This window comes from Oryza glaberrima, chromosome 3 (genome assembly GCF_000147395.1).
Source record: "Oryza glaberrima chromosome 3, OglaRS2, whole genome shotgun sequence".
In the NCBI taxonomy this organism is placed as follows: Eukaryota; Viridiplantae; Streptophyta; class Magnoliopsida; order Poales; family Poaceae; genus Oryza; species Oryza glaberrima.
In genome coordinates, this window is record NC_068328.1 from 3,867,195 (window position 1) to 3,934,839 (window position 67,645).

Sequence of the window (67,645 nt, forward strand, 5' to 3'; positions counted from 1 at the left end):
TTTTGGGATATGTACGGGAAAATTAATTTTCCGATCTTGAATTCTTGATTGGGATTTGCTACGGGTGGCGCCACCCTTTTCTCCCTGGACCTATATCTACTGTGTGTGGATTTTAGTTTAAAAAACTCGGCCCATTCCTTGTGGATAAGGCCCATCCAACAGCATGTCTACTACCACGCGGCCCAAAAAGCGCTTGGTTGCTATTGGGCCCATGGGTCAGGGTGTGAGGCGGTTTTACCAGTCGCTAGCTCAAGCCTCTAAACCCTTCTTCTCCCCAGCTCACCCCGTTCGCCGCCGCCGACGCCGCTCGCCGGGGGCTATCGCCATGTCGCCGGCCGCCGCCTCACCGGATGATCGCATCCGGAGCTACGAGGATTTCGCGAGGGTGCACGCGTACCTGCTGGCCGCCTCCGGGATCCCGCCGTCGCTGCACCAGCGGCTTTACCGCAAGCTCGCCGACGAGGTGTTCGACGGCGGGGAGGCCTTCTCGGTAGAGCCCTGCGAGGGAGGGAGGCAGCGGAGGCTCGTTCTCGCCGCTGAGGGGACTCTAGGGAGGGAGTCCGATGTCTTCCTCGTCGACCACGCCTGGTCCTTCCGCCTCTCCGATGCGCTTAAGCAGGTACTAATACTATCCCTGGGACCGTGATTTACTTCTGTGGAATCAGTTGCGCTAGTTTGTTGGGAAGTGATTAGTGCGATTTTGGCGGCTTTTGTGCTGCCTAGCTGTATTATGGCCCATAACGTAGTGTATTACTGATGAATGGGAGCGCAATGACGACATTATAACGGACTTGTTGATTTAATTTGTTTACTCTTGTGACTTCAAGTAGGGTTTATGCTGTACTATTATGCCATTTACTTTTATGTTGGATACATGGAACGATTTTAGCATGGTCCTTGCTGATTGTTAATGTGTTATTACTGTGAATTGGAGTATTGACTAGTTAAGTGAGCGCAGCTACAGTTCGAACTAACTTAAGAGTGTCATAGTTTTTTTTTTCTTGGGTGCTGTTAATGTCTTGTACTTATTAGCTTTCTTATGCTGGTTAATAAGTGGTCGACACTGCAAAATCAGGGTCCGTTTTATTCTTTTCATGCTATCATCTGATAGCTATGTCGACTGACCAACAAATACACATTTTGTGAGTGTTCATTTACAGAGCTTTTTACTTCCATGAGTGCTCTTATGCTCTTATTTTGGTGATATGCAGTTGAGGGAAGTACCAGGACTGGCCGAAAGAATGGCAGCATTGATGTGTGTGGATCTGGACGAGAGAACTGAACTTGAAGAAGCAGATGAACAGGACAATGGGAATGGAGGGAGTTTGGAGAGTGCCTTGGAGGTAGTTGAGAAAGAAAGGACTAGAATCCAGGAGAAGGGAAGTGACTTTGCAGCATGGCTGGAACTTGAGGAGCTTGGAATTGATGATGACATGCTAATAGCTTTGGATCTATCTTCAAAATTTCCGGTCTGTTCCCTTTATATATTATTTATTCATGTTTTTACTTTTTAGTTGCCGTTGTCTGCAACATACACCAAAAAGTTGTTTATCTGCCTTATCTGATAAAAAAAAACCCTGCTGTGCATATCTTTGTAGATGATCCAATCCAATAATTATGGTTTGAATTATTCTTCAGGAAAAGAAACTTTCCAGTGTTAAAGATCGTTTCAGTAAAAAAAAAAAGTACTAATGTTTAGTACTGGTCTTGCTCCCCAAAAACATTATGACTTTGAGATGTGTATTTTTACCATAATTTCATGTTTCTTTGAATTTTGTGTATGTTCTGAAGTTTTCCTTTTATTTTCTTTGTATGCCATTAGAATATGGTAGCCCTCAACCTATGGGGAAACAAGCTTCAGGATCCAGAGAAAATAATGAAAGGAATAGGGGAATGTAGAAGGCTAAAGGCACTTTGGTTGAATGAGAACCCTGCACTGAAGGAAGGGTCAGAATCAAGCCTTATTTGTTTTTGTTGAAGTTTTAATTTTGTTAATTCTGTTGTGAATATTTTTCATTTCAAGTTTTTCACTGTTATAGCTTGATAAGTCCAAGTAGGAAAATAACTCTGGGGGTCCTGATGGAAGTTGACCAGCAACTAGTTATTGTGGAATCATGTAGTTATCTCAACATGATTGATAGGAGAAAATTGTAACTTCTGTGCTTGAACAGAAAGCAAGTGAACAACATCTTAAGATAATTGAGATATTATTTTGCTCAGTTATAGTATATGTCCTCTTTAATTTGAAGAATAAAACCATCTTAGGATGAGTTGGTTCATCATGAGGTCTTCCCATGGTTTTAGTGGGATGACTTCCTTCTTCATCATAGTAATAAACATGTACTAACAAACATAAACTTATAAAAAAAATGCTGAGGTGATAAATGGATCCTCAAACCAAACAAGTGACCAGTTTTGGTTGGGCCATTCGCCATCTCTTCTTTTGTCATGTGGCATTCTGATGTTTTTTTCCTTAATGTTGATAGTGTTGACAAAGTTATTCTTGACGGTCTACCTGAATTGGAAATATACAATTCACATTTTACGAGGAAAGCTGGAGAATGGGCTTTAGGTTTCTGTGGGGATATTATTGGAGCAGACAATCCCTGTTCCTCAGCGGAAAGCATACCATTGGAGAATATTGTGTCTCTCGATCTCTCAGATAGGTGTATCCACAAACTACCAGTGGTAATAGCTATAACTGGTCTTCTTTATTGACATTATTCACTAATTCATTTTCTTGATCAAAATTATTCACTAATCCATTTGGCACATTTTGTCTTTAAGATGTTATTTTCCAAACTGTACAATCTTGAAATGTGGAACTCTTTTGCTGATAATTCCCTTCTCTGCATATACAATTCAACAGGTGTTCTCTCCTAGAAAACTTTCCTCCCTGTTGAGCTTGAACATCCGTGGTAATCCTTTGGATCAAATGTCCAGTGACGATCTCTTGAAGTTAATTAGTGGATTTACCCAGTTACAAGAGTTGGAGGTATTACCAGCCTAACTGCATGTCTGTCTCATAAATAAGATCACCTTCTTTATAAATTAATAAGATGATTGCAATCAAGGTTTTCATGGCAAATTTCTTTCCACAGGTTGATATTCCTGGCTCTCTTGGAAACAGTGCTATTTCCATTCTTGAGTGTCTTCCTAATCTATCTTTGCTAAATGGTATCAATGTGGCAAGTATAATAGAGAGTGGTAAGCATATAATTGATTCTGCACTTAAACCACGTCTGCCTGAATGGTCACCACAAGAATCCCTTCCTGAAAGAGTTATTGGTGCAATGTGGTTATATCTTATGACATACCGGCTTGCTGATGAAGAAAAGATCGATGAAACACCTGTTTGGTATGACTACTTGCAAGTTGCAACCTTTTCTCATCCCTTTATGGAGCATTGTGCGTAATTTTAATAACTTCGAGGTGAAGTTCTGCTAAAAGTTTGAACATAAATAATTATGATTGTGTCAACTAGCCCCTAGCCATAGGTAGGTTTGCCTAGTGTAGATATTCACCTTTAGACGATCTAGAACATTGCTTGTTTTCACTTTTCTGCAGTCATAAATATTGAATCGAATGGCATGAAAAGAAAATTTTGTATCTGATTAACACTGTGGCTACTATTTTGTGGGTTTGTGTCTGGTTATTCATGTAGGTATGTCATGGATGAGCTGGGTTCAGCTATGCGCCACAGTGACGATGCAAACTTCAGAATAGCACCTTTCCTGTTCATGCCCGATGGTAAACTAGCTTCTGCCATAAGGTATTGTCCTTCGAACTTCAGCAACATGTTAGTAATATGTAGCTTGCTAATACCCAACATTTTCAGTTACACAATTTTGTGGCCTGTTCATGATGTTCATACTGGAGAAGAGTGCACTCGTGATTTCTTGTTTGGTGTTGGCGAGGACAAACAACGCTCGGCTAGGCTTACAGCCTGGTTCCGCACACCAGAGAATTATTTTATCCAGGCAAGAAACTTAGTCTGTAAACTTGTGGTGCTGGGATAAACGGTCTTATCTTTTGTCCATACTCTCCCTTTTCAACCTTTTAGGAATTCAGAAAGTACAAGGAACAACTTCAATCAAGCAGTATCTGTCCTTCAAGAAAAGTAACATCGGTGACCAAAAGTATCCGTCCAAGTGATGGCCATGCACTTCGAGTATTTACCGACATACCCCAAGTAGAGGAGTTTCTAACACGTCCAGAATTTGTTCTCAGTAAGGAAAATTCCACCCTACCTTATCGTTTATCTGTTTTTTTTTTTGGTAAGGGTCAACTGTCTTTAGATATAAATAAACTCTTAACTTCTGTTTATGTAAAACATTAACTTTAAGCTTGTAATCAACTTGTCCTCCTTTCCCTTGGAACTTCGTTTATGTAGGAAGCATTGATGTAGCTTGCTGGCGATGCACATTATAGAACATTCATTTATCTGGGTAGTTTGAACCCAATCGTAGATGTTCATTTGAGATTAAAAGCTTTTGTGTTTGCTAGCACTAGTTTACCTAAGGAATCAGCTAGGTATTATGTTTTCTCTGACCAGTCCCAAAAAAAATATTGATAGTGCTCTTCCATCGTATGGTTTACTTATATATGGTCACCAAATGTTCCTCATTTGTATCTATTTTGTATGCCTGCAGCATCTGATCCAAAGGAAGCTGACATCATTTGGGTAAGCATGCAAGTGGATTCGGAATTAAAGAATGCACTAGGACTTACAGACCAACAATATACAAATCAATTTCCTTTCGAAGCTTGCCTGGTCATGAAACATCACTTGGCAGAGACTATCCACAAGGTGAGCTACTGAGCTGTTTAGCTTAGATCTGTTTTTCAGGGAAAACATTGCGTGTAACTTATGTCAAAAAACCATACAATAAACACCATATTCTTTCAATGGCATCTGAAAATTAGCATCAACTTCTACAGGCATGGGGTTCACCTGAATGGCTTCAACCTACGTATAACCTGGAGACACATTTATCTCCACTCATTGGAGATTACTGTGTGAGAAAGAGAGATGGTATGGATAACTTATGGATTATGAAGCCTTGGAATATGGCAAGAACAATTGACACTACTGTTGCTGGTGATTTATCTGCTATCATTAGACTCATGGAGACAGGTCCCAAAATATGCCAAAAATATATCGAATGCCCTGCACTTTTCCAAGGAAGGAAGTTTGATCTGCGGTATATTGTTTTCGTCCGCAGTATATGCCCTTTAGAGATATTTCTTTCTGATGTGTTTTGGGTATGACCTTTAATTCAAATGATACTTTTGATCGATCTCATTGTTCACTGTGATACTTACTAATTATTTTGTGACTCTGGTGCATATAACTTATTATTCGCAGGTTAGGTTAGCAAACAATCAGTACACTCTGGAGAAAACAAGCTTTTTTGAATATGAAACCCATTTCACCGTGATGGTATGTTCAAATTTGATTGTAACTATACATATTATTTGTGGGACCATGAATGTTAGTTGCTGTCAGGAGTGTATAAGTAGTGTGTGTTCAGATGTTCTTTCCTGTTCTTTAAGTGATTTTATGTTCTGGCTTTATGCTTATGTTATGTTTATAGTTTTTTTTTCTAAGAATGAAAATGTGCTTTAGATGCCTAACTATATTTCCCTTCCAGAATTATATTGGAAGGGATGTTGGCATCAAATATCATGTGAAAGTCTAGATTCTAGAAATATGATATATTTTTTTTCTCAGAATTAAAATGTGATTAGGATGCTTAACTATATTTCCCTTCCAGAATTATATTGGAAGGATGAACCATATGAACACACCAGAGTTTGTCAAGGAGTTTGAGAAGGAGCACCAAGGTCAGCTTGCATTTTTCTCTTTATATTATGCGTGTCTAGTTACTGACTTCTGACTAAAATTTTAGTTAAATGGCTGGAGATCCATGGACGCATACGGGATATGATACGATGTGTCTTTGAGTCAGCCACAGCTGTTCATCCTGAGATGCAGAACCCGTTCTCTAGGGCTATCTATGGGGTTGATGTCATGCTTGATAATAAATTCAATCCGAAGATTTTGGAGGTATGCCTTACCTACTTTCCTATCCTGCAACCGCTGAAATTTCGTTGCCTCCCCCTATTGTTGACATGACATGCTGAAACCTGCATATCTACACAACAATTGTAGTGCCGCGGCACATGGTTAAAGTTATATAGTACTGAACGTGTGAAAGCCATTGCCCATATGCTTCACTGAACTAATGAAAGCCCTTGCGCATTCTCATTTTATGCCCAGCTCAGAATTAATTTCAGAAGATATGCCAGTATGTTGATTTAGATATTCTTGTTGTAGCCTCACATACATAGTATGTCAGGCAAGATGTGGTACAAAAGTCAGGAAGTAACACTCAGTTAATCTCTGTTTGCCACCCAAGCATAAGCTTCCAATTGAAATTTGACTATTACATTTGGAATTTTATAGATGTTCAGCTATTGTATTATATAAGCATTAAAACCTTCTTCCTAGTAATTCCTCTCACTGTTCCGAAAATTTATAAAATGAAATGCAGGTGACATATTGTCCGGACTGCACGAGGGCATGCAAATATGACACTCAAGCTCTCGTGGGAAGCCAGGGTGTCATCAGGGGCACTGAATTTTTCAATACAGTGTTTGGCTGCCTCTTTCTGGACGAGCTTAAAGATGTATCGCCGCTGTAATCACCACAACAAGGTTGCTGTAACACCGAAGTTCAACACAATACACGCACATGTGAGTTGTGATCCTGTCGTTTTATATGCCATACATATCAAATTTGCTCAGTACAATTACAAAGGGGGTGTGATGCTGCCTCCTGCCTGTACCATGCTTCGGATCAGATTGAAATGAGCTTGACGAATCCTCCTCCTGCTGTTCAAGGTTTTGGTTGGTCAAAAGCCAGAAAGCACGTACCTCATGCTCCAAGGCAAGCTAGCCCTTACCTTTCCGCTACTCATACCCACAGTAACTTGAAAGCATCATCACATGGCAACAACATTCTAGACATATATACACAGGTAGTAGCAGCTACTGATATCTCGACCTAATCATCTAGAGAGTAGAGGCATATACTCCTTTCCCGCCTAAACTGGAGCCAACCTGATCGAGACGCAGCCATGCGAGCAGCCGTCGCCCATCGAATCCTCCTCTCGCTCGCCCTCTTCGCCGTCCTCTGCAGATGCGATCCCGACCTCCTCTTCGACTACTGCGTCGCCGACACGGCGGCGGCGACCGCGGCCGGGGCGTTCCACCTGAACGGCCTCGCTTGCATCGACCCGGCGCTGGCACGCGCCGACCACTTCGCCACGTCCGCGCTCTCCCGCGCCACCAACCCGGCCGCCACGCTCTACGGCTTCAACGCGACGCTGACGAGCCCGGCCGCGTCGCTGCCCGGCGCCAACGCGCAGGGCCTCGCCATGGCGCGCATCGACCTCGCGCCGGGCGGCATGGCGCCGCCGCACTCCCACCCGCGCGCGTCGGAGGCGGCGCTCGTCCTCAGCGGGAGCGTCCTGGTCGGGTTCGCCGACACGTCGTACCGGCTGTACACCCAGCTGCTGCGCGCCGGCGAGGCGTTCGTGTTCCCGAGGGCCATGGTGCACTTCCTGTACAACATGGACACGGCGGCGCCGGCCGTCGTGCTGTCCGGGCTCAACAGCCAGAGCCCCGGCGCGCAGCTCGTGCCCTTCTCGGCGTTCCGGACGGAGCCGCGGCTGCCGGACGAGGTCCTCAAGAAGGCGTTCAAGATCACCGGCCAGGACGTGCAGAGGATCCAAAAACACCTCGGTGGACTATGATCGATTCGAGATTCTACCCATCAGATTTTAGGCACAAACATATGATATGAGTTGGATCCAATATTGAAACCACTGGAGGATATTCTTTGATGCTGAATTTGTTAACATATGCTGAAAGTTTTGTCAACGTGATTCATGATTGTATAATATGTGAAGTGCAATATCTAAATTTGTACTCTGCGTTCGTTTATGCAGGTTGGGAGCCTATCCCTTTAGCACAGAAAACAAAACAACTTATTATCGCATAATTAATTAAGTATTAGGGATTTAAAAACGTTCAACTAAATATTCGAAGCTTTCAACTCAAATTTGGAAATTTTCATCTCAAAATTAAAATCATTCAACTTGAATTATAAAAACTTTCAAACTTAGAGTTTAAAACTTTTAATTAAAATTTTTAAAACTTTTGACTCAAAATATAGGAATCCTCTCTAGCCTGAACCTACCATTAGTTGTGACCTTACCGATCCATGGGGATTTCCTCCGCTTCCTATCATCCCCCAACCTTGCAGCTTCCGTCCTCCGCCGTCGGCGCCTCCCGACGCTGCGGCTCTCCCGACTGGGTCATGCTGGATGAAACAGCGTACATCTCCGACCGCCGGAACAAATCCACCGCTGAGTCCCAGACGAGCGAGGGCCAGATCTTCCAGGTGTCCTTCTGGCTCGTCGATCCGCCGGGTCTTTCCTACTTCACTGTCCATTGCCCGGGACTGGAGGAGGACGGCCTCGACTGTGAGCCCTCCGTTCTCGCCGCGGAAGGATCCCTCGTTCTCTTCCGCGTCAAATTGTCCCCCCGTCCCATGAGTGAGCCCATGCGATTACTTCGTCTACAGGGCTGCCCCCTGGAGTCCATGGCTCGACCTGCTTCCTGACCCCAATGTCATGTCCTTCAACTCCGAGAAATTTGGCCTCTTCCCTTGTCGCAGCGGTGTCAGTGAGCACTATAATGTGGCCTTCCTCAATATTGAATGGGTGCCCTCTGATGTAGCTTGCCAGTTTGAGCTATACATCTTCTCATCCAAGAACAGAAAGTGGGACGTTAAACCAGTCTTGCAGGACTTGTCCCGTTCTGAGAATCACAAGGTAGCCCTCGAGCATGAGATCGACAAGCTGATCAATATAGGACACGATTCGTTGGGCTTGGTTGATCTCTGGCATGGTATTATTCTGCTCGAAAAGATGTTCGACGACTACCCAGTTGTGAGATATATGACATTCCCTAAGCCAGTGGTGTACACCACGGATGCCTATGGTGAAACTGTATGCGGCGAAACAGCCCCAGAGTGTGTACGGGATGTTGCCTGCTGCAATGGTTTGATCAAGTTTGTGGACGTAGAATACTGCTACACTGACGAGACCAATGGTAATGGTTGGAAAGCCACAACATGGAATAGGTTGCCTTCTTGGAAATATTGGCGCAAGCCTTTCACAGTTGACAAAACTGACATCTTGGTTGATCCCAGTTATGCCGCTGTTTTGCCTGAGCTGTGGGACAATAATACCAAAAAGATGGAACTGAAGAGACTGATTTGTTCTATCCCCACGCTGAGTATGCTTGATGATGACTTTCTTTACATGATAACCAAGATGAACGAAGAAGACAAAAATGCCTGGATCATCTCTGTTGACATGAAACATAACACACTGCAAGATGTGGCCCCAATTTCTGCTGCAAGGTTCTCCATTCTCAGTTCAATTTGCCATCCCTGTGCAATCTCTAAGTACCTCAAGATTAGCTGGATAAGTGCTATTGCTGTTGGTGATGCAAATGGGTATATCTATGAAGGGCAGTATGTGTGTATTACTTTATTTGCTTAGCTGATAATCAAGTGATGTCTAACTGTTTACTGTTGCCGAAACCATTATTATGCACTCTTTAGTAACTTCTGCCTTTAAATGCACAAGATTCATTAATCAAGTCTTTCTTGCCCTGAACTCAATACATTTATCATCTGTATGTGTATTGCTGTGGCATTCCAACCTGATCTTGGTTGTTACTGCATAAACATTATTAAGTGAAAATAACAGATAATTAATAAGATCCAGTTAAAAATGGGCGTAGATGTATGCACTAGTACTATATAAAGGAGAACTAAGGGCAAGTACTATGAGCATCCAAGCATAAGCCCCAAGATGCCACATAGGACTAAATAGTGAGGTGGAGGAGAGAAGAAAGATGAGAGAGAAATAGTCACCTCTCATGCAAGAGGCAGTCCCTACACAAATTTCAATAAACATGTGAGAGTGTTAGATATATTGGGGATTGTGTGATAGAGGTAACCTATTATGCATATCACCTCTTAATTTAATTATGTATGTCATACATAAAATTGGATGTGGTAGTCATCTCTACTATAAAACTTGCCTTAAGGTTCAGCCTCTATGAGTTTCACCACCTGCCTAAATAACTATGTCATTAATTGTGGCATTAGTTAGGATTGCATGGAATGATCTTTGAGGTGATAACATTTGTCAAAACTTATTTGCTGGAGCATCAGGGGTAAATATCTGTCAATTGGAAACTAGGCAAGACAAAGTTGTGTTGCTTTTGTAAACTGAAAAGAAAGGAGTTGCAAATATGATACTCAAGCGCTCGTGGGAAGCCAGGTGTCATCAAGGGCAGTGAATTTTTCAACGTTGTGTTCGGCTGCCTCTTTCTGGACGAGCTTAAAGATGTATCGCAGCTGTAATCACATCAGTGACACACATCAAATTTGCTCAGTACAAAGGGGGCGTGATGCTGCCTCCTACCTGTACCATTGCTTTGGATCAAATTGAAATGAGCTTGACGAATCCTCCTCCTGCTGATCAAGCCACGCAGGGCTTGGGTTTTGGTTTGGTCAAAAGCCAGAAAGCACGTACCTCATGCTCCAATTATGATGTGAACTTAATAGGCCTATCAATTGAACAAACCGGGGCTCGCGTCGATCACGTTGCGGCCCATTAAATTTTCGGCCTTTCTTCATTTCTTGCACGTTCAGGGCCAGTAAGTCCGTTGAACAGAATACAGAACTTTTTTTTTTTTTTTTTGCAAAATTTGCTACAGGACACCAAAAGATTGTAGTTCTTTTACTGTGAGACATCCGAAGATCGTGTATTTGCTTGTGAACACTTAAAAAAGTGGTAATTAGCTGCTAGACACTCCTCCCATTATTTTATTATTTCGGTCAAAATGAAGAGAGAAATAGTTGTGTAAGTACCAAAATGCCCTTGTACAGTGTTCTTCCTCTCACTTCTTTTCTTTTCCCCTTCTTCTTGTTCTTTGCAGTGGAGCAGAGGGCGACGGCGGACGGCTGGGCCATGGCGGGGTGGCGGCGGCGGCGGCGGCGCATCGCCGGGACGGCTTGGCCACAGCGGGGCGGCGGCGGCGGCGCATCGCTGGGACGGCTCGGCCACGGCGGGGCGGCGGCGGCGCTCGACGACCACAGTCGGAAGGCTCTCCACGACGGCCTTCCCCGCCACGCGCACGCCGGCTCGTGCTCCGCGGCGAGCTGCCCGAACAGCACGTCGTCGGCGTCATCGAGGAAGAACGTGTCGATTCCACCGTCGTAGTCGGCGTCGCACCGCCGCACGCTGCTCCACCTCGAGCAGCAGGTCGTCACCCACGGCGACGCCCTCCGCGTCGGCGCGGTGCGCGGCGGCGGCGGCGGGCTCGACTTCTTCGCGTCGTGCTCCCACGCCGCCCGCCTCGTCGACCTCGTCACCTCGCCGTGGCCCGCCCGCGTCGTCGCGTCCAAGCACGCCGCCGCCTCGTCGTCCTCGCTAGCACACCTTCGCCGTGGAGCTCTGCCCGGTGTGCCGCGACAGAGAAAGAGAGGAAGAGATGAACAGAGAGAAAGAAAGCAAGAAGAACAAGAGAGAAAGAGAGATTGACGAGTGGACCCATGGGCAAATTTGTTTTTAACTAAAGTTTTTCTCTCCATTTTGACCAGAAATAATAAAATAATGAGAGGAGTGTCCAGGAGCTAATTACCAATTTTTACAGTGTCCACGAGCAAATATACGATTTTCGGGTGTCTCGTAGCAAAGACCGTAATCTTTCGTTGTCATGTAACAAATTTTGCCTTTTTTTCAGCTATATACGTTGCAAATACGTCATACAAACACAACAGCTAAGCCATGTCACGCTGGTGTACGCAGTAAGCGAAGTTGATTCTTCCATCATCATCTTCTTCTTCTTGATCAGTTTCTCTGGAAACGTCGGCACACAGGCGCAATCTTCCGCCCCCTTTTCGTACGCACGGCGGTGTTGGAAAAACCGGGGGTAGTACGTATTTTGAAACTGGAAAGTGGGAAAAAACAAGTACTCCCTACTAGGCATTTGTTCAAGCAAGAGTGATTTCTTGTTTCAAAAAGGAAGGGAGTGATTTTTCCTGCCTCCTTTGCTACTCTTCTTTTAGGAGACTTCACCTCTAGTCTCTAGAAAGTAAAAAAAAAAAAAGGGTGAATAATCCATGGTAAACCGACGCGAGTACACGACCGAGCACACTTTCTCACCTGTGTTGTTGACACTTCCATTGACAAGGCCACGCAAATTTCTTCCCTTTTTTCGGCTGTCATTTAACCACGACGACAATTTCAGATGTACATGTATAGTGTACACATCGTATAAGTCTACTCGTGACGTGAATCGGTGGCAGTTGGTACTTTGATAGGGTAGAATTCCTTCGCCCATCTCGATCAATTACATCAGAAAATTAGCAAAGCGTCTCTTCTTTTTCTACACACCGGATGCTGCTACCTTTTCGATTTCGACTTTTGGGGAGCATCGACGAGTCTGAGTCCGTCACCTCTCTTTTGATCTCTGTTCACATGCGTATGAATTCATATGATCGTTCCGTTCTTGAGGCTACCAATCTACCATCAGTCTGTAATTCTGTATGAACCGTCAAGGAAGGCAATCGAGACTGGACATCTGCTAATCCATTTGCAGCCATCAATGAAGTCTGAAGAGCGTGGTTACTCTAAAATGGACGTTTCTTTCAGCAGCTTTCCAAACATGTGTGAGCTCAAGAAATCGATGTTCCCTAACATGCGTGATATTCTGTTCCTCAGCCCAATCCGTGTTAAATCAGATGACCCATCAAAGATGATACTGAAACCGGGCAAGATTTGGGCCACATGAGAGCCAGTTAGTAGCTTAATCAGTTTGGCAGGCAAAGTCGAAGAGATATGGTGCTTAAATGTACAACCTGCATGATATTTTACAGCAGCAAGAAAGGTGAGAAAGTTGAAACTGTTGAATGATCTGATTTATGAAAACGTACTATATATGTCAGAGATCACCTGGCACAAGTTTTATACAACTGGAATCAAAAGGAGATAAGGATAGAAACCTTTTATTCATCAACAATTGCAGACTCAAGTTAAATAATTCTGACAAGACATATTTCAATTTTCCAAGTCAGATGAAGATAACTAGTAGATAAGTACTCAGCTAGTAGCCCCTTGAGGCATATACCACACAATTCAATCTCTAATGCAAGTCAGTTCAAGGAGATGTCGTTTTCTGTTGTTATAGGTAAGGACCAATTCCCCCAAGGCCTACCTCCCTGTAACTCCCAAATCTGTCTTCATCTCAAGTCATATAGATTTGAAATGATTTTTCGTGGGTGATGTCCAGAGATATGATTTCTCCCAGAACTATTCAGTAAACGTAATGTAATTGGATAATATGAAAGTGTTCAATTCTGCACCTAATCCCTGAAATGGACGTTGCTTATAAACTGATAGGTGTTCTGATAGAGATAGAAATCAGACAAATCAGAGTGATCGAATAAGTTGCTATCACTGAAGCGAAAATTTTCCCACAGAAATTTGGAAAGGTCATAGGCAATACTACAATTCTACGATCGATTCTAATCGCAGTGTGCTTTACCCTGCTTCTTCCGTTGATACGCCTCGTTTCCTTTAGAGCCGCTTCAACTAAAATCATTATATCTGGGGGCGGCTTCGGAAACATACCTATTTTTCCTTTATTTGGTTGTTGACAAATACACGAAATCGTTACGTTTCTATTAGGTTAGACTCTACAACATTCATACTGGAAGAAATTTCATCATAAAAGGCAGGAATTTTAAAAGGTGCAGACATCATTCAATTTGAATTATGCAATGAAAACAGAAGTGCGAACTTGGAGAAAATAATGGATCTGGAGCTAGTGATATTTTCCTGTTATATTTTAAATGTCGACGCATTAATTCACAGGTCGGCATACTTGAGTTGTGCTAATCAAGTTGGTCACAATTAAAGTCATGTCTGAAGATGGAGTAAACCTGAAGCATTTGCTGCCGTTGCATCCTACTTTGAGTTAACTGGCAAACTGCTCACAGCCACTCTGCATGGTGGCCTTGTCCATCTTGATCAAGATGTCCTTGTCTCTTCGTGAGTTTTGTAAATTTCGTCTTGCTCGTTGACATAATTAATGCGTGAAAAATGCTCCGATGCTTCCAAATGATCGGGGTATGATCCATGTTCTAGAAGCCTGGTGCTGATATTCTTGCGATTTCTGACACCGTTCGTTGATCATTTTGTCTGCATAATCTAAGCTGAGGATTGATGACACGTTGAAGCTGAATGCAGCCGCTTGGGTGAATTAGGATAGTTACCTGAATCCAACAAGTTACGGTGTTGCCATCATTAAAATGTTGAAGGGTTTGATCAGGACGTGTCCTTTTGTCTCTTGCATACATCACTGTTGAAATGCAATACTGATATAATAGGATTATCTGCCTGCACCTTTGCCCTAAGGTCAAACGCTCAAAGAGACACGAAAAGAAAATGTCTTGGGCTATTCCATGCATGGATAATATGGTAGCATCACAAAAATGTTGTTTTGATGCCCGGACACTATAGGAGTTTCCATGACATGATCATATATGGATATTAGCGTAACTTGATTATTAAAACGGCTGAGATGGTAGAATATAATCCCATATGTTTTTTTTCGTGAACACGCAAAAAGATTGCACGTCAATATATTAGAAGAATAGAGTTTTTGTTACACGACGCACTTAGCTAGACCGGCCTATGCCAAGGAAGGAAGAAAAACAAAGATAAAAAAACAAGGAAGGAAAGGAAAAAACTTAATACGACGGTAACTCTACTCCAAACAGCGGGCGGGGGCAGAGCCACTCTACGCTCCCAACAATTCTCCAAAGAAAGCGACGGCCGCTAACGACCACAGCTGGTCCTCTGAAAGAATGGACTATAGAAGGGACCACCTATACATTTGTCGACAAATTTTCTACTAAAAATTTGATAGGTGTAATTATAGTACAATCGTAATGTAATTACACTGTAACTTATATATAATTACACTGTAACTTGCATGCAACTACAGTGTAACTTGTATGTAAGTTTCATGTAATTTTGAATCGTTAGACCTATTACAAGATTTGTTCTGGTGAGGAAGAAAAAAAATCACAGCACACACATATGTGAAAGAATTTGTTCTCATGACCTCTATTTTACTGAAAAAACATGTTACCGAGAGATTCTTGAAAGTTACATACAAGTTACATTATAATTACAGTGTAATTACATGCAAGTTATAGTGTAATTACACTATGATTATACTATAATTACATCTGATAAATTTTTGGAGGAAAATTTGTCGATAAATATATAGCAAATTCGTTTACGTAATCCCATATGTAACTCGTGCAGTTACATATGTAGGCGATGATTTATACGGTGATCGGCGGCCTCTAATTTTGTGAGAAGGCTGTTCAATGCAGAGTATCTAGCTCAACCTTTTTTTTTTTTTTTGGGAAAATACCCCCAATTGATTGGTAGCTGTTGTTAGGTGAAACAAGAGATAAAACGATCGGGGGGAAACGACGTGCGCCGTCCAAATGCATGGAATTGACGATTGGGTGAGTTGGCATTTGGCAGCCCAACCAACATTTTTCACATCACCTCCTACATCTTACCCCTCCCTTCCAAAGTCCCCGTAGCGCAAGTGCGCGACGGTTGCTTTCACAGTTCAAACCAATCCAACGTACTCGGCAGCTCCAGTACTAGAAGTCAACTACTCAAGTAATCAATGGATATATGACATCTGCTATACATCCAACCTGGAATAACACACACCGATTGATCGGGCTGCAAATGGTGATGTGTACTGTGGTTAGCTAGGGGTTAGCTCGCATCGCAGCCGTCGTACAGTATGTGCCTGACCTGACCTGACCCAACGAATATTGCGGCAACGCACGCTGTTTTCCTCGCCATCTCGCCGCACCGCGCCCCCGCGCGCGCGCGTTGCACCGCATGTCACGCTGGCTTCCGGATCGACCCGGTTGCGGGCGCGGACAAGTCGAGGGAAATGCCGCGTGGGTTAATTGATCCGGGCGTGCGTGCGTGCGCGTGCGATCGAAGAGCCCAATCTGTGGCTACCGGTCCAACCGCGCGCGCGGAGCCGGCAGATCAGATCCATCCAGCAGTTGACGCGCGCGGCTAGCTCGTCCGGCCTCCCGTTGTTCTTTCGCGTTGATCGAGCCGACCGACCGATTCGCCTGATCCAACAGTGCGTGCTAGGCCGCGGGGCGCGCGCGCGATTGCACATATGCCTTGGCCTACGCACGTACTAGCAACCTCGCGTACGAATCGCGTGATCGAGGCGAGCCCAAATGTAGGCACGGTTTACGTTGTACTTCACCGCGGCAGTGAGGCAAAGGCATGAACCTGATGCACCTGCACCTGCCTGCTTTTACATACCAACATAACCAGTGCACAACTATGACTGTAAATAGTATGCAATTAATATTGGCATTCTTAACTTATATAAGTCGATCGAACTTATGTGTTTATGAAATGATACGTTAAATAGTATTAATTATTATTATTTTGATAACTTTACAATCAACATTAGAAACGTAGAAGTTCCTTGAGGGTCAATGAGACTTTCCCTATGCAAACACTTCCACTAAAGAAAACAAAGTCACAAAGAGATCAATGTGCTATTCGCGTCCATGCGGCGCTCATGGTTTCGATCGTCTCTCTCTCCTACCTGCACCATATTGACCGTACGTCGTACAACTATAGCTGCAGGTCAGCTTTGGTCAGGTATATACGTACGTTCCTGTTACCTTCTAGAAGCAAGCTAGCCACATCCATATCAAGTTGCACCCAACACCATAGGATTAAATCCATTACTACTACTAATTTTTTTAATTTGTTTCTAGTGCTCGATCATCATTAAGTACCATATCTCCTACTCGTTTTTATTTGGCGGCACCTAACACCCGGCAATTAAAATTAACCTGTAGCTGTCTATCTGAAGAGTTCCTTTCCCTGCTACTAGCAGCCAGGTTCGATCGATCGTCTCCATCAGCTTGTGTCCAGTGACATATATGATACGTGGACGCCCGGCCTGAAGAAGGTTCTGAAATTTGGTGCTCTGTCCAATCCTTGAGCTCGACAACGATCACTTGGCAATTATTCTAGTACCTCTAGCTAGATCATAAACGTTTCTAATTAACTTCTTCTATAGCTAGATAATGCCATGTTGCGGAATAGTTAAACAAGTACGACATGTCACATGTGTGTGCATATCTTGTTGAACAAGATTGAAAAGGGGCATAAAGCTCCAAACCGGTGGATTTAATTAGGACAAGATCATTTTCAGAAACTGAAGATCATCTATGTATGTGTGTGTAGAGACGCTAATGCTTCCAAGTGATAGAAGAAGTTGAGGTAAAACAAAAGGGAGCTAGCACCTTTATGATCTTGTTGGGCCTACTGCTCCATTTTCTTAATACAGGAGGTTGCATGGGACTGTTCAATCATGTTTAAACTACAATTTGTAGTTTTGTACTCTGCACTTCGAAGCAATTGCAAATTTGTAGTTTGGACGATTCATGTCGGCACGAAAACAGAGTTCAGAGCCACGGCTCCGGTGGCTTGCATTGCAGATGGTACGGACACAACCTTTACCTGCTCTCAAGACTCAAACTATATCATCTTTGTTTTTTTTTTGTTTTTTTCAAAAAAAAATTGCAAGGAGTATCAGCTTTTCCTTGCAGGGAGCATTGCTAGCGAAACAGAAGCAACGTTCCTTGCAAGTTTGATCAATGCAGTACAGCTTCTGGAAAGGGAGCTTTGATAATAGTACAGTTGTACATTAAGTACAAAAGGATGCGCCAATAGTCGACTGGAGAACGGAGCAGAGGACACGTCATTCCAGATAGAGCCATCTCTAGCTGCTCGTGTGTGTTTGTCAGCACATGATGCTAACTAGTACGATCTCCAAGCAATTAACAGCTTTATTTTTTTTATACTTATACTTATCAGCTAAAATAGTTCTCAACCTTAAATTTTGAAGTTGATTTTAGAGTTTTTCATCGAAACTTATTTTTCAGCCTTAGCTTTTAGATTGTTAAGAACACGTATATAAAAATTTTATTCATAAATTATTTTTCATTTGCAAATATATTTTTGGCTTATTCCATTTGCAAATATACTATTTAGCTTAATCCTTAAATAAGCCAAACGATAGGGCAGTAAGTTATCATATGACATTGATAAGAGGTTCATCGTTTGTTATTCAGTTTATCCAGCCAAAATTTAAATTTAAAAACTCAATTTTAAAGTTAATATTAATGTTTTTATCTTAATTTATTTTTCGGTGTTGGTTTTTAAGTCACTACTAATACATATATAAAAATTTTACCTTTTCTTTTTCTAATAAGCGTTACAACCTATGATCAGCAATAGGTGAAATGAAGGGATAATTAATTGAGAGAAAATTAAGCAAGTTAATTAATTACCTTGGTAAAAACACATTGAGGAAAAAGTTTTTTTTTTGCGGGGAGGAAAAAGTTTTTTTTTTGCGGGGATTTAACCATGTGTGAAAATACACTTGGAGATAACGCGATCCACTTGTGCCTCTTGTCGGTCCAGTTTGAAACGGACGCAAACTATGGAGTACTACCTTCTTTTTTTTTTGACACGAACTATGGAGGACCAGGAGGAGTACTAGTACTAGTAAAGGGAAGCTTTCAGCATACCAAAGCCATGCCTTTGCCTGCTTTTCCATCTGATCCGTCCAGTCCTCATCCGACGCACGGGAGGCACCCTCGCCGCGTACCTCCCGTTGCAACTGACGGCGCGGATCGGAGCGTCCGTCGAAACCCCCGTTTCCGCCGCGGAATTTCACGCATTTCCCCGTGTCAAAATGGTCCGCCAAGTCAAAAGCCCAAGCTAGCCCCCTCTCCATCCACACACCACCAAACCAAAATTAACCAAACCCCCGCGCCGTTAACCCTCTGAGCTTGTGATGAATTAACGATCGTGACCGATCAAGTGAGCGATTAATAATAACCCAGCGGCACACAATTAAGCAATGCAAGAAGCCGTCGTCGTTAACACCGGCGGCCGGTGGGCACCAACCCGTATATATATACACTTCTATCCGGCCAAAGCAGCGGGTGCGGCCGGGTAACCCAACCACACACGCACGACACGAAGAACGCCATGGCGAAGCAGGCGTGGAGCTCGCTGTTCGGGTGCTTCACCTCGCACCACGACGGCGGCGGCAAGAGGAAGAAAGGCGGCGGCGGCGGGAAGAAGGCGAAGAAGAAGGTGGCGGCGGCGAGCCAGAAGCAGCGGAAGCTGCAGAGCCGGCTGTCGTTCTCCGACCTGTCGTTCGGAGGGATGGTGTCGCCGGAGGACCTGTCGCTGTCGCTGGCCGGGTCGAACCTCCACGTCTTCACCATCGCCGAGCTCCGCGCCGTCACCAGGGACTTCTCCATGACCAACTTCATCGGCGAGGGCGGCTTCGGCCCCGTCTACAAGGGCTACGTCGACGACAAGCTCAAGCCCGGCCTCCGCGCGCAGCCCGTCGCCGTCAAGCTCCTCGACCTCGAGGGCACACAGGGACACAACGAGTGGCTGGTAAGTACGACACTTAATCACTAGTAGCTGCTTAATTACGCCTCGCTAAAATTTAATTATAAACTACTCCACTGCTTGCTAGCTCCATCGGCTCAGTTCATTACTTGCACGGTTGCACCTGTACGTGACCTCACATTATTACTAGCTGACATGCCTTGACACTCCAATTAGGCGGTTATTGTTGGTAACTAAATTAATACAGAACACCACTTTGCAAAAAGTACGAAACTGATCATAATGATCAGTTTGATGAATAGTGTGGTTCTTTACCTGCTATACGCATGACGGCATGAGATTATTGCTGCTATCTAGTACCTCTAGTTGATGAGACTTGCTTACTTGTTCAAAGTTAGTTGAGCTGTTCTAGTAATAAGGTTTGAGTTAATTAGCTGGGAATTTAAACCATGATAGGACTTCAGATAAAATTAATTAATTAACCTATATGTACATGTTACATAAGTTCAGGAAAGTATATACCCAGCGTAATTAGCATTATTAACTTGGCCTTGCTACGGTGGGTACAAATTAAAGTATATATTCTGAAATGTCAGGGGAAAGAATTCAGAAAATGATTACATATTTTCTATAAGAAAAGAAAACTTGGTTTTCTGTTGAAATATAAAATAAATTGCTTGTATTTCCTCACTAGCTTAAGTTTCAACATGGAAATAGAGCCAAAGGTCTCGAATTCAAATCTTGCCAGCTGGTGCGTAATTAAATTAAAATTGCATCCACTTTTATTCTATCCTATAGGCTTGATGAGGCCCGCATGAGAGGATATTAGAATATGTAATTACTTGTTTTTCTTTATTAGCTTAATTAAACTTTTGGGTTAAATTGATTGGTGTATGCAACCGAGCTGAACTTTATTTTGCAGTATCTATTGCTTTTTTTTTGTTTATGAGTATTCCTTAAAAAAGGTTAATTAGTATTGTGATACTGTATTTGTTTATGAGTACGTACCTGCTCTATTCTTTCTACTATATTTTTTTCTCAATATTCCAAACCACTAGTCTTTTCTTATATTAAAATGGTTAATTGGTATTGTAATACTGTATTAGTTTATGAATACGTACCTGCTCGATTATTTTTACTATTCTTTTTCTCAATATTCCAAATCACTAGTCTTTTCTTAGAAGTAGAAGTTTTCTTGGTTGACGTGTTACACATACTGAACTCCATTCGAGAAAGTTTCAGAAGTTTGCTGCTAGATAGTAGATACCATGGAACAATAATTCAATAGAACAGTGCTGCTTGCTTAGCTGAAATGCTTCCTTATTTTATTTTTCTCCCAGTTAAAAGCAATCAAATGAGAAAAAAAAATGTCTGGACTTGACTGACAAGTCTGCAAATGCATACATGGCCCGATGATTATGCAGACTGAAGTCATCTTTCTGGGGCAACTGAGGCATCCTCACCTCGTCAAACTGATCGGCTACTGCTACGAGGATGAACACAGACTTCTCGTTTACGAGTTCATGACGAGGGGCAGCTTGGAGAAGCATCTCTTCAAAAGTAAGCTTGAAAAAAAAAACTAATATTTTGTTATTGTTTCCTATATTATGCTAGCTTTCTGCTACTCTGAATATACAAGAAATTTGGTGCAAGCCTCAGTTGTTTTCTGACAAATTAGCAGAAGTAATTAAGAATAAAAGCGTAACTGAGATTAGAGAGAATTGAAACGATTTACATATATATCAACGGTATAAGTATATATATAGCAGAGTGACAATCTTGCAGGCAACAAGAAAGAGATATTCGTAAAACATTGCTATCACTCTGCTTTTTCCTCGCTGCATCATTAAGCTAAAAAGGATTCGACAGAATCTCTAGGCTGAACATCGGTTGAAATGGACGGCGCGATTTTACCAACTCGCTGGCATAAACTTTTCTGCAAATTGGTGGCGCGGCTAAGCTCGATTGATCGAGTAGCTTTTCTTGCTCTACACCCTTCAATATGTTTCTCCAGTTTTTCCTGATGGTTCAAACTGCCTTTTTAGACCTTTGTTGTGACGTCCATTTTTGCGTTACATCATATCTCACTCTCTATATGGAGTCATTTTCTCTTAACCACTTTGATATAATTCACACCTGCAACTTGCTTTTGTTCTCCTCTTTGTCTGTCTCTTGTACAGTCCTACTGTCATGTCTTCATTGTCTATTTGCCTCTGCATAGTGAAGAGGAAACAGCGCAGATTTGATGTATAACCATGAGTATGGTAGGGGTAGGACACCTTCACCACTCGTTGTCTACTATGGTTTTTTCACATTAGTACTTGCGTCAAAGTAGTAGACAACCCCTAATATGTGATTTGGATCAACCTCATAAGTCAAAATTCGTGGCTTGTGTTATCGGTAACCACATGATCTAGTCACCTCGATCTATCAATTACTACTGGTTTAAGAGACATAGTAGCACAATATGCTTCATGTTTTATTAATGAAGCAAGGTAGCCCTGAAAACTGAAAAATCACGTGTGAGGGAGTACAGTGATTAAACTGTTGCAAATTAATTAAGAGATAGCAACGTTTCAGCAAAGTTTTTTTTAAGTAAATCCGATGTCATTAGTTTCATGTAGTCAGTCTACTGTCATGGACATGTAGATGCATGCTGACCAAAATGTACATTTCTCTTCTTAATTCAAGCTCCATATGTGCATATCTATTATTAGTTCAACTTAATCGTCTTATCTGATTACAAATCGTACTTACACACCAAATGTGCAGAGTACGCAGCGTCGTTGCCATGGTCAACACGGTTGAAGATCGCCATAGGTGCCGCAAAAGGGTTGGCCTTTCTCCATGAAGCCGAGAAGCCGGTCATCTACCGAGACTTCAAGACCTCCAACATCTTGCTAGACTCGGTACGTCCTTGACCTTAATTACGTTACCATCGTGGCATCGGATATGTGTTCTTCACCTACTTCCCCAAAAGATTGACCTGGTTGTCATTTGATCTCTAATAAGGTTATTAGTAGTCAGAAAAGTTATATTCTTTTAGATAATAGTCAGAATAGATGCATCATGCATGCATGGTTTGGTTGCTTGTACGTTCTTAATTAGTTTCCAGTATGAAACTGTCGTGATGCCAAATGCCAAGTACTAAACAACAAATCTTGACTACTACTCGATCGCCTATGTATACTGAACTAAGAATTGGTCAGGTTTCAGACTTTCAGTTTCAACTATAGCAGCGCTCCCGTTTTGTCATCAATGCGTTAACGTGACAAAGGCCGAGTTTACTTCCAAACTTTTTCTTCAAACTTCCAATTTTTTATTACATCAAAAGTTTCCTACACACACAAACTTTTAACTTTTTCGTCACATCGTTTCAATTTCAACCAAAGGCCGTGTTTAGTTCTTGAAAAAAGTTGGAAGTTTGAGGAAAGTTGGGAGTTTGGAAAAAAAAGTTGGAAGTTTATGTGTGTAGGAAAATTTTTGATGTGATGTGATATGATGGAAAGTTGAAAGTTTAAGGTAGTTGGAGGTAAACTAAACACTGCCAAACTTCTAATTTTAGCGTGAACTAAACACACCCAAAGAAAGAGCAGGGTGGTATGACTATTTCTCCGTGGAGAAAAAAAACTGAAAAAAAAGGGTAAAACATGGAGTGATTCATCAGTTTAAACTAAATTATTACGCGCGTGATAAACAGCGTTGTTGGGGGTGCAGTTGTTGGAGTTGGGTGCAGTGGTGATATTTCCCTCTGAACAGTAATCACTAGCAGGCTAGCACTACTGCTAGTGCATTTGCTTTGGTTACGCTATTATTTCTCCATCAACTGAATCCTGCAGTTGCAGCAGAAAGGTTTTCTTACACAAGTACAATTCTGTAGCAATCTTAATTTTGTTTTCGTTGCTGAATTGTCCGTAGGACTTCAAAGCCAAGCTCTCAGATTTCGGGCTAGCCAAGGACGGGCCAGAGGATGACGAGACGCATGTCTCGACACGTGTCATGGGCACACAGGGATACGCTGCACCAGAGTACATCATGACAGGTTTGACAGCAGAAAAAACTGCAACCTTTTACCCCATCCTAAATAAAAAATATAATATAAAATGTGATATATACTATTCAGATTTGTAATACTAAATCTGTCACATTTCTCTTTTTCTAAAAAAAATTTGGAATATATGGAGTAAGGGTGAGTTTGAGTAGAGGGGATAGAGAAGATTGGGAAGATACGCAAAACGAGGTGAGCCATTAGCGCATAATTAATTGATTATTAACTATTTTAAATTTTAAATTTTAAAAATAGATTATTATGATTTTTTAAATCAACTGTCCTATAGAAAATTTTTACAAAAAATACATCGTTTAATAGTTTGGGAAGCGTGCGCACGGAATACGATGTCCTTTTCTCGTCCAATCCCCGAGAACGAACGCACCCTAAGTTTTACTCCGACAATCTGATCGATGGTTTGTCAGTAGATTAAAAGCAATATAATTATGGTCTTGTTATCAAATTATTTTTAGGGCATCTGACGGCGAAGAGCGACGTGTACGGCTTCGGCGTGGTGCTGCTGGAGCTGCTGACGGGGAGGAAGTCGGTGGACAAGAGCCGGCCGGCGCGGGAGCAGAACCTGGTGGAGTGGGCCCGGCCGTACCTGACCGACGCGCGGCGGCTGGGCCGCGTCATGGACCGCAACCTCGCCGGCCAGTACCCGGCCAAGGCGGCGCAGAAGGCCGCCGCGCTGGCGCACCGCTGCGTCAGCCTCAACCCCAAGTCCCGCCCCCACATGTCCGCCGTCGTCGAGGCGCTCGAGCCGCTCCTCGCCCTCGACGACGACTGCCTCGTCGGCACCTTCGTCTACGTCGCGCCGCCCGACGACGTCGCCGCCAACGGCGACGGCAGCAGCGAGAGGCGAGCCGGCCGGAGGAGGTCTGACGGCGCCGCGGCGGCGGCGGCGGCCGATGGTGTGCAGCGGGAATGACTCGGTTTTGCTTGCGTTTGTCTGTACTCGTCGAGCTACGTGCTGATCAAGCGATGCCGGTAAATTAATCCGGATCAGTGAGTTGGCTCGTGGGTAAAAAATGATTGTGGATTTGAAGCATGTTATTATTTGTCTTAGGCTTGAATAGCAGAATAGGATTAGAGCGTGTAAATACGAGCATGTCAGACGTACATGAGCAAATTGAGCATGTAAACAGTTTGACAAAATATGGATGGTTCATCACTTCTCATGTTGGGGGGTTTCTCTAGTATCCTCCCAGCGCCGTGAAATATCTCTGTTGATAGACACTGTATGCTGTACGCGAGTATGTTTTTACTGTTTGCTGAAAGACTGTAGGTTTTCTCAGTGTGCACTGTATTTAAATTTTGAGAAGCTGCAAGGATTTAGTAATGGTAATGTTGGTGGTGTACGGTGTGGGAATGCAATACAACTGTAACAATTGGACAGGGAGAACGGAATGATTCCGGATTCAGGATTTCTGATGTCAGGCAGCTACCATATGGGCCAAATATATGTTGGGCCAAGAGAGGAGATCACAAGAGATAGGCCCAAAACCTCTTTGTAGCCCACAAGGACACACTCCTGGCTAGTCGCCGGCAAATTGGACCAACCGCACCACGTTCCGATGTCCCGGTGTAACATGTACCGCGTACGTAATAACAGATGCTAAGCAGCAAAGGCGTAATCGAGCCCAGAGATTTCCCCTAATCTACCTTAGGTTCATCGCCTGTCATTCCAGAAGCACCAGCCGAGCGCCGCCGCGGCGGCCACGTCCACCAGCCATACGCCCAACGCGGCGAACGCCACCTGGCCGCGCCCCATCAGCTGTAAATACGCCACCGCGGCGGCGTGCAGGAGCACGGGCGCGGCCACCAGGCAAGCGAGCGTGCCCCTGTGCATGTCCTCGACGAGGCACGGCCGCAGCATCAGGCGCATGTAGAGCGAGAACGGCGCGAGGAAGAAGAGCACCCCGACGCCGGCGCTGGACAGCGCCGTCGTCGTCGCCGGGACGAACATCGCCTGCGCCGCCGCCGCGCAGAGCCCGATTACCACGGAGACGCACAGCAGGACGGTCACCGTGGTCCTCAGCTTCCGTATCTGCTCGCTGCTGGTGAGCTCCTCCCAGCGGAGCCAGATCGCCTCGTCATCCCACCATGGCGACGGCTGATCCGGTGACGACCGTGTCGCCGCCGCCGCCGCCACCGTGAGGCCAGCTTCGACGTCGTCGTCGTTGTCGTCTTTATTGTTGCTTACCATCTTCTCGCCGTTTTTAGTTTCTCCCTGCAGACTCCCGCGATTCGACGCGACGCCGTACGTCGCCGCGCGCGCGCGTATATATCGCGCATCCGACTATCCGACTACGGCTTGCACTCCGTAACATATCCGACTGCGGCTTGCACTCCGTAACGTGTCGCACCAGGATACGGACACACTTTCAAGTTGTAGGCTTGTAGTTGTAGCGCACGTATACATATGTCATAGCCGAATAATCGACTGCGAGGTTGACCCAAACAACGGAAAAACGATGGAACAACGCTGGGACATATGTATACGTGCCCGCGGCGGACGTTGGCGGAGATCGTCTGCGGCCGCGCCGCGGGGCGCAGGTCGGCGATCCGCTTCGCCATGGCGGTCTCCGCGGCGTGCGCGGCCGTCGCCGGCGCGACGGTGGCGTGCCTGCCCGGCGCGCCCGCGGGCGCCGCGTTCGGGCTCGGCCTCGCGGGGCTCCTCTTCCTGCTGCCGTTCTCGTCGCTCTACGTCCCCATGCTGCGGCCGCCGGTGGACATGTCCAGGCCCTTCCTGAGCTTCACGATCGGCACCGCGCTCGCGCTCGCCGCGGCCTACCTCGCCCTGCTGCTTCTCGCCGCGACCGACAAGATGCTCGGCGCCGACGCCGTCACCGGCTTCTTGTGGGGGGCCGACCTCACCGGCGCGGCGAGCCTTGGATGGTTTGTCTTGACCACGAAAGACACTACTAGGTCTTATATCATTCGTGAGGAAAGACTGGAGGTGGTCAAAATTGGCTAACCGTGCAACTGATCTATTGCATTTTTCACTCCATTGGACATTGTTACTAGTTAAGCAAAAGCAAATTTGCCTTTCATGAAGATTTGTTTGATGAAGTATGTGTTATTACTACTTCTTTCTGATTACATCGAATTATCATTTTTTTTCCAATTACATTAAAATATACAGAAAACCTAGACAACGATATCCCGTTGGAACGAGATACCCTTCTATAAGACAGTACCTATACCTGTTCATAGCACCAGCTGCATGGTACCCGATACCTATAATACTTGTTATCCGGTACCTGTGATATCTAGGACCTGATTCTTGTGATACTCGTGTAAGAGAATAGTTAATATGCTTATCCCGTTGCAACTGGATCCCGTTTTGTAGCAGCCCTCTAAAATATAATATACGTGCACACACCATTACACGCGTACACATCCACGAGTGTACACGCAGCAGCAAAAATATGGGCCGAATGCTGGGCCTGAGCCTACAAAAACTGGGCCGGACCATACTGTAAACCTGCTTGGAACACAAATGAATTCTGCAAAGTAGGAATGGTCTGTTTCTAGCAGAGTATGGAAAACTTTGTGTTTCCACATGGAGAATTCATACAGATATTTGTTTTACAAATAGAAGTTTTCATCTATCAGTAAGGTCTGCAAACTAAGTTACATAGATGTTATTTGTATTTAATTAAGTAAACTTCTCACCAAACCAATTTACAATCTTTACAACATATTGTGTGCTGCTAGTGTATCAACAAAAAGTTAAAATAAGTTATCTAGCAGCATGATTAATAACGAACTAACGCAATTGAAACAAATTTGCTAGTTAATACATTCTTATCCAATGATTGCTATTAACACTTTGTCGATTCCCCATGGATGTTGTCAAGAATGGCAATTACACCAACCACAAACGCCTGGTCATAACCTGGCTGCACCACCACATGGTAGAAGTCCTTACCAGCCAGCATCCCTTTCACTCCAATCTAGTGAAATAAAATACAACAAATGCTTGTAAACATTTTTTACCATATGATATAATTCCATTCCTGATCAAGTTCATTTCAACTCCATTGCCATGACCGAAGAGTTTCATTACCTGTGCTACGACATGGCCTGCTCGGCTCCTGACAGTGCAAGCTCTCTGAGAAAATGACCCGATCACCTCATAATCCCAGTGCCTCTTTCTTCCCTTTGGCTCAACAGCGACCCTGACATCGCCGTTCATGCAGAGCACCGGCTTAGGATCTTGCAAGCTGAAAACCAGCTTGCTGGGTTCACCATAGTCCATGAGATATCCCTTCCACCAATTGTTAATGCTCAACACTTGAACAACTCCTCCCTGAAAAATCAAAAGTTGATCAATCATGCAGTGTTCTGAACATCATGGCATCTACTCAGATTGAAAACATTTCAGGTGAAGTCTAATCTTGAGTTGGTTTCACCTTCTTGTGGATGAAGAGGATGGCAGTGCCATCACCGTCCCTGACGATCAGCTGGCCGCTAGCACCGATGATCCCGCAGCCGTCGACGCTGAAGACGACCCTCTGATCACGGTCGGTGACGACGAACCCGCCGCCGTTCACCGTGGGAGGGCGGCGGCGCACCATCAGCACGGCTTGCGAGCTGCTGCAGAAGATCTTGCTAACAACCGGCGTCAGAGCTGCGTACGCACCCATCTGATACGGTAGCTCTTTCAGTTCTTGGAGCTACGAATACTAGTTGTGATCAACGATGAATTGTTTTTACAATGTAGCTTCTGCTAATGCAGGAAAGGAATAAATAGGGTCATTTGAGTGTACGTGTGTCGCATGACTCATCTGTGCACGGATGATGCATCTGCCTAACCATGGTCTATTGTGAGTTTGTGAGCCAAGCGATTTGGATGAAGTTGCAGAGCTGAAGCAACGTATGGCAAACGACCTGGTGATTTGGTCATGGAAAAGTATGGCAAGTGTACAGGAGGAGCTCATAAAGAATCTTTGAATTCGATTGCTTTGGGCCACCGAACTGCTTTATCATCATCGGATTAAGTGTTTACATTCAATTCATGAAGGTTTATGCCTGATTAAGAGCACAATTATGCTCCAGTCAGGTCGCTTTAATTTTGATGAACGACAGATGGCAACGCTAAGTAGGAAACTTGGCAGGTTTTGGAGATAATCAGATAAACCGACCTGAGCTTATCCTTGTCACAAGTGGTAGCTAATCATGTAATCGTGAGAATATCCAGCCAGCTTTTAATCCTGATTTCATTTTTCCGGCTCTAAACATGGTCATGAATCTTCAGCGCTAAGCAAAAACTCACATGTCACAGTCACCTAAGCAAACTCTCATAGTTTCATTCACATACTATGAATTTTTATTTATATATTTATTTTTATAAAAATACAAAAAATATATATTTGAAATTTGTTTTTAAAAATTATATAAATACACTCCTAGTTCTCTTTGCGAGGGTGTCTTTTAAAAATCGTTGTTCTAGAGGATGAGAAGGGGCCTAAATGTATTTTTTTTATTTGTATAGACACTTTCTGCTGGTTTTAATTACTATAAAAACTATTTTTATAACGCTTATTCGACACTTTAAATAATTTTAAATGAAAAGGTGATAAAGACATGAAGTTTATCTCTATTGGAGATCGTTTGAAATGTAGATATGGGATTTTATGAAAGTAGATTTTAGATTTTTTTTTAACGGATGTTTAGATTCTTAAACAATCTTAAATGAAAAGGTTGTGAACTACAATCCTCGAGCTCTATAATTTGATTTCATCCAACTTCATATGACATAGTAAATTCCATGTGTACCCTTTAAAACTCACTCAAGCTGTGTTCGGAATCATATGTACCTAGCATGCACAGTGCGCACGGACAACGGAGCAGTCCATTAGTGCGTAATTAATTAAGTATTAACTACTTTTTTTCAAAGATGGATCAATATGATTTTTTTAAGCAACTTTCGTATAGAAACTTTTTACAAAAAATACACCGTTTAGCAGTTTGAAAAACATGCGCGCGGAATACGATGGAGAGGGGTTGGAACTCATGGTTCCAAACAAGCCTCAATCTCTTTCATATCCCTGAAATTTACTCAATCATTTCTATACCCCTGAAATTTCAACTTGATCTCTTTCATGCTCTTGCCGTTACATTTTCCTTCATTTCACTATTATTTTTGGTTGCAAATGTCTTTTATGCCCTTGATGATTTAGGTTTGAATATAAGCTTAAAAAACGATTGAAAATTTTGTTTGAGTGCACAATATGTGCATTTTATAAAACTAATAAGACTAAATAATTAGTACAGAAATATTTGACATAAAACAAATGTAATAATTTAAAATCTTTATTTGAATTTTTAATAGGACAATGAATTTTTTTCTATAAAGAGCATTCATTAAAAAAATATCATGAGCATATTGGTAATTCTATCTTTTTATGAATGCTCCTTATTTTTTTAAATTTTTTTTAAAATAAAATAAATACATTTTTTTTATTTCATTATCTAAAAGTAAATTGTCATAAATAATGTATCGCACAACAAACTCATAACTATAATAGTCTCATGCAGTAAACTTTTTCATTTTCAATAATGTAATTCATAAATTTCTATGTTCATCCAAAGGTAAAATGGTCATTTTTATAGAAATTAGACGGTCAACTAACTGACAATTGACAGGAGGGGCATGAAAGAGATCAAAATCAAATTTTGGGGGTAAAAAATAGGGGCATAGAAGGGATCAGCTAAAATTTCAAGTGTATACGAGGGATTTTCTCTATGACATATTTGTAATTAAAAAAATACAAAGTTGACAAGTTATACGGGAAAATTTGCATTTAAGCCTCTTCTCATCCTCCTAGAGAGCGATTTTTTTAAAAAAAAATAAATATCATCTTCCCGGTATTTTAAAACAAATATATATTTCTGTAACTTATTTAATTAATAAATATATAAACAAAAAATTCCACCTACTCTCATGTCACAAGTAGTACAAAAAGCAATCAAATTCTCAAGCCCATGGGCTATAGCTTCAACTCCAAAGGCCTCAAGACTGACGAGCTACTGCCATATGGGCTGGGCTTTTCAGGTGGCCGGCTCGCATTCGCGGCTGGAGAACAGTCAGGTCAAACGAGCTTGGTGCAACCGTGCAACACACAACATGTATTATACCAGATTTTTTTTACCGTTTCAAAGTTTTGCAAAAATATACTCCTCCCGTCCTATAGGAGGAGTATATTTCTATAAAAAATTAAAATAATAATTTATTAAATCTTATAAATAAATAAATAAAATTCTACCACACCACAAGTCCACTACACCAGCTACAACTTTCCCCTATTACAAGTGCTGGTGGACATGGATTGGATTTTGATGCCTGTCCGAGATGGCACCGACAGACACCCGCTCCAATCAGTCCCCCCTCTGATCACTTTCTCCCTTTTTTTTTTCATCAACTCCATGATCGATCCGTCCATTTTGCCCACGTCGTGTTCGTGCATGCGACGGTACGAATAATATATCGCTCTCCTCCTTTGCTGGCTAATGAATGATTTGAGGTCACTGATAAATCGCACATCATGTGTACAGTGGCTTAGCCAAATGATCCATCGCGCTGGCTGAACTGAGCCACAAAAATTAACGGCAGGACGAGTTGAGTTTGGATTGTAATTGTTGTTGCAGGTGAATGGTTACAGTTGAAGAAGAAGCCAGCGTCATGGGGCTCTTGAATTGTGATAGGAGTAGCTTACCAAAACGAAGAATCATCGAGCCCTTAAACACCCTTTTTTTTGCGGGAAAGAGAGAAATTGAACACTTTGAAAGTCTCACCTCGTGAACAATATGTAACACGCAGCAACGTTTCTTGGAAGGTGGCAATGGTGTATGGGTGAATCGCATCGATTCTTCTCTCGTCATACCACTTACATCATAAAAGAACATTTCCTTTTTGACAAAAAAAAGGGTAATCTATCCATCCCAAAATAAATTTATTTTCACTCATTTCACGCATACCTATACAGGAAAAAAAAAAGAATACTCTCACTTTATTAAATGTTAATGCAATTATTTCTCACTTTATATACTTCGACTTAAATGATTACTAAAAATACGTTTAATTTAGGACAAACTGAAGAAGCAAAAAATAAATTTATTACGGGACAAATGAAGAAAAAACACTAAATTAGTGGAGTGATTATAGTATTATGCACAGAGCAGTGACGAACACTGCACTTCTGACAAATATACCCTTTTTAGAGCTCAACAGCAAACAATGAAAACAAAAAGGGAACTTGCCGGAATATAAGTTCACCAACCCTTTTGCTCCACGCTATAATTCGCCCTTTTTTTTCTGACATTTAACACTAATAAATGATATAACTACCCTAAGACCAGATCTAAGAAAATACAATATCCTAAGACTTCTCTGAAACTTCGGCTGAACAGAAACCATGGGCAGGTTCAAGTTCAACTATCATGGTCAGTCACAGGCACGTGGGTTATTGTACATTTCGCCGTACATAATGCCAACTCATAAACACTTAGAAATCGTCTCTCCTAAGATCTATGTGAAGAGTTTCTAAGAACTGTAGTTTTTCATGGAGAAAAATCCAAGGGTCTTTCAGCCATTTGCACAAGGTGGTGGGCTAGCTGACCTAGATTTAAAGTCTCTCACATTCTACTTATTTGATAGATCATTTCCTAATATTTACGTTATTTTAACTGTAGCTTCTCATATAATCTCTAGTTTCTCAAACTGTTTAGATTGTTACCTAAATTCTGAAAATTTATAGTTGTAGAATATAGAAAATAAACTAGAAATTTTCAGTTTTTCTAAATTCTTAAAAACTAACTACCAATTAGTAAATTATTGTAATCTTCTAATTCCCGGACAGGGTCCTAGTCTCGTGCCGCCCTGCACAAAGACAAACAAAAATTACCAATTAGTAAATTATTGTAATCTTCTAATTCCCGGACAGGGTCCTAGTCTCGTGCCGCCCTGCACAAAGACAAACAAAAATTCTTGAGAAACCCAAGTGTTTCAGTCATCCGGCCAGCCAGCGAAACCATCCAAAACTTCCTTGTAAAAACGCCCATGTCGCCCATGACTTCCACCCATAGCACGAGCTGACTGCAAAATATAAAAATCCGGCAACACTGACACAGCCACAAGACGCGACACCTCCCCTGAATGAATGAGTGAATCCTACTAGGCCAGCACTGCTGCTGCCTGCTGCTCCCAACTCGACGACGCCAACCACCTCGCCTCGCTTAGCTCCCACCTAAACAGTAAGAGCACACAGCCCAAACCGGCGGGAGATCCGAAGCGCAGCCAAGAACGCATCACTGTCCTCTTCGTCTTCGTGCATGGAGTTGACCGGCCTGACGCGGGCGGCGGCGGCGGCCACCGTGACGCCGCCGGCGCCGCGCCGGGGATGGGGCGAGCTCCGGTTCGCGCCGCTGCTGCCCGGCGAGCGGCATGGGAGGAGGAAGGTGGTGGTGGCGGCCATCAGCGAGGAGGTGCCGCGGCTGGCGGCGTCGCCGTCGTCGGGGATCAAGGGCGGCGGGGCCGGGGAGAGGCGGCCGGCGCCGGAGAAGGTGGCGCTGCGGGCGGCGCTGACGGTGCGGCGGAAGCAGAAGGAGGACATCAAGGAGGCGGTGGCCGGACACCTCGACGCGCTCTGGGACATGGTCGGCCGGAATGTCGTGCTCGAGCTCATCAGCACCAAGATCCACCCAAGTAAGAAGAATCAAGCAAAGCACTCCATTTTCTTGGGAGTAAGCTTTTAAGCTAGCACCTCGCCGAGTTGACTTCAAATCTCACCTTTATTCGAGCTGTTTATTTTAGTTCTTCTTTTTTTGGATAAAGTTTAAGCTTGTTTTGATCGTTTTTCTACTTTACTGGGAGCTGGAAATGCAAAGTTGCTAGTACCTTTTTTTGGCTTCAGCTCCGTTTGCTCCTCATGGTCCTGGGTAGGTAGCAGATGGCAGTCAGGGGATTCTGATTAGATGCAGATGATCACCAGATCTTTATAATTTATAATGGAGTTAGTATAATGAGAGCATGGAGATGGAGAGCATGTGTCCGTTGCATTAGGATATTCACACTGCATTTTTTCCAACTACCTTTTCATGCTTACAAAAGAGTATCCAAGCAATTGGAGCTACTCTATATACTTTTTAAACACTGACATCTTTCAGAAAACTAGAAAAATCCCAAAGATTTGCAAGTTGGAGAAAGGAAATAAATGGAATGGTTATTTTAACAGAGCTTTCTTTCTACCTTTAAATCCAAAGCGCCCACCGGAATCTTCAGAGTACTTCAATGCAGAGCCTCCCCTTTTCATGATCACATCAGAATTTTTTGCCCCTTTAGAAAAAAAAAAGCATCAGAACATTTCGTGACTAAATGGATCATAACTGTGCACGCAAGTAAATATCTTTCCCTTGTCTCCATGATCCGCGAAAGTTCTTGTCCCTTTCTTGTCAATTTTTACATGTCTCCAAATTTGACTTGCCTTGCCAACTTTCCCAGCTCTGACTGAGTTGTTGCTGCTGCTGATGATGATGATGAATCTTTCACAGGGACCAAGAAGCCGATGCAGAGTGGCCGTGTGTCCATCAAGGACTGGTGCCAGAAGAGGGGAGCCAAGGGCGACCACGTCGTGTACACGGCCGAGTTCACGGTGGACGCCGACTTCGGCGAGCCGGGCGCCATCGCCGTGGCCAACCGGCACAACAGGGAGTTCTTCCTGGAGAGCATCGTCGTCGAGGGCGGCGGCCTGCCGTGCGGGCCTGTGCACTTCGCCTGCAACTCCTGGGTGCAGTCCACCAGAGAGCTGCCAACAAAGAGGGTGTTCTTCAGCAACAAGGTACTCTGAACATTCCGTTCAATTATTTTTCTTTGGTCCAAGGAAAAAAAAAACGTGTTTTGAGGCTGTGATATTATCATGGCTAGGTGATCCTTACAGTAGTCATGTTCCAGTTAATAGTGATATTAGTCACTAAGCTGGTTGTGCATCATTGTCTGTGATGGTGATTGGGGAAAGAAGGCCATTAACTACAAAACGAGGTGGCAGGCCAGCCTAAAGGCATGATTTTTAGAGTTACTGCTAGTGTGTCATTGTCAAAAACCCGATTATTTGGCATGATTTTTATTGAGTTATGTCATGTCCAAATGTTGTTTAATTTCTCAGCTTTTAGATGGGTCATAGGCCTGTCAGTAGAACGTATCTATGGCCTGTCCGAGAACGATCTTTTGGCACTAGGTTAAATGAACTGAGTGGGGCACCAATGCTTTATGCATCTTCATGTGTATAATGCGGTGTGGTTTTTCCAGCACTTTCAAACAGGACTGTCAATTCTTTACATTTTGCTCCAAAGGAAGTCAAGACAACTATAAAAGGATTTAGGTTAGGTTGTGATCCCACTTGGCTGTTTTTTGGCCTTCAAATGGTGACTTGATTTCTTTGATGAGAAAGTGATAACAATTCTAAAAAAAATATTCACTTGAAGATTATGTAATTCAGATTTCTGATAATATATGAATGGTCTCATGCAGCCATATTTACCTTCTGAAACACCTCCCGGGCTTAGAGAACTAAGGGAGAAGGAACTTAAAGACCTAAGAGGAGATGGCACAGGTGTTCGGAAATTATCTGACAGAATATATGATTATGCCACATATAATGATTTGGGAAATCCAGATAAGGGGAAGGAATTCATCAGGCCGATCCTTGGAGGAGAGAAGATACCTTACCCACGGCGTTGCCGGACTGGTCGCCCGCCAACGGATACCAGTAAGTTCTGTTTGCACACGATCCTTAGCGGATTATAGAGAAGGGAATTGGGTAAAAGGCAGAAAGGTGCGTGTTATTTTCCAACTATAACTAGCACGAAGCTTGTGCATGTCCAATTCCATTTTGATCAAAGACCAGGTCACTTTCAGATGTGATAGCTTGCCCCTTCAATAAACAATCCTTCACCACGTGGTTTGATTCCTTGATGGTGCCAGGATTTGACAAAAGAATATGTAACTTTTAACTTCTGAATAACGCTTGACTTTATGCAAGACCTAGAAGTCATATCTATCCATAAGCAGGCAAAAATCTATGGCGTACACTCCAATGGGGAAAAAATACCGAGAATTGCCTAATTGAAACAGAAAAGAGCAGCTCAAGAGTATCAGATTAGGATCATGGCAATTTCTTCTGGGTGAAGAGTCTTGTCAGGTACTGAGTATTGCCAATAGTTAGGCTGAAAGTATATGACATATATGCCCATTAACAACCGGGACCAATAGAACTATAGACCTTATGGATGGCCTTTTCTATATTGTTTAGTCTTTGGAATGGTGTTCTTGGACTCTAGCCACAGTACCGAATACAAACTGGCCATGCAAGTCCTAGTGAATATTAAACTAATCAATATAATTTGACATTATCCCTAGCAATTATTAGACTCTCAGGACTCCCTGTAGGATTGTTGCTGTAATGTGTTTCTGGATTACTCGGAACAAGTTTTTTTTTTTTTACGAGGGTGCTAAGTGGTTAATTATTACTTCTATTTGTGTCATCAACCATGCACTTCACTATAAAGTTTAAAGTGGTCCAACGAATGCTTCCAGATAAATTTTGGAATTTCACCTAATCAAACAGTTAAAATGTAGAATTAACTTTATGCTTTACCTGTGTAGACATGCTAGCAGAGAGCAGAGTAGAGAAGCCGCATCCAATATATGTTCCCCGCGATGAGGCATTTGAGGAGCTGAAGCAGGGTGCCTTCTCATCAGGGAGGCTCCGGGCAGTACTTCACACATTGATCCCATCGCTGATTGCATCCATCTCAGCTGAGACCCACAATTTCCAAGGCTTCCACCACATCGACAACCTCTATAAGGAGGGCCTCAGGCTGAAGCTGGGCCTGCAAGAACACCTGTTCCAGAAGATACCACTTGTTCAGAAGATTCAAGAGTCGAGCGAAGGGATGCTTCGTTACGACACTCCTAGCATTCTTTCTAGTAAGCAATGATCATTAATTCGTTTTTTTACCTCAAGCTGATTTGCCAGCAGAAAAAGTTTCTTCGAATTCAAGAACCCTTAAGAATCACCACTAACAATGTCTCCCTCATTCTGCAGAGGACAAGTTTGCATGGCTCCGTGACGATGAGTTTGCTAGGCAGGCTGTTGCAGGAATAAACCCAGTTAACATTGAGCGGCTGCAGGTAATAAGATGAAATCATGATCCTCAGCTCAGTCACAGAAATTTGTTTTTAATGTTGATCAACATCTGTAATCCATAACCTGATTTTTGGTAAAAACTTAACTGAGATAATTGCCTGGAAATAGGTTTTCCCACCAGTGAGCAAGCTGGATCCTGCAATCTATGGACCACCAGAATCATCAATTACTGAAACACACATAGCTGGACATCTCAACGGACTCACAGTACAACAGGTACCATCATTTTGATGAGGTCTTAAATCATGTCCAGTAGTGTCCCCATGGTTATTCTTTCTGATCACATGTCACAATTGAAGGCAATGGACGAAGCAAAGCTGTTCATAGTGGACTACCATGACGCATACCTGCCATTCTTGGACCGGATCAATGCGATAGATGGACGGAAAGCATATGCGACCCGAACAATCTTCTTCCTGACAGAAGCTGGCACACTGAAACCGATCGCTATCGAGCTTAGTCTTCCTCCAGCCAAGCCAGGGGAGCCTCGGCCAAGCAAGGTCCTGACGCCTCCCTATGATGCTACCTCGAATTGGCTCTGGATGCTTGCCAAGGCCCATGTCAGCTCCAACGATGCTGGTGTCCATCAGCTGGTCAATCACTGGTAAAAAAAAAAAGAACAAACATGCCATAATGTTGTCACTGCTGCCTTGACAAGAACACCAAATTGTCAGGTAACTTCTGAACATTGTGACTAACCGGGTCCTCTCTTTCAGGCTGAGGACGCATGCAACAATGGAGCCGTTCATCCTGGCGGCGCACCGGCATATGAGCGCAATGCACCCCATCTTCAAGCTCCTGCACCCGCACATGCGGTACACACTCGAGATCAACGCGCTTGCACGGCAGAGCCTCATCAACGCCGACGGAGTGATCGAGTCCTGCTTCACCCCCGGCCCTGTCTCCGGCGAGATCAGCGCTGCTTACTACCGTAACCACTGGCGGTTCGACCTGGAGGGCCTCCCTTCCGACCTCATCCGCAGGCAATGCCCTCTCCTCCCCATCACCATCCATCATCTGATTCTGAACAAACGACGAAGCTTTTGTACTTTCTTGGTCACTGACATTGCCTGATTCGTCTGCAATTCTCAGGGGAGTTGCTGTGGAGGACGCGACGCAGCCCCATGGCGTCAGGCTTCTCATCGAGGACTACCCATACGCGAATGATGGGCTCCTGCTCTGGTCGGCAATTCGAAGCTGGGTGGAGTCCTACGTGCAGCTCTACTACCCGGACGCCGGGACGGTGCAGTGCGATCTTGAGCTGCAGGGGTGGTACCACGAGTCGATCCATGTCGGGCACGGCGACCTCCGGCACGCGCCGTGGTGGCCGCCGCTCTCCACGCCGGCGGACCTGGCGTCCATCCTGACGACGCTGGTCTGGCTCGCGTCGGCGCAGCACGCGGCGCTCAACTTCGGGCAGTACCCGCTGGGCGGGTACGTCCCGAACCGGCCGCCGCTGATACGGCGGCTGCTGCCGGACCTGGAGCGCGACGCGGCGGAGTACGCCGCGTTCCTCGCCGACCCGCACCGCTTCTTCCTGAACGCGATGCCCGGGGTGCTGGAGGCGACCAAGTTCATGGCGGTGGTGGACACGCTGTCGACGCACTCGCCCGACGAGGAGTACCTCGGCGAGGGGCGGGACGAGGGCGGCGTGCCGTGGACGGCGGACGAGGCGGCCGTGGCGGCGCACGGCATGTTCGCGGCCGATGTGCGACGCGCCGAGGAGACCATCGAGAGGCGGAACGCCGACCACGGCCGGAAGAACCGGTGCGGCGCCGGGGTGCTGCCGTACGAACTGCTGGCGCCCAGCTCGCCGCCGGGGGTCACCTGCCGCGGCGTGCCCAACAGCATCTCCATCTGATCTGGCGACATTGCCGATCCATTCATTCCTCTTTGTGTTCTGGATCAATAATTTTAGTAAAATGAATATGAAATAGGAGTATTAATCAGTATCCGTACCCAAACGAAACCAAACCCTCGCTTCTCCACCGCTCCAGTGCCGCAGCCCTCGCCGGAGTTCGGTGACTGGGGGCCTCCGAACTCCGGGACCTGCAGACGACGACATCCTACGCAGCCTTGTCCCCGCCTCTGCTCACCGGCGACGATCACCTCGCGCCCATTCAGGGACCATGTTAGAAAACAACAGTGTTGTGGTGACAGACTTCTCAGATGATGATAGCAATTGTGAATGTTCTGTAAAAAAGGAAGAAGATTGTGAGAGTGTAAGAACGAGAGCAAAATGGGCTTTTCAGCATCTATTCAGTTTGCAATGTTGAGGTGAAGGCAATGCCTTACTGATCTTGCAATTATGCTCTGCGCCACTGAACTTTGCTTGCTCATAGTCATACCTCGTAGTTGCTGAACATCTCAAGGCGTCACGGCGTCGAAATCGTTTGCAACACCTGCAGGTTGTTTGGAGATCTTACCGCATTTGACGGCTCCATTGTTTGGCTTATAATGGTATATTTGTAAACAATAAGTAATTTGTGAATAAAATTTTTTATATATGTATTCTTAGCGACCTAAAAGTAAAGGCTGAAAAATAAACTTCGATTAAAAAAGGTCAAAATCACCTTCAAATTATAGGTTGAAAGTTCAAATTTTGACTGATAAGCATAAGCGAAAAGATGAGGCCTGAAAATGTGAAACATGGCAAAGACCTGCTGATAAGAATAGAGTGAGCTTGCACGGGTACAAGTTCAGAAACGACCTGAAGATCAATATTTCCTTCAGAAAGGCCTTTCCCTTGTCAAGTAGGAACAGGTGCCAAGCCAGAAATGCCCTGCCTTTTAAGACTGAACTCTAGAAGCAGTTTCCACTAAATGATGTGTTGAGACACTGCCTGCCTTGAAGACTTGAACTCTTGATAACAGGTTGCTAATTTTCTTCACAAAGTCCATCAATGTACAAAGTAAAGGGACACAAAAGTAGGGCTTATAGCATGAGAAAACTAAAAATTTAGTACTACACAGAAGATAAGCTACCTGAACAAAGATTACACACTGGAAAAGTGTCATATCAGCACATTCACAACTTGTAACACCCAACAACAGATAAGAACACGTGTGATTCCATTTCATTTGTATAAAGACAGGCATGGATAGGCAATTTTATGCATATCAACATCTCTTCTTCTTGTTTTACAACAGGATTATGCAACTAACTCAAGCCAGGCAATGGCAATATCCCCATTGCATTGCTTACCCTAATAAAAAGAAAAACTGAGTAAAGGGCAATGAGACCAACTCCAAGTATCTTGTTAGGCTGCATGCCACCCCGTGGCAGCATAACAAGAGCCCAGATCAATCCACCAACGAGGAAGCTCATTGTGTAAATGAGAGAGCTGTCTTGAGGAAGAACATAAGAGTTTGGTGCTGTTGACCAAGCTCCAAGCAGCATCGATATTCCCAATCCAGCAAGTGTATTGAACATAGGTCCTGCATAGCATCCAGACATGGCGATCTGCACACCATCTCCTCCATTCATTGCCAAGGCAACATTTGACATTAAGTCACCCATCGAATTACCCCATGCTAACACAGTTAACCCAAGAATTGAAGGATTGATCCCCAATATCACTCCAAAAGCAACTAAAAGTGCAACCAGTTCATTGGCAATGATGTAGAACCAGATAATGCTCATCACAAACCCTCCCAACACCCATGGGAATAAAAATCTCCGTGGAGGTCGTTCATGGTCAGTGAACATGAAAGCGAGAGAAGCAAGTGCCATCCCAGAAATACCAGCTATCACATATGCTGCTATGTGAGCCTTAGTGGATACCCCATCTTGACCGCTCCAAAGAAATGCCAGCAGAACAGGCGCCAAGCCAGCACTAGCAACAGCATATTCTTTCGACCACCGGTCTTCCTCAACTATTGGAATTGTCAACCTTCTTGGTATCGTCAAGGGGAGCTCCAAAAACAAGAACAGCTTGGAGAAGCTAACTGTGGAATTATCCACTTCTTCATCACTCCAACCCCATAGCGGCCTGGAACTGTCAGGTGAACCACCTCTGATCCCATGATTTGAGTAAATGGCCACATGAGAAGCCCACATCCACTGAGGCAAGGATGTGTTTATTTGAGCCACGTCACCATCTGATTCCTCCTCAAGAAGTGAACTGTACACGGACTCATCATCTTCTGTTCCTTGTGCAAAGATACTCCCTCTCACAGGCAGCAGTGGTGTGACCACATCAAACTTAAGCCTCCGTGCATGCTTCCTCAATACCTCATTTGCAGCCACCACAAACGCATAAACCACATAAATCAACACAAACATAATCGCTCCCCAAACGGTCACCTTCCCAACAATCAAAATAATCGACAGTGCTACTAGAGTCATCAGAAAGAACCCAACATCCCTCACAAAGCATCTTCTATCAATCTGCACATTCTTCTCCGCCACGCACAATGACACAGCTCCGACAACAACACAAGTCACAAAGACCGCTCCGCCCAACACACTGTTCAGCCCAACATCACCAGCGCCGGTCCCCATAAACGCGGCAATACTCGCAAACACATCAGGCGCGCCATTTCCAAAGGGGAGCAATGTCACTCCGGCCACGGTCGGCGGGAGCCGTAGCAGCGCGGACATCTTCTCAAGGCTGCAGCAGAAGTAATCCGCGGCCGTGTTCCCAAGCATGTAGAACAGAGCCGCTAGGCACACACCGAGCACCGCATAGCCGAGCACCCTGAACCTCTCGCACCGGCAGTAGAAGAAGCCCATGTAGTCGACGAACCCGCCGGAGCTACACTGCGGGTGCGCCCGGAGGAACTCGCACTGGGACCCGAACCCCTCGTGCCGCGCTACCCCGGCGCACGCCACGGAGGGATCCACCGGCGGCTGCTCGCCGTTCAGCTCCCCGATCTCCGACAGGTTGGACGCGGGGCTGATAGGATCGGCATCGGAGAGGAATCTACGGTGCCCCGTATGCGAATCGAAGCTCAATACCCGTGGAGACCGCACCAAGCTCCCGCCGGAGCGGCTGTAGAGCAGGAAGAGGAACAGCACGAGGGAGGCGGCGGCGAGGGGCCGAATCCGGCGAGGATGCGGTCCCGCCGACGAGATCATCTCCGGCGAGGTCAGTGCCTAGGGTTTCCGGGGACGGGCATGCCGAATTTGGGGGTGGCAGCGAGTGATTCGGGCGGAGGGGAGGGGTTTCGTGGGGCGCGGGTCGTCGGGGTTAGGGTTTGCCTGCTCGGAGGATTGGAAGGTGCGGTTTGGGAATTGCGAGACGGAGTTGACGACTCGAGGAGGAAGGAGGCGAACGCGGCTTCGGTTACCTTTGCTTGCTGGGTTGGACACCGCGCGAGTTGCTCTAATGGGCCGTATGTAACCATGCTTGGATTGGGCTGATCATATGCTCGGGGATTAAGTTTACCTTATGTCCCTTAATTAGTTGTTGAGTTTGAAATTCGTCCCTGAACCGCCCGTCTCTCAACTTATACAACTGGGTCACATTTGGTTCCAAGACAATATTCATCATAGTTTTAGCTGATGTGGCGACTGAGATAGCGTGGGACCTATATGTCAGATTATTTCAATCTTAAAAAAAATTGATGAACCTCACATGTCAATGATAAACTCCCTCCTTCGTTAGCTCAGCTTTGGAAATGAGGCCTTCTAGTGAAGCCTACTCAATGGGTTGTGTTGTTCTTACCCTTGATAGTATGATGTAAATTCGAGTTAAGTTTGATTATTTCAACGAAATTATTTTTTTAAATAAAACAAAACCATAATAAACAAAAAGAACACAGGATTATGAAACAAGTAAAATGTAGAGGCTGTGAGGGCTACCTCAAATCCTACTAATTGAAGAAAAGCCACATGAGTGACTATTTGGATGAAGCACACGAAAACAGACACAAACTATAGAGAAATAGGCAGGGGTTTTTTTTTCAAGACGTTAGGTATTATGTTAAATTTTTTCCCAAATACCTATATATTTACTATTCCTTCGATCAAAGGGCCTTAGTGGAAAGCTTTCCATATGATTGAATTCCTTCAAAAATTTTAAAACCCTTTGTTCCAAAGGAGCCCGAGGTGTCTTTATTATTTATTAGGAAAAGAAAAACACTGTAATGACAAACCAGTCTACCTAACCTACCCCAGAAGGCCAGGAGAGTTGCAGCCTGCTGACAGCTCGCCAACAGGCTCCGCTCCGCCATCTAGGACCTTCTGGAAGATTCTGCGGTTCTGCCCATGGTGCCAAGGAAAGATATTTCTTTGGTTTCAAGGTCCTACTTAAATTTCAAGTGGCTGTCCATGTTCTCATAAATCTAATCAGACAAGTTGCAAGAGGGGCTCTATCAATGCAGCTCAACCTGATACATAAACACCAACGCAAGCTGCTTTCTTCTCCTGGCAAAGAAAAGAACACTTGTGATCACTGACAAACTGCCTTCTCCTTTTTGCACATAATTAATCCTCTCATGTTTTTGGAACATACCTCTCCAAAAAAATAAGGTTATATGCCATGTCACAGCACATCCATATGATTAATACAGTTATTATTAGAAATGGGAGTGTGTGGTTTCAATTATGAGTTACCATGTTCAATTCTTAACATGTTTATAATTTCTTCTTTAAAAAATGTTTGGAGGGATATCTCTCCCTTCAAATCTCTTTTTTTTAATACAGGGCTGATTTGGTTTGAGGTCTAAATTAGGCTTACCAATATTTGTCAATTTCAATAGTGTTTAGTGTCTATTTGGTTTGAAGACAAATTTTGGCATGCATAAGAAAATAGGCCGTTTCAATGATGAACTTAGGCTATTTTGGCTTCAATCCAAACATAACTTTACCTTGCCAAAATTAGTCATGCCAAAATTTAGCATTGACAAAATTTGGTAAGGTCTATTTAGATCACAAACCAAACCAACCCACAGTTATTATCAGGTAATTTTGCCAAAGTGTCCAACGCGGCCGACGCATTAGCTCACGCTCTGATGAATAATTTAGGTAACAAAGCCGTCAAAAGGTGAGGAGATCCATCATGAGGAGCACAACGCGAATATGCCAGGAACACTATGCAAGAGCAGGGAAGAATCTGGGCATGATAAGATCGATCGAAAGCTACACAAAAAAATTGGTTTTTAATCCAGCGTGGTCCAGCTTCCTGATGGAACTGGCGCTATAAATTATTATCAGGTCAAGAACAAAAACATGTACGGGAAAGGCATTGTAAATTCGGGGTTGGATTAAAAAGTTCAGAAAAAGAAATAGTGGGAAATTTCGGCCGGCCATATCATGAATGAACTCCACCAAGTATACACTTGTGTAGTGCTTGACAAAGAAGCGATGATGATTGGTACTGCAACGAGTCGATCTCATGTCAGTAATTCGTGATAAATCACACTTGTAAGTTATAACTGAACTAATTACAGTGGATTTGTGCAATTTACTTTAGTTGAAAGGTTTAAACTGTTTTCAGATTTTCGTAGACTTGATGAGCAGCAAATTGTAGAGCTACATATATGCCGACTAAACAGTGGCTTAGTACATCGTATTATTCATATCCGACAGTTTATCAACACTCAATTGCATGCATGTGCGTGTGATGGTGACTTCTTTGATTATGGGACCAAACCAAACCCCTCAAACACTCACTAAAATCACAGAATTTGATTCCTCGTGTCGGCTAAGTGACGATTTTTTTAAAACAAAATTATGGGGGGAGAAATCATGGAGCGTTGATTAGGGATGGTTTTGAGGTTCATTTTGGAGCATGTGAAGATCAGCATCACGACTGGGCTGATTATCGCTCCATCCAACCCCACCAAACCTTGGAAGATTTGGCATCTGTTCCAGCCAATCAGCGACCCTGGAATCAACATCAGACGCCCTTAAAAAATTTCAAGTTGCAATTAATGAACGGCGTTTCCAATCCATTGCAAGCTTGATCCTCATGTTTTTATAATAAAAAGGGTCATTCTTGAGTTCATTTTCATTTCAAGCAAAAGTTGACTTTGCTAGTTTAAACCTCTTTCTGTATTCAGGCTGAAGAAATGATAGAGGAACATGGCTCTGGTTTCCCCTGCAGGCCAACAGATAAGAACAAATCTTGCTTGAAATTGAATCACTAGTGTAGGATATATTTTTGTATTCTGTAACTTGCCTCGGTTTTCAGCCTTTCAGGTTGGTTTTGGTATTGGTCTTTTGCTTTGCTTCACTGCTCAAACACCTGCAAGTTGAATTTTTTGCACTAATGATATTCTGTATGGTGAAAAACTTATTATATATCCAACCTGCACCTAACTGTATAATTGGGCAAAGGTTCTACTCGTGCGATGTGATGTGAAAAATGTGCAAAATACAGCGTAAAAGCTCGTAAAAGGTGAGAATATATAGCTAGTGTTAAGATGCTCCAGCTAGAGCAGCTTGCTTCTGAGTCACATTATGCTTGAATTTGACAGAGCTCCAACAATTATGTCTCAGAGTCCAACCAAAACCAAGAAACTGTACAATGTGCTCAGTTCTTTTATGCTTCCTATCTTAGCCGAAATGGACAGAATCTTTGATCTCCCAATGCTCTTGTCATGGCAAGCATAAGCATAACACAAAGATGAAAAAAAAATGTCAAAATTGGATTGAGCAGCATGAACAGAGAAAAATGGAATTCTTTTTTCCACCTTAGCTCTCAATCTCTCATTGTCCTCCAGAATGTTGTTTCCCATTCCTTCACAGTTACACAAAGCTGGAGAACTTGCAGGATTTTGCGTACAAATTGAGCACGTAATTATTGCGAGCTAAATATAATCAAGCTAGGAAAATTAAGCAGCAATTAAGGTAGAGAGATTCAAATTAAAAGAGAAAGAGGCTAGGACTAGCTATAGCTAGCGCCATGGGAGAGCAACAGATCTTCGATGTGTCGTCTCAGGCGTCATGGAACTCCAGCACCACCACGGCCTTGGCCTTCTCCTTCCTGCCGCCCTCGCCGGCGCCGCGGAGCAGCCGCCGCACCGCCGCGATGAGCCGCTCCGCCGCGGCGGGGGACCTGCAGCCGAGCGCGCGGCAGAAGGCGGCGTGCCTCGCGATCGCCGCCTCCACCTCCACCACCACCGACCCGTCGTCCCCGGCGCCGCCCCCGGCAGCGGCGAGCTCCTCCCCCACCGCCTCGCCGCACAGGCCGCACAGCCACCGCCCGCCGTACCGCGCCCGCACGCCCGCCGCGTACGTCGGCGTGCACTCCTCCCTCAGCCCGCAGCACGCGCACTCCGCCCATTCCACCTCCACCACCGCCGCCACCACAACGCCCGGATTAACCTCCTGCCCAGCCGCCGCCGCCGCCGCCGCCGACATATCCCAAAAAAACTTCCGACCGATCCCTATATCCAGCGAAAGAAGCTGCAACCCGTAGAACACACCACTAGATGATCGGATCGGATATACCGCCGGTGCTATTCGCCGGCGGCGAGGAGGAGAGGTGGCTCGTCCATGGATGAGGAGGAGGAGGTGGTGGTGGTGGTTCTTGGGCAAGCGAGGCCCGGTTGGTGCAGCGGCTGGTAGTGCGAGGCGCGCGCGTCTTTTGTATGCGACGAGGAGGAGGAGGAGGAGGAGCAATGCGTGCGAGTGTGGGCAACAATGGCGGGAGAGGAGGTGGTGGGGTGGGGCCCACGAGCAAATTAATCATTGAGGTTGGGATTTTCATCTTTGATTAATGGTTTGATGTGGTAAGCTTGACACTTTGGCTTTTGCTGAGCTGGCAGTGACTCAGTGACTCGCCCAGTGAGCTGCCAGTGACGTCGACGTTGTAGTGGTGGCACGATCTTGATCTTGCGAGCTTTGTGATTGTGTTTAGCTAAGCAGATCGGTTTGTGGTTTTAAAACAACCGCTAATTCCACGGGTTTAAGTGAGCTACTACTCGTACTACTTGCTAGCTGGAAAAGGGCTCAATATTGTGGGCTGCAGCTGCAAGGATGTTACGAACAGCAGTATTACTGTTGTAAGAGTACTGGAGTACTATGTTGTTTCGAACTGTTTATAACTGTTGTACTATCACCAATTTGCAGCATTATCATTCGTCATATGATATCGAAATTATGCGTTCTGGATTTTACTGCGTGTGGTGCCATGTCAGGGGATACAATCATACAAGCTGGCAACTGATGCCAGCAATGCGAACAGTGTACTCCAGTACAGAGTCATGCACAGCTTGGACAGCTTTTGCTTAAACTTGCTCTTTTGGACAGCTCGCTTACTGCTCTCATTATGCGGTCCCAACCCAAAATTTTTTACCCTACCACATCGAATGTTTGAATACCTTCGTGAAGTATTAAATATAGGTTAAAAAATAATTTATTACACAGATTACGACTAATTTGCTAGACGAATCTTTTAAGCCTAATTGCTCTATGATTTGACAATGTGATGCCACAGTAAACATTTTCTAATGACGGATTAATTAGGTTTAATAATTCATCCCACTGTTTACTGACGGATTCTGTAATTATTTTTTTAATTAGTGTCCAAACACATCATACGGCACTCTATATAATATTTGATGTGATATACCAAAACGACACTATATATAATATATGACATACCAAAGCTTTACGGCATGATCTGAACACCGTATCGTGCTCGTGATGCTTTCTGAAGTGGAGTACTCTACTAGCTTTTGGATGCCTTTGCCACGCTAAAAAACTGCAGATTACGGCGCGTCCAATCGAAATTCGCCAGGTAATGTGAACCGCGCTATGGTCGCTTTTTGTGCGTGTGTGAGGTGTCCGAAGTACTAAGAGCTGCAAAGTCAGTTTAACTGCTTCTGTACTAGCGGCAAATTTCCAATTTGCCAATTCGATTGTGTTTGTCCAGAATTGGTTGCTAACAATTTCCGGTGACTCTACCGGTCAGAAACAATTTACTGGTAATTCTCTGAAGTTTCTGAAGTCTGAACCATCTCTTTTCGGACGGGGACACTTTCTGTTCAGGAAAGCTCTGTCTCTTTTTTCCTGGCTTTAGGACATTTACATCAACAAAAACAACTTGATCCACAATCTCGATTTTTACCGAGTTTTCGCATCCCCTCCTGAATTGAATGGTTCTAGAACAAAATAATGTGATCCAATGAAGAATAGATGCGCCAGCAATATCTTAGTGCATCTACAATGATTATCTATAAGCTCTCTATAAGAGATCTATGTCAGCATATTTCCCTACTTGGAAGAGATTAAATGAAGAGAGAGAACAAAGCTATCTACTAACCTGGAGATAGTCTATAGAGAAAAACGAGGCAATAGATTAGAGAGCTATAGATACCCATGTAGACATACTATTGAGATGATTTACTATTAATTTAGTTTATTGCTGAGATATACATGTTTTATAGAGAGCACCTTACTTTACCATTGCGGGTGCTCTTATGCCTACCCTTTATTAAGACAGGCATGAACAGAAGGCCAGCCAATAGAAATCTGAGTTGCCAGTTGCCACACAGATGTTGGCAAGCTCATACAGGTGGCTCTCAGCCTCTGATTGTTGCCAAACCCCTGGTTCAGAATTCAGAGTTCATCAGAGCCTCAGAAATGGTAAACCTTCGGAGTTCAGATGGACCTCAACAAAACAATACTAGGTTGTTCTGTCGCCAAATTGTTCTGTAAATTCTACACATACTTGTCGTAAATTTGCGTGCTGATTGACCATGATGCTGCAGCAAATCTGCAAATGCAAGTGTAACCAAAGAGCGTATAGGTTGTTCTGTACTTTTCTGATAAGAAATCGCATCTGAAAGGACAAGGAAATAATTAAAAAAAAAACAGTTTGGCTGTTTGTTTGTCCTCACCTAGAGAGACGCACCGAGGACCACAAAATCCCATGCAACCAAAGAATCATTCGCCACAAAGTATTCGCTCCTCCACCTCGCACCCTCGAACAGCGCGCACGATGCTAACCCGAACACAAAAAAAAAAATCACAAAAGTACAACACCTACCATGACATGTGGGTCCCACTACACGTGGGGCCCCACGGATCAGTCGCACGGCTCACGTACAGGCCGGTACAGCGCCCCCGCGCGGGCCCCAGCGCATAGACAGGTGGGGCCCACGGCTTCCCTCACGGGACAAACAAACACGCCACAGGAGTCGCCATTTCACGTGCGGGCCCCACATGTCAGCCGCCGCGGGGTTCGGTTTAGCTCCAGAGGTAGTACGCTTTAGCCGGGGCGACCGACGGCCGGATGCGCGCGCAGGGGCCGATCGGACGGCCGGGAGGCGCCCGTGGGATCCTATCGCGTCCACGAATAATATAAGGCTACGAGTCAACACAGCGAACAAGAAGTGATAGAGAGAGCGAGCTAAAAAAAATCGCCGCAGAAAAGGAGAGAAGAGAAAAAAAACTTTGGGCGAGAGGAGAGGAGGAGGAGGAGGAAATAAGGCGCAGGTGAGATCTCCGATCCTTCTAGAAGCTTCTGGAATCGCGCGGTCCAGGTAGAATTATACACTTGAGGGGGCTGATGCGTGGTGGTGCGCCGCCGGAGTGGTAGGTGGCGGTCGGGGGGAGTGGGAGCTTCTAGAAGGGCGTGTCGTACGTGTGCGAGTGGGTTGGGAGTCCTCTGGATTTATCGGTTCGTCGATCTCGCGGGAGGTGAGGGCGCCGATGGTTCTAGATCGCTGTAGATGATTTGTCGATGCATTGAATTGGGCTTTGGTGCGCTTGGTCTGCGCGCATGGGGGTTTTTGTGGATTGATTTTGATAAGAGTTGCTGAATTTAGCTAGTTTTTGCGGTTGATTTCGTTGGGCTCCAAGTTGCCAAATGCTGCTTACGCATCGCTCTAGGTGGTTTTTCGTTGGATCAAACTGGTATTTTGGTGGTTAGATTCGGGGCGTGTGAGTGGTCACCATTTTTGGACTAACGAGGTCTCCCCAATTCAGTAATTTATGTTCTTACTGCTTAGTGTTACTGTTACGTTCGATTGACTTCTTCATGGAAGGACTGTACAAGCTCGATCAATATCGTTCGGATGTGGCTTGAGTGTGAAAACTAATGCCTTGTGTCTTTTTTAGCTTAGTAGTAGATGTCTCTGGATGCATGCGTTGGTGGATAATAGTTTGATGGGGTCATCTCCGCGTTGGATAGCAATTAAGGTTACTGTTTTTTTTTTTGGCTATTCTTCTGTCAGTTCTGTTGATTACAACAGTTTTTAGCTATTTTGCTTGAGTCATCGTCTGTTGACAGTGATGACAGTAATGTGGTTCTCTTGCAACGATGATGAACTTATAATGGGCACTCTTTTTCTTTCTCAAAGATTGTTCCATGATAAAGGAAAGTACATACTTTTAGCTATGCCATGCTTAAAGTCACCAGTATTTTTCCATTTATCGGATACCCCATGTAACAATGCTACAATTAGTTGTCGTGATCTATGTTTTTGGGCTGAAATGTAAGCTGGAAACCCCAGTGTGACTCTTTAAAACCTGCTTTCAGAAAAGCAGGGCCATCTGGCTTATCATCTAAAAGAAACAATGCTACAATTAGTAGCTTTTGCCCATAGTTGGATCTCCCATAAGACAATGCCTTTTGCTCTGGTACTTTTTGCATTCAAAAGTATCAAATGGACAGACATTCAGTTTATTTCGTCTTGAATGCATCTTGACCGACAAGGGATGATCAGAGATGGCCAGCTTGGCGACTGTAGTTTCTGTCTGTAGGCAACTGATTTGTTTTTGCGTCTTCTCAAGTGCAATCCTGGTGTGTCGACTTATTTGTGTTCTGATGTGAACTTCTAAGATTAATTTGCAGGTTTCCGTCTCCATTTTTAGCTGGCAGAAAAATGGGAAAGAGTTTATTTCTGTGTGACTTGGGGCTTACTTTTACATGTCCAATTCTCTTTCTTGCATTCTCTTTTGGTATGTTTGACTTGCAGCTTATAGGATGGATATTTTCTTTAACTTGCAATAGACTGATAGTATGATTCTGATAATCACGTGCAGTCTTCATGGCCATATATAAATGTTCAATATCTTGATTCTTCCATACCATATGGGATTTCCAATTTGTCTGATGTATTCACCATTTATCAACTTGAACTATGTAATAAGAACTTTAGAGCATATATTTTGCACCGAATGCAATCCACCATTCATCTAGTTGGATAATTCAACAGGTTCTATGCCAAACCAGACTTAAAAATGTTATGGTCCTGTTTTTTCTTCAATATCATTGGGGATAAGTTGAGTTCCACATAAATGTAGTTGTTAGGTTTCTTTGAATCTTTGTTTCTAGCAAAACCATCAGCTGTTTCTAGGAATCTAAGACTGCCTTGCACAATTCTATATGATAGGAATAGGAAGAATATCTCCAGCAAGACTTTCATCTGCTTATCATCAGTATGTCCATCGAAGAGAGAACATTAAGTTTGATAAACAAGACCACTGCGTTAAATCCAAATGCACAAGAATTTGTACCTTCATCCCTCAGATCTATCAATGATGTTTCAAATAGATCAGACACATCCAGGATTTCTGTATCAGGATCCTCCAAAGACACTATTGCAGATCAACAAGATCCTGTTATACCAAGTAACCCTGATGAAGAAGCACATCGGTACTGGCAAGAACAGCTTCCAGATGATATTACCCCTGATTTCAAAGTTCTGGGACAAGATGAGATGCCTGGACCTGATAATATTTCACTCACTGGCTTGTCAATAAATGATAGCATTGGTGCTTCACTATTTTCTCCAAACCAGACATCGAATTTGCAACACCGTGCTTCTCCTTTTATTAGGGACACTCTGAGCACACGATCAAAGATCGAGTTTCCTAGCCCAACTTATGTAGAAGAACAGTCAAGAGCTACTATTATGAGTCCAACTGCAAGCGCTATGAGTCCAACTGCGGCTCCGTGGGTAAAAACAGTAAGAAATGGTGTGCAATACAATGCAAACAGAAGGGATGCCAGCCATTACAATGGAGATTCTAGCATTGGTATAGTGTTGATTTCATGGGTGTAATTTTATTCACTGAAGGTAGTAGTATGAATCCTAACCTTTAGAATTTTCAGGAGCTCCAGTGCAAAACCTTACTGATGCATACTTCGGAAGCAGGCGCAGCTTTAGCTCAACTATGGATATCATGAGTCAGCTGGAGGTCTGTTTTTCTTCTGATATTCATCTCAATTTTAAATCTACCAATTTTTTCTCTCTCCAACTGTGCCTTGGGGCTTGGACAGTTGAACTACATATGAATCATAACTGGCATGCTCATCATATATTACAGAAAATTTCATAACAACCAAAATGCTTCATAGTTCTTTTGTTTTTTTTTTAAAAAAAAGCCATCAAACTACTTTCACTATATGGTTTTACATCAACTCCAGACAAGTTGTAACCTGAGCAAAGATGTCTGACAAAACAATACTTTGAACATTTGGCAATAGTCCTTGATTGAATGAATGCTAGACTATTGAGTGGATCTTGCTTCCTGTCACCCAATTCATACAAGTATACAGCATTATAACACTTTTTAGTTCCAGATTATTACTCATTGTAGTATGATACTGATCTATAAATAATGAGACCCCATTTAATGATCCACCGATATGTTTTTCTTCAATCAACTGAAGTTTGCACGTTCAATACTGAATATTCCATGTCATTTTTGGCATCTGGGCTGTATTATTGTTTTTTTACTCTTTATAATCAGGAACATATGTTCAGTTTGATTTTTAAACCGGTGGCACTCTGTAATGACCTCATGTGTTTGTCCGAGACTTAATGAATGAAATAGATATTTGAAATTTGTGACTTTGAAGTATATTTGTTTGAGTCAATCTGATGTTAATATAAGGAAAAGCTTGGTGGACTTCTAGTGACTGAAAACTATTTGAACCCACTGATTCTCCTAATCTACAACCTATTAATTATTTCTTCTCATAAAAGTCACTCAGGCAACTGATTTAGAACATTATATTGTTGTTGGACAGCTTAAACTGTCCATGCTAATTATGATTCTACTGGGGCTGTTTACTTTCTTGCCAAAATTAACCCTACCAAATTTTGGCAAAGCAAGGTAACAATTCAACATTGACATAAATTGCCTCAACTACCAAAGTTGGTAATTCTAGAATCTTCCTCACAAAAACTTGGCAAAGGTAGCAAACCAAATACAACTTTTACACATCTCAACCAATTTGGTAAGGTTGATTTTGAGATCGAAGTGAACAGCCCTGAAATGGCATTATGTTCTCAAAATTATCACTTGCATTCAACTTTGAATACGACTATAGTCTAGAAACTAGGTGGGATTCTATATGTAGATGACTATGATGAGCGAGGATTATTTCTTGAGCCCATTCATTATAGAAACTGATATAACAACAATGCCACTGTTGGTTCTCTGTTTTAGATACCACATAGAAGTGGTTGAATCATCAACATAGTGTCCGAGACTTAATCAGTCTCATTCATTCTGGATCAGATTAGTCTCTTAGCGAAACTCCCCTACTTTTTTACTATAAGTTCAAGAAATATTTGCTTGGAAATACCATGTCGCGGCCATGTCTGTTGACGATTTTCTTCCATTTGGCCATGCTTGATGGGAATGACTAAGATATGATTACATGCATGATGTCTGCTTCAAGCATTTATTTAATATTATCATATGTTCATTAGCAGAATAAAGTTGATGGACGACTCAATCAGAATCTGAGGTCACTGTCGTTTGGACATTCAAGTCCTCCATCACCAGCATCATATGGTCAAAATGGTCTTGCAAACTATAACAAAGAAGCTTTTGGTCTGGCAAACAATACATATAGATCCCACTCAGCTGTACTCGCAGATGATATACTTTCCCCTTCAGCTGGTCGGGAACATATTTCTCTGGATGCTCCTAGGGGGAGGTACAATACAACTAATTTGCCTGTTTCTGGTCTTGGTTCAAGCAGAGGCTCTCAGTTCATGGCAAGCTCATTCAATGGCAATCATGACATAGTCTCAAACAACACCCTGCAAAATATAGCTGGAGTTCAAACAGGACCTGCTTGGCTTGAAGCTGATACTGCGGGTAGTGTTGAATTATAATGCATGTTTTTTCATGGACCTATCACAGCATACATGCCTATTTACCTTATGGTTGAACTTGTCTGTGATGACAGCAAACATGTTTTTGGAATCAAAGGATGAAGCTCATGATTTTGCAAGCCTACGGCATGCGCTTCTGGAACAGGTGCATATGCTCTACTTTTCGATACTAAATTATTGTTACATATTTTAAAACCAAATTATTGTGCATGTGAGCATGTTGTTAAATAAATATTGACAGTATTATTATTCTATTTTAATGGGACTAAGGTTGTAAGTATCGACAATATTAGTAATCATCAAGCAAAAAAATTTAATATTCATCACTATTTCTATTTTCAAGATAAGCCCTAAAAAGTTGTAATTGAGTTACATGGTTGGTAACATAAAAATACTAGCAAGAAAACTACTTCATATCTTGTCAATGTGACAAAAAAGTGCTCTGTATCAAATATTTCACAGAATGAGTTCTTTTGGTGATGTGGTAGGCTTATATGTTATATGACTAGTTTTCAAATCCAATTTGGTATGACTTTTTTTTTTTTTTGGGGGGGGGGGGGGGGGGGTGATGGTGGCACAAGATTATTCATTGGATTTTATTGACAATACATGAATATTAGATATGGTTTTGGAATTGTTGTTTATAGTACTCAAATATTATGCCTCAGGAAGATACCTTGAGTTATGTAAACAACTTACTTTTTCTTGGTTCTTTTAATGTATTCGCTCACAGTCCGCTGCTATGCATTCAAACTTTTGACAGGATAGGCAGGTTCTTTTAACTGGTGCCAATCCTTTAGCAAAGGAACTAAACATCAAGGAGCTTTACAATTTGCAAAGCAGACTAGCTCAGGAAAAGGCTAGAGATGTATATCGCCAAAGGTTAGACGCTAATCCCATTGACATCATCACCTATTAATAGAATTATCGTTTATATAAATTCTTACTCCCTCCATTCCACAAACCTAGGACTGGATATGACATATCCTAGTTCAGATTCATTGTACTAGGATATGTCACATCCAGTCCTAGGTTTGTTTTTTGTGGGATGGAGGGAGTATATGTTGATATAATGTGTATCATGAGACATCAACACACCTGCTCATGAAAATGATTCTGATTGCATTTGTCAATCCTTTTCAATGAGAGAATTTAAAACAATGCATACACTTGCATTTTTTGCCTTGTTGAGAACTTGTATTACTATTTGGACTTTCGAATAACACTAGGACATGAAAATTACCTAGATAATGTCATAACAGGTCGTACAGGTAGCATGAATTCAGGTTACTACTAAGAGGTTTTTAATTCTGATTCAACAATAACTAGCCAGGCCTTTGCACTACTAGTGTAATATATTATTTCCTTTTGAACTGCTAAGGTAGGTTTGCATACCGAGCAAGTTGCTTGAGTTTGCAAGCGTGCACTCCTTGTCTGAATACGGTGTAGTAGTTCCTACAACATGCTCTATCTGTTTAAGATTCTATCTTTCTGTTTCTTACCATATGATGAAAGTTCTAATCCATTCCATGGCTTTACCAGATTTCAAATGCCAGAATTTCAAGGCCTGGTTCAGGAGCAAAATACCCCAATTGACCTGTGTGGTCTTCACGTAAGCGAGGCGATACACGTCCTGAACTATGAGCTCAACAACCGGCGGAAGATTGCTCGATCCACAGGCCGTCGTCTCCAGGTGATCATAATATCAAGCACACGTACTCCGGCGAGGCTGACCGCCGCCGTCGAGCAGTACCTCCTGGAGCACGGCATTCAGTATACGCAGGCACAGCCGGGCCTTTTCCGTGTCCTGTTACAGTGAAGTAACAGGATGGTAGGCTCATCATGTTTGTGTACACCTTTGAAAGAAGAAGAAGAAAAAAAAGAGGAGGAACAAAAAAGAATTGACCCCTGTACTACTGTATATGGCAGAGATGAGTAGTACTAGCAGAATAGAAATTTGAAATAGCTGTTGTAATATTCGTATAGCAAGGCTTTTTTTTTGTCAGCAAAACACGTTGTAAAATTTGCGGAATTAGGCGATATGTTCTTTCAATGTGGCGTCCCTAGCTGCTCGTTCCAATCTAACACGCATGCGATGCAGGATGCTATTTGGACTGGAATCAGCTGATTTGCGTGCAGATTTGCAAAAGTAATACATGACGCGACACACCATGATTGAATCTTCGTTTAAAATCAAAATGGTTGACAACTTTCTTTGCAAGATTTTTCTTTTTAGTGCGTATAGCACTGTTCAACCGGTTCGTGCATTTCTTTTTTGTTGCTAGCAACTTTAGCAAAGATGAGAAAGGGCAAAATGGCGAATAGCTCAAGGTCGCAACAAATGCAAGCAGCATACAAGTAAATCGTAGTAAATTCAACCACAACGATAGAGGATGATCCAACAAGTAAAGCTGATGACTGTTTTTTGGAGTTACATGAAATGGTTCACTGAATGTTTCTTGGCTGAACATGAAATAAAATGACACTGCTGAAAGACTAGAGTGCAGTGTGAAGCAGTGACATGTCCAACTTCATTGTAGCTCAGTCGCGCTCACTTATGGCTGTTAGGTGCTGATCGATCTCCTCTGTCGTGAGTGCTCTGAAAACACGATCATCTTTCCTCACAACACCGACCTGCCAAACAATAGTTTATCTGATAAGCACAGCGAAGCAGAACTAAAAAAACTTTCAGAAAAGACTTGCGTATAAACAACAGCATACCTCAATCTCGGTGGCCTTGAAATCTTCCTGAAGAACTGATTGCAATGCAGAAATTGCAATCTGGGATCATAGGACAAAATTAGCAAATAATAATCCAGTAAGAACAAAAGTAAATGACTGGAAAAAGACCTCGCAATGTTTACCTGGACAGTTTCCTCGTAGGAGAACTGTGGGTCATCCTTCATTTTCTTCTCCAGAAAATTTATTGCTTCCTGCTCCTTAAGACCGGCGCTAGTTGCCTGAGAATAGAATACCAGGTGTTAAAGGAAACAAATTTCTAATCGTCCAACAAAAGACAGAAGGCTCAACATTCGTTCAGCTGATAAGTGAACTACAGAATGAAAAAGGAAATATAGTTTAACACTCTAATGAAGCATACAGAAACTGTGTATACCTTATGTCCAAAGAAGTGACCTGCCGGGTCACATTTGAATAGTTGAGCGTTTTTCTCTTCGTCATAGCCCAAGACCATAGCAACTGTGGAATATATACCAAAAGAAAATGAATATGGAGGGCAAATAAGATCCAAGCTGATTGGTTTAACATTAACTATAGAACAGAAGCCAATGGAACAATAGGTCACTTGATGATACGAACCTACTCCAAGGGGCCTCATGTAGGCATGCTGCGTGTAGACTTGTGCTTTGTCTGCTATCCTGAAACATAAACCAGAAAAGTTAGCTATCACTTTGTTATAAGAAATGCAAAGATCATATATTCAACCACAACCCTATTTTCACAAATAGAGAACTTAAGGATGAGACATGATACCATTTTGCTAATACGTCTACGGGCATCTCGTAGCCCCATTTGAAACGGAATTCAGCTGCCTCATTCCTTGCTTGGTAGACTAAGGACCTTGCATCAGCTGAAAAACAGAAAAAGGAAAACAAAGTTTATGATCAATGAAGAATGAAGGTATTCAGGAAAAACAAAATAAGAAAATATGGTCTCAATGCCAAATTATCACTAGCAGAACAAATTATGTGGAACCTAATGCTACAACATATATACTACTAGAAAGCAAGAGCCTTCATAAGGAAACTGATGGCAAATATGAAAGAGCTTAATTAATATGGTATGCTTGCATTTGATCCAAATTTTGTGGTGTTTTCGCAGTCCCCAAAAGAAAAAGGGCAGTGCTTTCTACCATTGCCCTAAGAGTTAAAACAAACAGAGCTAAACATACTGATATACCATCCAGTGCCTCATGTACAACCCAAAACAACCAGGAGAACCATGCCCTATATAAAGCTCTAGCATCATCGCAAAATTAACCGGCAAAATCACTGTGGGTGGTCTATTTCCACAGCATCTATCTCAAAATTGATATCTGGAATAACTTAATCTTAAACCTAAGACACACACAAAAAAAAAAACAACTTTTTCTTCATCATCAACACGCACAAAAACATAACACTAGTTATATACAGTGAAGCAAAGCTGCAGAGCAAACAAACCTGTGAGGCCAGTGGCGAGCAGACCGATGTACTTGGTGATCGGGAACAAGTGCGTGACGCTCGTCTGGTCCAGCAACTTGTCCTGCAAAATCAGAATCACATCACAAGGAGCAAGACAAATCAGTCTCCTCTCCTGGTCTCTAATCGCCGTATAAACAGCATAAAGCCGCGATCTTTTTAGATCGAAGCGAAGAGAACTCACCGGCACTTTCTTCTGTGTGACGACGCAGACGGAGTCCTTGCCGCGGACGCCGATCGACGTCACCCCCGCCGACTTCACCGCCTTGAACGCGTACTCTGCACAACACCAAAACACCAGATCAAACCAGATCAGATCACCCTCCCAACATCACAAAAAAAGCAGATCTAACCTCGAGCGGGGAAAAACGAGGGCGGGCGAGGCTAGGGTTTTAGTAAGGGGGGAGACCACGCACCGACTTGGTAGAGGCGGCCCTCCGGGGAGAAGATGGTGATGTGGCGGTCGTAGCCGGCGCCCGTGCCGCGGCTCATCGTCGCCGGATTTCTCGCCGCCGCGGGTGGGGTTTCCCGTTCGCTTTGCTCCGAGAGAATACGGCGAGGCTTGTGTTTGTGCTTGGTTGGGGAGGCAAAATAAACCAAAAATAGAAAATAGACGCACGCGACGGCGGCTTCTTCTTATTGCGCAAGAAGAAGAGTGGAGGGGGTCCGGGTCGGAGTCTCGCTGCAGTTTCGGTCGAGCCGGACTCGAGGGTCCGACTCGGGCTATGGGAGTGGGACGGGGGGAGTGGCCGCGTCGCAGTGCTGGTCGCTTCATAGCCGTCAGATCATGCGAAGTCAATCTCCTAATAGCCTGTGTAGTTCGCGAAAACGTCGGATGTTTGACCAGATGTCGGAAGGGATTTTCGAACACGAATAAAAAAACTAATTTTATAACTTGCCTGGAAACCACGAGACGAATCTTTTGAGTCTAATTAATCCATCATTAGCACATGTGGGTTACTGTAGCACTTATGGCTAACCATGGACTAATTAGGCTCAAAAGATTCGTCTCGCAATTTCCCCCTTAACCGTGCAATTAGTTTTTCATTTTATCTATACTAGAAAAAAAAGCCCGTGCGTTGCAACGGGTAATTAAAGACGTTTTTATCACTGTGCATTATACTTCTTCGTTGGTTCTGGGCCGAAAATCCATCCCTTTCTTCCTTTTCAGTTTTAGCTCTGGTTGTTGTCTCTTTCCGCTCGGCCGGCCTCTCTTTGGCCTAGCTTATAAGTGTAGCTGTAAACCTAGCTCGCACAATCAAATGCAATCTTCAACCTCCGAAAGACGGTATCGTGCCTGTAGATGCCGAAGGCATCCTACCCATCAAATACAGCCGAGTCTTTGTCGACCTCCCAGACTTGGCTCACACAATCAAATGTGATCTTTAACCTTCGTAAGATGGCCTGTACTCCACATTTCTAGAGCCATCAGAATTGATTGAGGGTTTTAAAACGGCTTGGAAAACTCGTTGGCCAGCCATCATCAGCAATTGTTAAATGGAGACTAAATCTGACGAATTAAAGCCGACTTGGAACTGAAAATCATGGCAAAAATGATAAGGCAGAAGGGGAAAAAGGCATATTGACGTGGTGGGGCAGATTGATGTGGGACTATGCTAGGTTCTGCCCGATGACAAAAAAAAAATAAACCAGGTGGATAAAAGCTCGGAAGCCTTAGCACATGCGCAATAGAAAAACCGTGGCAGAAAAGATATCCAAATTGACAAAAAAAAAGCAACGATGGAAAAAAGGAAAAAAACGGATCTAAGATATTCGGATTGAAAAAAAAAGAAAAAAAACGTGTGCAACAGGCGATGGAAAAAACGGATCTAAAAGTCACGACCAAAAAAGATCGGGTGGAAAAAAACCAGAGAAAAAAACCACGTGTGAAAAAAAAAATCGGACGGAACGCGTGAGGGAGAAAAATCAGGCGAGTGACGTACGAAATTTTCTGGACAAAAACATCTTAAACTTTTATAATAGGTAAAAATTAAATGCTCCATGCATTTGTCTAAATATTTGATATGATATTTTTGGGGAAAAAAATTTAGAAACTAAGCAAGGCCTAATATTTGACATATTTTTCTTCGTTGGAGTGGATAATCTGGCCTTTGCTTCGGTTTTTGTTTAGGGGGGGGGGGGGGGGGGGTGTAGGTTAATTAGCGTCTCAAGCTTGTCAGGCATAATTGTTACGTTGTTACATTTCCTATAGGATGTTATTTTGTTTTCAGTAGCAGGATAAGACGTATATGTGGGGTGTAGTATTTTTTTCCATAAATATAGTTTCCCAGGTCTTGTATTTTTTTTCTGCTATATAAATAAAAATATCGTACTATCTTATATGGGTTGTTTAAAAAAATACAGTTGATACTTTTTGAGTTTTTTATATTAACTTTAAAGCCGCTGGTAATACAAATACAAAAGTTTTATTCATGAATTATATTTGGTTGCTTCGTTTATTACTCTGTCACAGAATATAAAGACTTTTTTTAGAGTTGCTCCTTTATTAGTTTTTTTTTTGGGCTCATTATCTGTAGCTCAAACAGTCAAAGCCACACATAAGAACAACGGTGGAGTTAGAAATCTAAATATTTATTTACTAAGGGGAGTCAGTACTTGGTGGTACTAATTATGTTTAAAATTCAATCAAGATATAGTTATTGTCATTGAAAATCTAAAATCATGTGGGAGGCCTTCGCTGACTCGAGAAGTTGAGATGATTAATCCTCAAAAAATCACCAATAAATCTACATAACGACAGTTCGGTCAGGATTTTGCACATCCTCGGGAATTGGCAGTAATTTGAACCATCCCAAACAAGATCTAGGGCTCCTTTAAGGCAAAGGAAAACTAGAGAAACTAGCCGGTACCCCGTGCGTTGCCACGGGTGAAATGGTGGGCATAAGAGCAAAGTATTGACCTCTCATGCAGCTCCTCAGAGCTCTACCTAATTATGTCAAGTATTAGCATTACCGTTACAGTCAACCACAAAATCGAAGAGTACCTCAGTAATAGAACAGTTAAATCGAAGAGTGTACTTCAGTAATAGAACTGGCTTCTTTTGCCCAAAAAGTACTGCAAGGTATACATGCTTTAGCTATGTTATTATTGCTGAAACATCTTTGCTTGTCACACCACCGGTTACTAATCAGTTTATATGTCACACCGCTTTGATTGCTCCTTTGGGAAAACCAGTTTGCCAAGTGCTAATTTACACCTAAAGTTTAGTATCTACTACGTATGTTCTAAGATTAATATTTTACACATAAATTGGTATCTATGTGTTAAGTGTTAACGGTGTCAACACTATGATATGCTCTAGTTTACAACTAAAGATTAGCGCCTATGTAAATTACCAGAAGGCTATATATATCAAGCTATATGAATCTGAAGCACCACATAACAAAGACATATGCCATTAATTTTGTCAAATGTTGCTGGAATATATGGTCCAGTAGAAATAGAACAATAAGTTAGATAATGGAGATATGTTTCACTGGACTAACAGTTATCCGATGCATTTTGAGCTTTAAAGAGAATATAAGATGGATGGTATTAGTAGTTTACTAACAAATTGTGCTTCTATCATCTTGTTTCGGCGCAAAAGGAACAGTATATGCAGTTGGCTACAATGAGGGCATGATGTGACAAACAGTTAATTTGAGGTTCCAAATATGAAGATATCGATAGTTCAGAAATAATTATAAGTATGTGCTAGAAGAGATCATGAACATGATATATGCTATTCTTGCCAAATTCCTATGCTTCATCTTTCATAGAGCTGCAGAGACCAAGGCAGTTTGCTCAAAAGTAAAATAAATAATTTAAGATGCACAAGGTTTGTAGATCAAACCTTTAGTTTTTAAACTGTATTACACCAACAGTGACAATTTATCCCTATACACAGATATGTACAGTTGTACACTCCGATATAGAGAGATGGGGAAGCAAGTTGGTTGAATTGCACATATGGTTGTGTTCTTAACAAAACCTAGCTATAAGAATGCATCATTTCAACTGCATAAAGGAGGAAGATGCACGTATCTTTTTAATTCAATGTTGTTGCCCAGTTGACATATTATACTGAAAAAAAAACTGAAATAGGAATCCCACACCCATGGTACCATTTGTTTGACCCATCCAAACACATGGACCTGCTTACCATGCATAAGAATGCTGAGGACAATAAAAATGTATGCATTATAGAATCCTAACATATATAGCATTAGCTGGTAGCCTGGTACCTCCAACAACCTAGCTCTTTTGAGTCAAATAAGTTTCCTTCTTCATGCTAAATCAGTACATCTCATGACATGACATTTTATTAACCATTCGATATTCAATATTGAGATTTGTAGGTAGTTTTTTTTTTAAAAAATAACATAACCGAGTAATTTCCAGATATCTCAATGTAACTTAGCACATAATATAAGAAATATTAAATAAGTGGAGATAACCATCTTGTACATGGATTGAAATACCTGATTATAAATTATAGCTTGTTTTACTAACTTGCTGCAGCCATACATCAAGAAATCAAATAGTAGTACATTGCAAACTCTGAGAAATCACCATGTGGGTGCTCACCGGCACTGAGATGGTCCTGGCTCATGCCACGCTTTATGGTAGAATTTGGTTGAAGATAGCAAACCCAATGCTGGGAGGTACTGTTGGTGATGCCGGATTCAGGACTAATGAATTAAGTTAGGAATGATGACCAAATCAATGAAGAACAGGTTACTTAAGCCCCATCTATCAGCCATTGCTATTAATTCCATTGAACAACTGTGCAAAAAAAAAGAGGCCATTTTTGGTTCACGAAGATCCAAATAAATCAACTAAGTATTTAGGTATAAAAAGTATAGGGTACAACTACAACAGTTACAACCTATGCTCAACATCCAAGTTGTTATTTGCTTGCCATAGTGGTACTGCAAGCCCTGAAAGCCACAGCATGGTCAACTCATGCCAAAAACATGCTGAAAGCTGAAAAATTTGCAGAATGACAACATAGAAAAGAAGGATATCACTATACATGAGAATTTGTAGAACAATTCTATGGTTAAGAGTTTTTCATGTAGGTCCAATTACAGCAAGTATTCAAAAAGACAAAGTCATAGGCACAATTTAGAGCAAACCTTGTGGTGGCATAACTTTATATTTTGCATGTCCCATTAGTATTTCATCACTGGCCAAGTTTACTCTCGCAAAATTTACTCCAAGGTTTAGTAATATGCAGCCTGTTACTACCCAATAGTAACTTGCAAAAGACATACCAACTATTGGGCATTGAGCACGAAAGTAAGAAAGAAATATAGGAACCCCATTGCAACGAATTCAGATCCTCTGCAACAGGCAGTCTTGGATGATATTGCACTTCTGCAGAAGAGGAACAACTAAATAAAAAATAATGTACAGAGAAGATTGCATGTAAATTTAATAATAATAACAATTTGGTGATTTCCTATTTTCATGGCCCACACAAGAACTGAATAGTAGCTCCTGAAAATATTTTGTAGAAGGAAAAAAATAACCTGTGCACGAAAGGTCATGATAGGCATCCATGCTTAACTATCTGTTCTTTATTTGAGAAGTTGTCAACCATCTGTCCTAAAAGTGTGGTGGTTGGAAATGTATGGATGGCAGCCCATAGTCAATGAACGATGTTTTTAATATCCTGCAGTGGTTCACTGCGCAATATTGTCAATATAACTATAGAAGAATCAACTTGGATGTCCCTAGATGAAATTGTAAACATGAGATCCAAATCCTCCTAAGCAAATAAAAGATTGAAACTGATAGCAAGAAAGAAGGGGAAGCACCTAAGAGAATTCATCAGGAGCAGCTGACGAGATCATGGGACCTGCATGAAGACCTATCAATCAAATCAGGAAAATTGGACACGAACTGGAACAAAGAATCATTAAATCTATAACCTCTCATTGAGAACTGATGCGACGAAAAGACGGCGGCAGCGGTGCTGGCCTGTGCTTCCACGAGAAGCGGCAGTGCCGACCAGCTCTGCGAGGAGGCGGCACAAGCCGTTGGCTCCGCCTGAAGGCAGCGGTGGTCGGCTTCAGAAGAGGAGGGCGGCAGCCGGTTGTGGCGCTTGCCCGATGGCTCCGTGAGAAAGCAGCCAGCACCGGCTAGATCTGTCGCGGCGCTGGACCTTTGCTCGCTCGACAAGAACCTGGCGGCACCAGCGAGGGCGGCGAAGCCAGCGCCGTGATTTCCCTCGCTCCGCAAGAACGCAGCGGCGCCGGCTAGGGCGGCGAACCAGGGGAGGATTTGGGGATGAGAAAAGGAATCAGGGAGGATGATTCACGAATTAACTTGAGAACCTGGGTAAGGGGACAGAGAGGTAGATTAGGATAGCTGTGGTGGCGCCATGCTTCGTAGCCACCACAGTCGCCGAGGTCCGGCGGCGACGGGCCGAAGGAATCAATCCGCAAAAGGTGGCGACGGCGGTGACGGTCGGGCGTCGCGGGAGGAAGATGGCGCGGCAGTGACAGTCGGGCGCCGCGGGAGGAAGACGGCGCCAGCCAAGCATCGTAGGAGGAAGACAGCGCGGCGGTGGCGCCAAGATGTAGGACCCCGTCTTTATAACAGGAATCATTCGTGTATCAGTACCATTTCCCTGGATCAAGTAGTCTGGTACACACGAGTTCATAGCTGAAATACCAAAAGCACAAACACGAGAGTCTAGTGCTAATTATTACATCATAAGCCCGCAGGCATTGTCTTAAATCATCGGACCGAGCGGTCCGGAATACATCCAAAAGCAGAAATAGATGAGGCAGCGGAATTCAGGCAGCGGCATGCCATTGCCACAGGCAACGACCGTACTAAGACCTACTGAGCGCCATCGTCTTCATCTCCCTCCTGTTAGTAGGCATAGGGATCCTCCGAAGCTTCATCTCCCGCTTCTGATTAATTTTATATTTGCAAGGGTGAGTACCAACCGTACTCAGCAAGCCATCACAGCAAGAATGCACATGATAGGGGTATTCAAAGGATGGTTATGGTTCCTTTGCGCAAAGCCAGTTTTGTAATTCTTTTTACAAGCCTAAGACCTAGCACAGACTGATCAAATTTTAGTACCAGTGTTCATATTAAACAATGACGGTTCTGTCAACTATCCATTGTGATCCCAAGGATAGCTTCCCGCCATTGAGTCGTCATGGTTTTCTGAGGACGTCCACATTCCCGCCTCTCAGGAAGTGACTCCATCAGCATAAAAATCATCATGCAATATCCCATCCCACACAAGTTAAAGAATTTAGAGTCTAGCCAAGTGTAATACATGTCCCGGTGCTCAATAACCGCGAGCACGGCTATTCGAATAGAGTTGGTTTACTCACACACATATTAAATTATGGTTCAAGTTAAGTTCTCTCTCACACACACTCATGGCAGTCCTACCAATGGCGACACTGATGTAGGGCACGCCTCTCGGCCCTACCTCAACGGCTGTCCCACCGTAGCGCACCTGCCTCACTCAGGGGTGAACCATCTATGCAGGGATACTGCCTCCGCTCGGCTATCTAATCCGCTAGGTCTATACCCATACGAGAAGTACGGTTGTACGGGGGTTGTTTCATGCTTAACTTCATGGCTCGGTCCTTAATTGACCGGGGACGGTACTAGCCTTTTCCAGATACCACCCAAATCCTCTGTCCGCCCCAGTCGAAAACAATTGTTTAATTTTATTTCTCCTTTCACAAATCATGTCATCAACATCATGGCAATGTGGCGCTCATGTCTCCACATGCCGCATCTCAATTACCTTCCCAAAGGTAATTGCCCAAGCATATAGCATTTGATAAATATGAGTATGCATGATTCTAGAATAGCATTTCTAAGCAATTGTCATAATTGACTAGGGACTCATACGTAAACATGGTTACGAAGGAATAAGGGCAAACAATAATCAAGGCATGGCATAATCACAAGTAGGATGTTCATCATTGCATGCAATTTTATTTGTAAACAAAACAATTTCGCAATTGGGATCAACATGTTCAAAGAATAGTGATGACTTGCCTTGCTCAAAGTCTTGCGGGTCTTGGTCCTCGCTTGGATCCGCAACTCCCTCGGGCTCTAAAATTACATGCGATGAAACGATTTGAATTCAGTTAGAATTCAAATAAAAATCCAAATAAATCCAAATGGAAATCGAATGCGAAAGTTGATTCTTTTATATTAACTTTACTATTCGCAAACTAGGGCAAACCCAATTTCGATTTTTAATATCCTAAACTATTTTGCGGGTATAAATATTTTGTTATCGTAAGTTTTTAATTTAATCTACCCGAGCATTATATCCATATAATAGGTTAGAAATTTCTATCGTGAGCTAAATGTCGAACGGAACCCTAAAATTATCTTATAATATTATACGTTTTAATTTAGTCTATGACTAAACAATTAAATATAATATACGTCTAAAATACCTAGCGATTAAATCCGAATTTCTACCGCGAATCGATTACTTACAGAGATTATTAAAAAAAAATGATCTATAATAGTCCATAAAGATTCATCTAATGGTTAATTATATCTAAATCACTACTACGAATTGATTTCTTTTAGAAATTACCAAGAATAATTAAATTTTGCAATTCTACGACCATGATTATTCTATAATTAAATTCTAATTATTTTAAATTTTCTAAACTATTAACCTCCCTAATTTTCTTCCAAATTTTTTATTTGTTTTTCCTTTTCCTTTTTCTCCCTTTTCTCTTTTCTTTTCTTTTCTTTTTCTTTCTTTTCTCTCTTTCTCTTTTTCTTTCTTTTCTCTCTTCCTCTCTTTTCCTTTTCTCTGCCGGCCTCTCTTTTCCTCTCCCTCTCTCTCTCGGCTCTCTCTTTTCCTCTCCCTCTCTCTCTCGGCTCTCTCTCCCACCCGAGCGGTGGTGGCGGTGGACGCGAGGGGGAAGTAGGGCGGCTCACCAGCGGCGGCAGCGGCGACGACGGCGGCGGCGACAGAGCGGTGGCACGGCGGCACGGGAACGGCGGCGCGGCGGCACGGGAGCGGCGGCGCGGCAGCACGGGAACGGCGGCGCGGTGGCACGAGAGCGGCGGCGCGGCGGCACGGGAACGGCGGCGCGGTGGAGAGGGAAGAGGGGAGGAAGGGTGAGATGGGGTGGGGGAAAATGGAGAGAGGGGGGGAGGAGCGGCAGCGGCGCGGCAGCAGCGGTGGCACGGGGCTCGGGGGCGCGGCGCGGCAGGTGATGCGACGCGCGATGGCGATGGCGCGGCAGTGGCGACGCGACGGCCGAACGGCGACGGCGCGCGGCGATGGAACGGGCGGTGCGGCGCGGTAGCAGTGGCGGCACGGGGCTCGGGGAAGCGGCGTGGCACGGGGCGCGAGGCGACGACGGCGACGGCTCGGCAGTGGCGACGGGATGGCGCGCGGCGCGATGGGACGGCGCGACGGGATGGCGGCGAGCGACGCGCGTCGGCACGGCGGTAGCGGCGG

The 67,645-nt window shown here is 43.4% G+C and overlaps 10 protein-coding genes across 15 annotated transcripts; 6 read left to right on the forward strand and 4 right to left on the reverse strand.

The window, feature by feature from the left end:
- The first annotated feature begins 253 nt into the window (after positions 1–253).
- On the forward strand, positions 254–6,928 carry LOC127767749 (uncharacterized). 2 transcript variants are annotated; one of them, XR_008016502.1, is made up of 16 exons: positions 254–619; positions 1,212–1,469; positions 1,823–1,947; positions 2,487–2,688; positions 2,870–2,995; positions 3,102–3,358; positions 3,665–3,772; positions 3,839–3,980; positions 4,064–4,229; positions 4,653–4,810; positions 4,942–5,265; positions 5,369–5,443; positions 5,778–5,847; positions 5,913–6,070; positions 6,558–6,759; positions 6,907–6,928. XR_008016502.1 is itself a non-coding variant. In XM_052293187.1 (15 exons), the coding sequence occupies exons 1-15, from the start codon at positions 326–328 to the stop codon at positions 6,705–6,707; spliced, it is 2,613 nt and encodes an 870-aa protein (XP_052149147.1). In that variant the 5' UTR covers positions 254–325; the 3' UTR covers positions 6,708–6,891. The 2 variants fall into 2 exon arrangements, 1 of the variants encoding a protein (XP_052149147.1); XM_052293187.1 differs by lacking the exon at positions 6,907–6,928 and having other exon boundaries at positions 6,558–6,891.
- Positions 6,907–8,060, forward strand: LOC127767750 (germin-like protein 3-1). The gene is made up of 2 exons (XM_052293188.1): positions 6,907–6,952; positions 7,082–8,060. Exon 2 carries the CDS (start codon positions 7,143–7,145, stop codon positions 7,818–7,820), a length of 678 nt encoding a protein of 225 aa, XP_052149148.1. The 5' UTR covers positions 6,907–6,952; positions 7,082–7,142; the 3' UTR covers positions 7,821–8,060.
- A 230-nt stretch (positions 8,061–8,290) lies between these two features.
- Positions 8,291–11,372, forward strand: LOC127768934 (uncharacterized). The gene is made up of 3 exons (XM_052294601.1): positions 8,291–8,552; positions 8,626–9,618; positions 11,089–11,372. The coding sequence occupies exons 1-3, from the start codon at positions 8,291–8,293 to the stop codon at positions 11,370–11,372; spliced, it is 1,539 nt and encodes a 512-aa protein (XP_052150561.1).
- A 7,860-nt stretch (positions 11,373–19,232) lies between these two features.
- On the forward strand, positions 19,233–25,126 carry LOC127768444 (serine/threonine-protein kinase RIPK-like). The gene is made up of 5 exons (XM_052294024.1): positions 19,233–19,715; positions 21,095–21,230; positions 22,443–22,579; positions 23,589–23,712; positions 24,192–25,126. The coding sequence occupies exons 1-5, from the start codon at positions 19,296–19,298 to the stop codon at positions 24,647–24,649; spliced, it is 1,275 nt and encodes a 424-aa protein (XP_052149984.1). The 5' UTR covers positions 19,233–19,295; the 3' UTR covers positions 24,650–25,126.
- Positions 25,127–27,254: 2,128 nt separating this feature from the next.
- LOC127768445 (protein LURP-one-related 6-like) lies at positions 27,255–28,503 on the reverse strand. The gene is made up of 3 exons (XM_052294025.1): positions 28,140–28,503; positions 27,794–28,036; positions 27,255–27,680 (listed from the first exon to the last, which is right to left on the reverse strand). The coding sequence occupies exons 1-3, from the start codon at positions 28,371–28,373 to the stop codon at positions 27,549–27,551; spliced, it is 609 nt and encodes a 202-aa protein (XP_052149985.1). The 5' UTR covers positions 28,374–28,503; the 3' UTR covers positions 27,255–27,548.
- Positions 28,504–32,789: 4,286 nt separating this feature from the next.
- On the forward strand, positions 32,790–39,439 carry LOC127768443 (probable lipoxygenase 6). Its single transcript, XM_052294023.1, has 9 exons — positions 32,790–33,433; positions 34,279–34,565; positions 35,255–35,492; positions 36,389–36,712; positions 36,831–36,916; positions 37,041–37,148; positions 37,232–37,536; positions 37,649–37,915; positions 38,025–39,439. The coding sequence occupies exons 1-9, from the start codon at positions 33,061–33,063 to the stop codon at positions 38,791–38,793; spliced, it is 2,757 nt and encodes a 918-aa protein (XP_052149983.1). The 5' UTR covers positions 32,790–33,060; the 3' UTR covers positions 38,794–39,439.
- A 471-nt stretch (positions 39,440–39,910) lies between these two features.
- LOC127767366 (cation/calcium exchanger 4-like) lies at positions 39,911–42,200 on the reverse strand. Its single transcript, XM_052292682.1, has one exon. It carries the CDS (start codon positions 42,009–42,011, stop codon positions 40,092–40,094), a length of 1,920 nt encoding a protein of 639 aa, XP_052148642.1. The 5' UTR covers positions 42,012–42,200; the 3' UTR covers positions 39,911–40,091.
- Positions 42,201–45,434: 3,234 nt separating this feature from the next.
- LOC127767367 (uncharacterized) lies at positions 45,435–46,550 on the reverse strand. Its single transcript, XM_052292683.1, has one exon. The coding sequence runs from the start codon at positions 46,239–46,241 to the stop codon at positions 45,816–45,818; it is 426 nt and encodes a 141-aa protein (XP_052148643.1). The 5' UTR covers positions 46,242–46,550; the 3' UTR covers positions 45,435–45,815.
- Positions 46,551–49,221: 2,671 nt separating this feature from the next.
- On the forward strand, positions 49,222–56,018 carry LOC127766084 (polyadenylate-binding protein-interacting protein 7-like). Of its 4 annotated transcripts, XM_052291115.1 has the most exons (8): positions 49,232–49,322; positions 49,947–50,027; positions 51,224–51,869; positions 51,946–52,031; positions 53,558–53,948; positions 54,040–54,110; positions 54,729–54,847; positions 55,508–56,018. In XM_052291115.1, the coding sequence occupies exons 3-8, from the start codon at positions 51,272–51,274 to the stop codon at positions 55,782–55,784; spliced, it is 1,542 nt and encodes a 513-aa protein (XP_052147075.1). In that variant the 5' UTR covers positions 49,232–49,322; positions 49,947–50,027; positions 51,224–51,271; the 3' UTR covers positions 55,785–56,018. The 4 variants fall into 4 exon arrangements, with proteins under 4 accessions (XP_052147074.1, XP_052147073.1, XP_052147075.1 ...); XM_052291114.1 differs by lacking the exon at positions 49,947–50,027 and having other exon boundaries at positions 49,222–49,526; XM_052291113.1 differs by lacking the exon at positions 49,947–50,027 and having other exon boundaries at positions 49,222–49,322.
- Positions 56,019–56,291: 273 nt separating this feature from the next.
- On the reverse strand, positions 56,292–58,774 carry LOC127766085 (proteasome subunit alpha type-6). 2 transcript variants are annotated; one of them, XM_052291118.1, is made up of 9 exons: positions 58,581–58,773; positions 58,349–58,443; positions 58,147–58,228; positions 57,458–57,554; positions 57,284–57,342; positions 57,081–57,163; positions 56,830–56,925; positions 56,687–56,746; positions 56,292–56,599 (listed from the first exon to the last, which is right to left on the reverse strand). In XM_052291118.1, the coding sequence occupies exons 1-9, from the start codon at positions 58,654–58,656 to the stop codon at positions 56,507–56,509; spliced, it is 741 nt and encodes a 246-aa protein (XP_052147078.1). In that variant the 5' UTR covers positions 58,657–58,773; the 3' UTR covers positions 56,292–56,506. The 2 variants fall into 2 exon arrangements, with proteins under 2 accessions (XP_052147078.1, XP_052147077.1); XM_052291117.1 differs by having other exon boundaries at positions 58,147–58,443; positions 58,581–58,774.
- Positions 58,775–67,645: the final 8,871 nt, after the last annotated feature.

What these genes read in the sequence shown, in the direction of transcription:
- LOC127767366 (XM_052292682.1), bottom strand. Translation starts at nt 42,011, where the DNA reads ATGATCTCGTCGGCGGGACCGCATCCTCGCCGGATTCGGCCCCTCGCC.
- LOC127766084 (XM_052291114.1), top strand. Translation starts at nt 51,272, where the DNA reads ATGTCCATCGAAGAGAGAACATTAAGTTTGATAAACAAGACCACTGCG. An exon ending in CAATGGAGATTCTAGCATTG is followed by an intron (nt 51,870 to 51,945) that starts GTATAGTGTTGA and finishes TAGAATTTTCAG; the next exon opens with GAGCTCCAGTGCAAAACCTT. An exon ending in GCTTGAAGCTGATACTGCGG is followed by an intron (nt 53,949 to 54,039) that starts GTAGTGTTGAAT and finishes CTGTGATGACAG; the next exon opens with CAAACATGTTTTTGGAATCA.
- LOC127768445 (XM_052294025.1), bottom strand. Translation starts at nt 28,373, where the DNA reads ATGGGTGCGTACGCAGCTCTGACGCCGGTTGTTAGCAAGATCTTCTGC. An exon ending in TCCTCTTCATCCACAAGAAG is followed by an intron (nt 28,037 to 28,139) that starts GTGAAACCAACT and finishes TTGATTTTTCAG; the next exon opens with GGAGGAGTTGTTCAAGTGTT. An exon ending in CAGGCCATGTCGTAGCACAG is followed by an intron (nt 27,681 to 27,793) that starts GTAATGAAACTC and finishes TTATTTCACTAG; the next exon opens with ATTGGAGTGAAAGGGATGCT.
- LOC127767367 (XM_052292683.1), bottom strand. Translation starts at nt 46,241, where the DNA reads ATGTCGGCGGCGGCGGCGGCGGCGGCTGGGCAGGAGGTTAATCCGGGC.
- LOC127767750 (XM_052293188.1), top strand. Translation starts at nt 7,143, where the DNA reads ATGCGAGCAGCCGTCGCCCATCGAATCCTCCTCTCGCTCGCCCTCTTC.
- LOC127767749 (XM_052293187.1), top strand. Translation starts at nt 326, where the DNA reads ATGTCGCCGGCCGCCGCCTCACCGGATGATCGCATCCGGAGCTACGAG. An exon ending in ATCTATCTTCAAAATTTCCG is followed by an intron (nt 1,470 to 1,822) that starts GTCTGTTCCCTT and finishes GTATGCCATTAG; the next exon opens with AATATGGTAGCCCTCAACCT. An exon ending in CCCAGTTACAAGAGTTGGAG is followed by an intron (nt 2,996 to 3,101) that starts GTATTACCAGCC and finishes TTCTTTCCACAG; the next exon opens with GTTGATATTCCTGGCTCTCT.
- LOC127766085 (XM_052291117.1), bottom strand. Translation starts at nt 58,656, where the DNA reads ATGAGCCGCGGCACGGGCGCCGGCTACGACCGCCACATCACCATCTTC. An exon ending in GTAGACGTATTAGCAAAATG is followed by an intron (nt 57,343 to 57,457) that starts GTATCATGTCTC and finishes TTTATGTTTCAG; the next exon opens with GATAGCAGACAAAGCACAAG. An exon ending in CCTACGAGGAAACTGTCCAG is followed by an intron (nt 56,747 to 56,829) that starts GTAAACATTGCG and finishes CTATGATCCCAG; the next exon opens with ATTGCAATTTCTGCATTGCA.
- LOC127768934 (XM_052294601.1), top strand. Translation starts at nt 8,291, where the DNA reads ATGGGGATTTCCTCCGCTTCCTATCATCCCCCAACCTTGCAGCTTCCG. An exon ending in GGAGGAGGACGGCCTCGACT is followed by an intron (nt 8,553 to 8,625) that starts GTGAGCCCTCCG and finishes CCGTCCCATGAG; the next exon opens with TGAGCCCATGCGATTACTTC. An exon ending in CTATGAAGGGCAGTATGTGT is followed by an intron (nt 9,619 to 11,088) that starts GTATTACTTTAT and finishes TGTTCTTTGCAG; the next exon opens with TGGAGCAGAGGGCGACGGCG.
- LOC127768444 (XM_052294024.1), top strand. Translation starts at nt 19,296, where the DNA reads ATGGCGAAGCAGGCGTGGAGCTCGCTGTTCGGGTGCTTCACCTCGCAC. An exon ending in CCAACATCTTGCTAGACTCG is followed by an intron (nt 22,580 to 23,588) that starts GTACGTCCTTGA and finishes AATTGTCCGTAG; the next exon opens with GACTTCAAAGCCAAGCTCTC. An exon ending in ACCAGAGTACATCATGACAG is followed by an intron (nt 23,713 to 24,191) that starts GTTTGACAGCAG and finishes AATTATTTTTAG; the next exon opens with GGCATCTGACGGCGAAGAGC.
- LOC127768443 (XM_052294023.1), top strand. Translation starts at nt 33,061, where the DNA reads ATGGAGTTGACCGGCCTGACGCGGGCGGCGGCGGCGGCCACCGTGACG. An exon ending in CAGCACCAAGATCCACCCAA is followed by an intron (nt 33,434 to 34,278) that starts GTAAGAAGAATC and finishes AATCTTTCACAG; the next exon opens with GGACCAAGAAGCCGATGCAG. An exon ending in CACTCCTAGCATTCTTTCTA is followed by an intron (nt 36,713 to 36,830) that starts GTAAGCAATGAT and finishes CTCATTCTGCAG; the next exon opens with AGGACAAGTTTGCATGGCTC.